The sequence below is a fragment of the Armigeres subalbatus genome, chromosome 3 (assembly GCF_024139115.2).
Source record: "Armigeres subalbatus isolate Guangzhou_Male chromosome 3, GZ_Asu_2, whole genome shotgun sequence".
NCBI lineage: Eukaryota > Metazoa > Arthropoda > Insecta > Diptera > Culicidae > Armigeres > Armigeres subalbatus.
In genome coordinates, this window is record NC_085141.1 from 167,759,292 (window position 1) to 167,831,380 (window position 72,089).

The window sequence follows — 72,089 nt, forward strand, 5'->3', positions numbered from 1 at the left end:
TTTACATTATAACAGTCCAATGTAAACATTTTGCTATGAAATTCCATCGGCAGAACCTACCTTACAGTCCTATGATTTGATTACATACATTGTAAATGACATGGAAAGTAAAATTAGATGTTTTTTTTTTAACAATTTTGCAAAAAATATACACGAGAGTGTCCATTATAGGAATATTCTGGGGGTCCTTAATAGGGAAGAAGAACGTCCCGAAACGGAACATCAAAATCAAATGAAGTGTCGACTATAGGGAAGCAATTTTCTATCATGAACCCCCAAGGTATCTACTATAGGGCGAATTTAGTCAGACATTGAAATGTTATTTTCGACGACTAATGTCGTATATTTGAGTGTTTTATGTATGTATCGTGGGGATGAAATGTAGAACTTGTTATTAGATATCAAGCGGAATTAATATGTGGAAAATGTCTACCCCTTATGGCAGGAAGACCAAAATTCCGCTACTAGGGGGTCCACTATTGGCCATTTATCGAAATATTCTTCAACCCTTCCGTTATCAAAATACAACAAACAAACAGAAATAAAAATCTTTTTAGCAGTAACGTCTTTGTCTTTTAACATTTTCTATCGCAACTTCCACCAAAAGAAGCGGAATTTATTCAAATTTTAGTGAGTTTCCAGGATTGGTCACTTGGTTCCGGAGTTATTGCGGATTTGAAATGGGTGTTAGCTTTTGGCCATTTCTCATAACGCATACTTCGGAAATGATTACACAGGGGAACAAAATTTAACTTTTTGCTGGTCCTCAGGACCAATTGATGTGTCTTCAAAAGATTTCGGCTCGCTGAATCCGAATCTGTCCTCAGATATGCTCTAACACGTCCAAATTTTGAGATATAGCTAAATTAATACCGCTAATTTGAAGAAATTGGCTTTTTTCGAAGGACTTTCATGAAGCATATAAACATAATTTAAGGTCAATCAATTCCCGAAACGGTATAAGCACATCTGATCTAATGAATTTCCATCAGCTTTGCACGTTACAATTGTTTTCTATTCGGTTTTCCTTGAATTTAGAGGTTCAGTGAATTTAATTTAAAAACATTCCATGCAAGTTCGTTTCAAAAACTTGCATGCAAACGCCATCAGCACCAGTTCGAAGCCGCCAAAAATTCAACAACATGCGGCCAGAGGAACTGGGATATGAAAATGTTGAATGACGTATAGGGATACTAGTCAGTTAGTAAATATATGTTTCATTCGACTTTTAATAAAATATACTTTTTTTTCATTTTATGGTCAACATTTCTCCTCCTAAAATATTATTCTGCTCGATTTCTGGTTGTTTTTTTTTTCGATCGATAAACCTCTAATAACCACACGTAATCCGTTATCATGTAGCAATTGTGTTGTGCTAGAATATAGTGCGAACATGATGATCCAGAAAGTTCCTTTCTTTTAATCAACAAGGAAACAGATCGGATTGCAATTTGAACAAATTCAAATCCTCTACTAGATCCCCCACCAGAGCATTCAAGCCACATCCACATTGACTAATAAAATACATTCCAGCACTCTGAAAAAAAAGTTGCAACTTAAACATTTTGTAACTACATCGTAAATTTCCCCATTCATGTCGTTGTTTTGTTAAATTAGAGAAATATCAGAGTGCAGAATTGGCGGATCATTTAACCATATGCTCGGGTAACTGTAACATGTTGAACAGCACACAAGTGGAGCGGAGCATAAGTGTTTTTTTTTTCTGGCGCATTACTTTGCGTCTTAGCACATAACAAAGTTTGATAAAACTAGTAAAGTTTTTCCCGTTTCGGTGTTATAAACTGACCATAGATACAAGAAATTGCATTGGGATTATTGCAACGCGAAACAAATAAAAAGTCCCCCACGCACGAGTAGCTTGTTGACGTTTTCCGGTTTCTGTTGCGTAGCCGTCAACGTCGCTTCAGCTTGTATGCAATCATACACAAGAACGATCGAAAACAACTTATCGATTCGTTGATTGATTTTGCTAATTGATAATTTTCCGCCAAAATTCCTATCATAGGAATATTGGAATGATCATAAGTAGCAGGAATAATCAAAATTTATAGAACTGCGTACAGTTCTCGTACTTGCTTTATTCGAATGAACATAATAAAGGAGCTTCAATTGACAGTGAATACACCATATCACTTGAGCAATTATTAAAAAATTATCGCGCCAGATGAAATACAACATCATATTTACATTCAATAGAACTTACTTCAATGAAAACATATTATTTTTTTGCTTGGACAAACTATTATATTGAATTCGTTTTACTTTCCTCTCAAATCCGTTAACAGATAATTACCAGGCTTGTACACAAGTTTTCGGAAAAGGCTTGCATAAAACATATTTTTAAATAACTTTCACTTACTAAAATTGTAGATAATTCACACTTATTATGTTTAACTTGTTCAAAATGCATCACTTTTCGAAAGATTAGATGTTTGTGATCCATTTTGGACCTTGATTGACTAGTAATTCTTTCTATAGATGAGGTGAACCGGTCAAGGGCCGAAAACCTCATTAATAAAGACAATAAAAAAAAAAATTCTTTCTATAGGGTTAACGATGGCTTTTCTAAAATACTCAAAATCATTGATTTTACGAAATTTATTGAGATATATCTCAAAATCTCCACGTGTTAGAGAAAATCTGAAGTCAGATTCGGATTCAGCGAGCAAAAATCTACTAGGGACACATTATTTGGTGTTAGGGACAAAATCTTGTTGAGCTGTGTTATTTAAGATATTTTGATTGGAAACGGCGCATAAACTATACCAAATATGATCAGGAATTTGATCGGTTCAAAATATGGCATGTAATCCGGATTCCGGAAGTTCCGCCAGAACCTGTTACGGAGTCACTTCACGGTAATTTGAAATTCCACACATCACACTACATGATTTCAAAAGTTATGACAAAATACGGTAGTTTTGTACTTCCTGCATCATATTTGAACCGATTGGACTCGGTAAACGAATTTACCGAGTACCGATTCAAGGGTAAATTTTGGAAAATAAATATACCCCATCTTCCGGCTTCCTTCAAAAGTTATATCAATCTTTGGTAGTTTTGTACTTCCTGGGCCATACTTGGACCGATTAGAACCGGTAAACGAACTTATCGAGTACTGGTTCAAAAGTCAATCTTGAGGAATAATTAAAACACATCATGCGGCATATCAAACTTCAAACTACACCAGAAGAGCTGCTATGTCTTGCATCACACAAAGGATATTTAATAATTTTTTGTGCTCATATAGTGGTGATGGCCACACATGGTCGAAAGGTAGCCGAATCAGATGAAATAAACAGATTGTTCAAAGTAGAAATATCTTAACCCGATTTTATCGCAAAGATGGCCGCCGAGAAGACACAATATAATCAACTTACCTTAAGATTTCCGATTTCCAATGTATTCTATTGTGTATCTGTAGATTTAGTACTCATAAAATAATGACCTTTACACGATCAGAAATGCGAATAAGTTGGTACCAGAGCGGGAATTTCGAGAAGCATTTGAATGAATTTTCATCAAAGACATAATACTATAATATCAGAATTTCTGTAATTTATTCGAATATATATGGGAAATTGTTCCAAATTTCCAGGTGGAATTTCTCTGAATTCTTCGGAATTCTACTGAATTTGTTCGGAAGATTCTTCATTTAAATTTCTTTCCTTCGGAAATTCCTACAGGAATTCTCTGTCTCGGAAGTTCCTCCACGAATTTTCTTCGGAAGTTCCACCAGGAATTTCCTTCTGGATTTCCGTCGAAAGTTTCTTCAGGATTCCCGTCGGAAGTTCCTTCAGGGATTCCTTCAGAACTTCCTCCAGGGATTCCTTCGTAAGTTTCTTCAGGAATACCTTCGAAATATCCTCCAGGAATCGTTTCGGAAGTGCTTCCAAGAATTCCTATGGAAGTTCCTCCAGGAATTTCTTCGGAAGTTCCTCTAGATTACTCCGGAAGTTCATCCATAAATTCCTTAGAAAGTTTCTCCAGGAATTCCTTCGAGAGTTTCTTCAGGAATTCCTTTGGCAGTTCCTACAGAATTTCCCCAGGAATTTCCTCCAGGGATTCCTTCAGAAATTCATCCATAAATTTCTTAGGAACTTCCTCCAAGGATTCTTTCGAGAGTCCCTCCAGGAATTCCTTAGAAAGATGCTTCGAAAGTTCCTGCACATTGCTCCGGAAGTTCCTCCAGGAATTCATCCGAAAGTTCCTCCAAGAATTCCTTCGGCAGTTCCTTCAAGAATTCCTCTGGTAATTCAGTAGACCAGTAGTTCAATTAGTTCTTTCAGGAAATCTTCCGAGAGTTTCTTCAGGAATTCCAACGGAAGTTGATCCAGGAATGCCTCCGAAGTTCCTCCAGAAATTCCTCCAGAAGTTCCTCCAGGAATTCCTCCAGGAATTCCTCCAGAAGTTCCTCCAGGTATTCCTCCGGAAGTTCCTCCAGAAATGCCTTCAAATGTTTGAAAGGGTTTCCTTAAAGAACTTCCGAATTCCTGGAGAAACTTCCGGAGGAATTTCTGGAGGAACTTCTGGATGAATTGCAGGAGGAATTTCTGGAGAAACTTCCAGAAGAATTCCTTTAGGAGCTTCCGTAGGAATTCCTGGAGGAACTACCGGAGAAATTCCTGAAACAACGTTAGGAGGAGTGCTTTGAGGAACTTCCGAAGGAACTCCAGGAGGACCTTCTGGAGGAATTTCTGGGGAAACTTCCGGAGGAATTCCTGGAGAAACTTCCGGAGGAACTTCAAAGGAAGTTCTGGAGAAACTTCCGAAGGAATTCCCGATAGAATTTCCGAAGAAATTTCCGAAGAAATTTCCGAAGAAATTTCCGGAAGAACTTCCGACGGAATTTCCGGAAGAACTTCCGACGGAATTTCCGGAAGAACTTCCGGAAGAATTCCTGGAGGTACTTCCGGAAGAATTCCTGAAGGACCTTCCGGAAAAATTCCTGGAGGAACTTCCGGAGGAATTCCTGGAGGAATTCTTCCAGAAGAGCTGCTATGTCTTGCATCACACAAAGGATATTTAATAATTTTTTGTGCTCATATAGTGGTGATGGCCACACATGGTCGAAAGGTAGCCGAATTAGATGAAATAAACAGATTGTTCAAAGTAGAAATATCTTAACCCGATTTTATCGCAAAGATGGCCGCCGAGAAGACACTTTAGTAGCATGAAACAATATAATCTACTTACCTTAAGATTTCCGATTTTCAATGTATTCTATTGTGTATCTGTAGATTTAGTACTCATAAAATAATGACCTTTACACGATCAGAAATGCGAATAAGTTGGTACCAGAGCGGGAATTTCGAGAAGCATTTGAATGAATTTTCATCAAAGACATAATACTTTTATAGTTTCATTTGTGATTCTGACATCAAAATCTAATTTTTTTTTCTTCTGTCAAAGTTTTTTTTTTGTACTGTCTCTGTCTCTATGTTCCGTAGATCTCCGTTACTCAGGCCATCCGGAAGACGCTCCCAGTAGAACCAATCCTCGAGCACGACGACACGCCACATCGTCCCTTACGCCAAATGCCCGGATGAGCAGCCGAAATTCCTTGATTCCGAATCCTAAGCCTCGTCCATCCTTTAATATTGTAAACTAACCTCGAGTCACCACGAGTACGCTGGCTCCTATCCCTCTCTTACTAACTAAAAAAAATGACATTGATTGTATATATCACAAAGAAATATGGCTCCGTAAAGTGTTATACACGCCTGAGCCTACCAAATAAACGAACTTGGAAAAAAAAAAGACATAATACTAGAATATCAGAATTTCTGTAATTTATTCGAATTTATATGGGAAATTGTTCCAAATTTCCAGGTGGAATTTCTCTGATTTCTTCGGAATTCTACTGAATTTGTTCGGAAGATTCTTCATTTAAATTTCTTTCCTTCGGAAATTCCTACAGGAATTCTCTGTCGCGGAAGTTCCTCCACGAATTTTCTTCGGAAGTTCCACCAAGAATTTCCTTCTGGATTTCCGTCGAAAGTTTCTTCAGGATTCCTGTCGAAAGTTCCTTCAGGGATTCCTTCGGAACTTCCTCCAGGGATTCCTTCGTAAGTTTCTTCAGGAATACCTTCGAAATATCCTCCAGGAATCGTTTCGGAAGTGCTTCCAAGAATTCCTATGGAAGTTCCTCCAGGAATTTCTTCGGAAGTTCCTCTAGATTACTCCGGAAGTTCATCCATAAATTCCTTAGAAAGTTCCTCCAGGAATTCCTCCGAAAGTTTCTTCAGGAATTCCTTTGGCAGTTCCTACAGAATTTCCCCAGGAATTTCCTCCAGGGATTCCTTCAGAAATTCATCCATAAATTTCTTAGGAACTTCCTCCAAGGATTCTTTCGAGAGTCCCTCCAGGAATTCCTTAGAAAGATGCTTCGAAAGTTCCTGTACATTGCTCCGGAAGTTCCTCCAGGAATTCATCCGAAAGTTCATCCAAGAATTCCTTCGGCAGTTCCTTCAAGAATTCCTCTGGTAATTCAGTAGACCAGTAGTTCAATTAGTTCTTTCAGGAAATCTTCCGAGAGCTTCTTCAGGAATTCCAACGGAAGTTGATCCAGGAATGCCTCCGAAGTTCCTCCAGAAATTCCTCCAGAAGTTCCTCCAGGAATTCCTCCCGGAGAAACTTCCGAAGGAATTCCCGATAGAATTTCCGAAGAAATTTCCGGAAGAACTTCCGACGGAATTTCCGGAAGAACTTCCGGAAGAATTCCTGGAGGAACTTCCGGAAGAATTCCTGAAGGACCTTCCGGAAAAATTCCTGAAGGAACTTCCGGAGGAATTCCTGGAGGAATTTCCGGAGGAATTCCTGGAGGAACTTCCGGAGGAATTCCTGGAGGAATTTCAGGAGGAATTCCTGGAGAAGTTTCAGGAGGTATTTCTGGAGGAATTTCCTTAAGAATTTCTGGAGGAACTTCCGGAGGAATTTCGGGAATGATTTTTTGAGCAATTTCCGAAGGAATTTGAAGAAGCGCTTTCAAAAGAATTCCTGGAGGAACTTTCTGTAGAATATCTGGAGGACCTTCGGGAGTACTTTCATTAGTATTTTTTTTTCATCGCGATTAAGTACAACAAAACGGAGATTCCAGAGAACTTTTAGGAACGGAGGAACTCTTAGACAAACATCCTGAGGAATTCCTGAAGGGACTTCCGAAGAAATTTCTGAAGAATCTTCATGGAGGAACTTTTGAAGGAATTTCTGGAGTTCTTTCCGGAGGTACATCCGGAGCGCCCTCCTTAGCCGTGTGGTAAGACGCGCGGCCACAAAGCAAGAACATGCTGAGGGTGGCTGGGTTCGATTCCCGGTGCCGGTCTAGGCAATTTTCGGATTGGAAATTGTCTCGACTTCCCTGGGCATAAAAGTATTATCGTGCTAGCCTCATGATATACGAATGCAAAAATGGTAACCTGGCTTAGAAACCTCGCAGCCCTTAATAACTGTGGAAGTGCTTAATGAACACTAAGTTGCGAGGCGGCTCTGTCCCAGTGTGGGGATGTAATACCAATAAGAAGAAGATGAAGAATGAAATGGAAAAAAATGGCTGTTATGCCTTTTTTAAATGTTGGTATGGAATTTTCCATAGCACATTCTACGCACAGTCAATTAGTATTTTTGTTTAAACTTTCATACAATTTCTGTGAAGCGAAAAATATATTGAAACATTTTGCACCCATTTTTCTCAAAACTAAGTTTTGCTCACGGTGTTAAACGAGTAATCAGTTAAATTAAGAACGATCGTTTAACGCACGGACGATGGGAATTTCATCAGTTTTCGCCTGTTTGTCTGTATTTGAAGTATATCGTTTACATCCCAGTGACGGAGTACTAGTGGGCTGAACATTATTGGTAGAAACTTGCCACATTTTACTTTGGACGCTGATTTCATGGGTTCTGACACCCTCAAAATTTGATGCGTTGGCTAAATCTGGCCCTTCATATGTTTTGTACACTTGAAAAACCAGCCCTAGCCTTCTTGAACTGTGTTATTGAAAGTTATCGACCATCTTCACTGCTTGCGCGACTACCGTAATGGTGGAGGTGTTGTTCATGTGAATATGTGGACGATTTGGTCTTGTTGACGATGTCGTTTCCCCGAATAGTTGATAATATCCCTTACGTCATGATGTAACTCCGAATAAATGAGAAGTGAGAGGTGGAAAATGTAAAGTGAACAGCAAAGGAAGTGAGTTGTGTGCTGTGAGAATTGTGAAGAAAGAAGTGTGTAGTAAGAAATGGGATGTAAGATATTTCGCTTATTTAAAGCATTTCTCATATCTTAGTTGTGAAGTTAGAATGCAGAATTGAGAGGTGAGACGGTTCACTTCTCATTTCAAACATGTGTCTTCCAGCTGCTCACATCTCACTACTCATTTCTCATCACTGATGGGAGACACTTGTATTTCACAACCACAGATCGACGCGCAGCCCATATTGAAAATTCTAAGTAAAAGAGTAATCACGGGAAGAAAAGAGATAGATGTTATTATGTTTTCCCTTGGAAAAAAAATTTTGGGCCGATTTTACTTTTTTCAAAAATGTTGGCAATGCATATTAATCAATGCAAAACCATGCAAAATGGTCGAAAATATGTGATCTACTCCCATAAAGAGCATTTTTGACCCTTCTAATGAGATTTCTTCTATATATTTTATAATGCACAAGAAAGGCATCATCATTGCTAGTTAGATTAATCTGTTTTTTTTTTTATACATAGAAATGATGATGATTTTATAAATAGAGATAATGATGATATATAAATGGTGAAAGAAAATAAATTATATGAACTATTGTATTGTCATCAAGTTCCTCATCAATAATAAATGGCGTAATCTGAATAGGCCATTGGGTTGAAAAAAACGTCGGCTTATTCTTTCTGGGCGATACGCAATTTAGTAAGGTAACTGTTTTATTATTAATAACATGCTTCTATATCAATAACATTCGTATGAATTCAAGGAGCGGTAACCCAACTACATTTTTATTCAATTTTGCTGTTATTTAAGTGGTTGGCATGCTTATATGTTTATAATCGAAAACCAATATAAAAACTAGTTATCTATTTTATCTAAAGCTCTTTTTTACTTTTATACTACATCTATCATATGAATAAAACTATGTAAACCAGTTGACTGAACAAAAGATAATACCTAATCATTCGAATGACAATAACAATTTCAGTACTTAGTGTTTTCAGACGACTTGATGCGAACGCACTTTGTCGATTCAAATTACGTCCACAGAAATTTGAAATATCCCCGTTGGGAACAGTGGCTCAACAAACTGGCAGTTCTCCGATCCGTTTCTTCTCCTCCGGCTCTGGTCAATGCCTTCCGGAAGCCATCTGCGTATATGTCCTTGTGGAAGTAGTAAGAAATTTCGGCGACATCTTCCGGATTCCCCATCATGACCGGCAGAAACTTGGCGGCGATGAGTGCTCCGTAAATGAAGTAATTGGACAAATGAGCCATCATGTTTGGGAAACTAAAATATATGTGGATTAGAACATTTGGACATAGGCTTGAGACTGAAATAATAAGTACGAACTTGTATGGGTTCATTCGAACATCGGTTGAAGGGATTTTGGTAATTTCTGTAATGCACCTTATCAGCTCTTCGTGATAATTAAGTAGCAGTTCGTCCCAATGTGAATTTCTTACACCTTCCGTCATATTCATGTACATGAAAAACGACAAATCTAAAGCAGGAGATCCAAATCGGTTTTCTTGAAAATCTATCATTAGTACGTCCACGGCTTTTCCATCTTCGTATTTGAATAGCACATTGTTTCGATTATAATCTCCGTGAAGTATAACAGAATACACGTCGTCTCTGCGTAAACATCTTTGCATCAACTGCGACGGATTATCCCCATATTTCTTTTTTAGCATTTCAATATCGCCATAAATGTCATTGTTATTCAATTGGTCTTTTTTTGATTCAAAATACTTGAACATTCTTTTCTGTGTCGCTCGAAACACCTGATCATAGCTTTCGAACATTACCTTTCCATCCTGAACGAAGTTGAGTGGAATAATGCTCTCCACCAGCTGATTGAGCTTTTGATTATCAATCAAGCGAAGCGCATAGCTGCACGCATGGAATTGTGCAATTTTGCGAACCATCAGGTTCAAATGGTTTTCATCCAAATCGAGCCGTGGGCCACTTGTGAATCCCATTGATTGGACATTTTCCATAACGAGAATTGTTTCGAATTGGTCGCTGTATTCTGGGAACAGTCCTTGCTCAGCGAAGAAAATTCGCGGGCTCCATGTTGTGGCATCGATAGCGGCTTGTTGTACGTTTATCAATTTTTTAAACGTGGGCAGAACATTCCGGTAAACGTTGATTTCGTTTGGGAACAATGTAAGACTCTGCGATACGCGGCGGGATTCGTCGTCTCCTTTCATCACTTTTACTAGCAGGTCCAGTCTCGATGGTTCGCTGTAATCAACGGAATGGTTCATTGCTAGGGATGTAATAAAATTTGATGTCGACTTACTGTGTTTTACGATTTTTTACGGCAACGACCAACCAGTAAATAGTTGCCATGAAACCATCGAAGTGAGATGGGACCTCTAGTGAGCATTTTACTATTTCCAAATCGATCGTGTCTCTGTTTTGGGATAACACCTTCTGCAGGAAACTGGTTTGTAAATACTCTCGCTTGTGATCTTCGCTCATTTTTACACTCTCGTTCGGGACAAAGCCGACCGGCAGCTCCGACAGCTTGTGGTTGTTTGAGCGGAAAAAAGTACCTGCCTGAGCGTCTGATCACGCGGCCGGTCTGCCAGAGTGTTTGTTATGAGGCACAGTGTTTGGGTGGGATTAGTTTTCAATGTAGCAATTATAGAATATTTTTGTGTTTGATTACGCGGATTGCTGCCTGAGATATGAATCTTTTCAGGAGTGACTCGGGACGTCTAGTATAATGAATACCAATCAAAAACTACGCTAATGCGCTAAAGTCAGACCAATACATCAATCAGGAGAAAGTGTTCGCCTTTCATACATGTGCAGGTGCAACTCTTCTAATGGTCATTTTACAGCTTAGAACGAAACCTGTTACAGACCAGTATAGTAATTATAAAAGTAGGTAAATAATTATCATGTGGGTTTGATTTGTGGAAGCAAGTAAAGCAAGATTTGTGAAGAGTATGTGTGTCTTGATTTTATCCATTTTCCCGAGGAGACGAAAAGACTAAAATATCAACAGTAGATCAAGTTATGCTATTTGAAAGAAGTTATCAATATCATATGCTATTAGCTTATTTTGGCTCTTATACTTCATATTTTGATATTACAAATTTTTGATATTACCGCCTGTTCTTTTATCTCTTATATCCATCAAGTCCATATTATGTTTTGATATTCTGTTTATGGCTTAGGCCCTGGTTATAATGTCTGGTATCAGAGAGATAGACGTGTACTGTATGTAACTAGAGCTTGACATTATTTTTCAAGAATGAAATCGTAAATACTTACGGCAGGCTCAGTACACTTTTCTGCTAATATTTACTTGGGTCAATATATTATAAATCCTAATACAAAAAGTTATGTTGTTTATCTATTGGGATATATCTAAGTAAATACCAATTTATCTTTAGAATAACATTCGATTGTAATCACATTTAATCCTACCTTTCAATCCCTAAAAGTTTGAATTGTTGAGTTGTTAACTACCTTTCCACGTTAGTAACGCCTGTAAACCCGCTGTACTCTATATTTGACAATTTAACCACAATGACCGACTCCGATTTCGATTTTGCTTAAATGAACGGTAGACCCTATATTGGCAAGTAGTAATTAGTGAATAAATGATTGCAAATCCACGTTTTCAAAGTTCAACACAAATATTCTTATCCCTCGCGAATATCTAATCCTATTCAACAAGTTCACAGAACTCGTGTGATTAGTTTTCTCATTAGCACACGAGCAACAATTAGAAGGAGAAAATATGCGAAGAATCTTTTTCGCTGTGTTGAATAACTTTTAGCACAGCTGAGATAAAAATCAGTTCTTTAACTTCATAGAATTACGCACATTCACCAGTTTCGAACATATTATTTGTTATTCAATAACCCAATTTTTTTATCGTTTCCTCATCAATTAAAAATCTATTTTATAATCATTTGTCTGAACCTATCTAAACGGTATTTACGGAGAATAAAAAATACTAAATTTGAAACCTTTTATTAACTAAAAAATTTTTTTAGGGTCGTCTTCCAAGTTAATGTTTATTGCTCTGTAAAATGCGCAATTTATCAGTGGTTCTGCAGAATATACGAAAATAAATTATGTTTGGGAAACTTCTTCACCGTATAGAATTATAGTCGAACTAATCTTCTTCTTCCTCTTCTATGGCTGTGCATTCCAACAGGAACTAGGCCTTCATATTAACTTAGTATTCTATTAGCATTAATTGAAAGCTTTCCATGCCCGCCATTGCATGATTATGTATCTTGTGTGGCAAGTACAATGGATACACTTTGCCCAGGGATTCGAGAATGTTTCCCACCCGAATACCTCCTAGACCGGACCGAAAATCGAACTTGCCATCTCCGGATTGGCAATCCTACGCCTTTGCACGAAAGGCTAATTGAAGACCATAGTCGAACTAATAAATGGTGAAAGTATGTAGCGGGTTATCAGAGAATAATATTGATTGAAATCGCTATCATTTTTCCCAACGTCCACCAAGGAACCGCTCAAATGGTAGTGTGGAAAATGTGGAAACCTGCATCCGGAAGAAGAATCAATCGTCACCTGCTAACTAATTTCCAATTATATATCATCGAAGCCAGTGTCCGATCTATTTTCTTCCTTTTCGATATCTCTTTAGTCCAACTGGAGCTTAGCCTGCTTTTCAATTTAGCGTTCTTTGTCCGCCATTTGCATGAATGTGTATCTTGTGTGGCAAGTATATAATGGATACACTATGCTTAGAAAACCGAGAATGTTTCCCACGCGAACACAGTCTAGATCGAAACGAGAATCGAATTCGCCATCTCCGGATTGGAAATCCTACGCCTTTGCTCGCCAGGCTAACTGGAGACCTGCTCTTTATTATCACTTGAGCACGCGCGCTGTTGTATTTTACACAAAACTGGTAAAAAAAACTTCGCTGGCAATACACAGCGTGAACGAGCCGGCATGCGCGTCCCAGGATCAATAGTTTAATATCATAATGTCAATGAATGTTAAAAATCAATAGGCAATCGCATTTATTACCATTGTAGTGAACTCCGTACAACTCATGACTGTCCAAATAGGCTAGTTCGTCAACTGGCTGGCTAAAACACTGCTACGGCTGAAACTTGCTCACACGAATTCTCCTGATTCTCACCGGCGTGAAAGCGCACTGATGGTGCCACAACTACCGGTGGCTATCGCGGAGGACGCTCTCAAGCATTGCTCCGATTTCGTCTGCGGGTTGCAAAGGAGTTTCGACAGTTCCGGTGCTGGATGAATAATTCGTATATTATGCACAGAATCGTCATATACCTACTAAAGTAGAGGCCATGTACGTAGGGGAAACCGGTGCTAGTTGGCCGAGGTTTACTTTCGGAAAGTACTCATTCTGGTTAGACTTTAAGAAAAACTATTTTCACTGCCATAAATACACACATCTTGGGCGACTCTACGACACTACCCATAATGCCATTACCCCGAAGGTCACTACTCCGCACGCCACTACCCCGAACGAGTCACTACCTCGAATGCGATTACCCCATTACTTTTTCAAGTTTATACTTCAATTGAATGAAAAAACTATTACTCTATAGAAGTTTATTCAGTTTATGAATGAACAATAGTTTGCTCCTCGCCTGAAACTGTTTCGATGCAGTATAGAACTAAGCATTGTCACTCCGTAAAATCCCGTTCCACTTCGTGTGGCTCCCTGCAGGGTAGCGGAAAGATTGTACAACACGTTCTCATGTACAATGTCGGAGGCATTTACGGTCCACATCAGCATGGCTACAAGGGCAACACGGTTGAAGTTGTTCCTTGGTCGCTGTAGTAAGAGCAATGGTTTCCGGATGAAGCGTGATCCAAACAGTGTTGGTAAAATCTCAAATTCTTCAAATCTCATCAGCGATTCAAATCATGTGCGGGTCAAATCCCATCAGAATGATGGCCCCGAGAATCGCTCACGATTTAAATCGCGATTTGCATCATTACAAGATTGAATTATCTTTTTTCGCTTAAAACAATAACTAATATGCAAACAAAACATACGCCTCGATTACGTTTTGACACTTTTTAGAGCGAAATCGAGTTAGGCTCATGCATTACACCTCGATGATTGAAATTTGACTATGATTCTACCAACACTGGATCCAAATCTCAGAATCGCCGAATGAATGAGTGGGTGATTAAGAGTGAGCGAGTAAGAGTTAATAAGTGAGTGAGTAAAAGTGAGTGAGTGAATGAATGAGAATGAGTGAGTGAGTGAGTATAAGTGAGCGAGAGAGTGAGTATAAGTGATCGAGTATGAATGGTTGAGGGGATGAGTAATATCGAGTGAGTGAGTTAATGAATGAGTAAAAGTGAGTGAGTGAGTGAGTAAGAGTGAGAGAGTGAGTAATGGTGAGCGAATGAGTAAGTAAGCGAAAGTGAGTGAGTAAGGGTGAGTGCATGAGTAAAATTGAATGAGTTAGCGTGAATGAGTGAGTAAGATTGAATGAGAGAATAAGAGTGAGAAAGCAAGTAGAAGATAGTGAGTGGTAAGAACGAGCAAGTGAGCAAGAGTGAGTAGGTTAGTGAGTAAGAGGAAGTGAGTGAGAATGAGTAAATTTGTTAGTAAGAGTGAGTAAGAGATAGAGAGAGTGCGTGAGTAAAAGAGAGTGAGAGAATGAATAAGAGTGAGTGGGTGAGTGAGTAAGAGTGAGCGAGTGAGTGTGTAAGAGCGACTGAGTGATTGAGCGACAAAAAGTGAGAGAATGATTGAGAGTAAATGAGTGAGTAAGAGCGGGTGAGTTAGTAAGAATGGGTGAGTAAATAAGAGTGGGTGAGTAAGTAAGAGTGGGTGAGTAAGTAAGAGTAGGTGAGTGAGTAATAATTAGTGAGGAAGCGGAAGCGAGTGAGTAAGGGTATGTTTGTAGATGAGAGAGAGAGAGAGATCTCTTTGTCTTCGGGAAGTCGTGTTGATTTAAAAACCCAGATTAATCCACCTAGCAGTGATTGTGCCCTTATCGTGCATTATTAAACAACCAAATCAAACAATCGAATGCATTTCCGGGAAATTCGTTGAAATGCTGAATAATTTGTTATATTAATTTTGAAATCACTCAGTCAAGTATTATTAGCGTGTGCGTTTTATGCTAGCTTTTTTATTATACCAGAAAGCTGCTGAAACATTATGGCGTTATGCGTCGTAACTTGCATGCAATGAAAGTTTGCGTTGCAAATGTTGTACTGAAGTCGTGCACTAAATCGAGTATTGCATGGGTTGATACTTCAAGGCATTTTATGGCATGCTATAACTTAATTACTATGTTTAATAACTATTTTAATATTTAGATTTTTTTGAAATGCGCAATCGTTATGATATGCAATAGCGATCAACTACGATTTATTCTCTGTCGAATGTAACTTTGTGCGAGAAAATCGGTTAAGAATTACTATATGAAAAAGTGGCTAATGTTTTGCGGTTTTCGTGTGCACACACATACACACGGACTGACAGACATTTGTTCAGTTCGGCGATCTAAGTCGATTGGTATATAACATCGTGGGTCTCCGAGACTTCTATAAAAAAAACGATTTTGGAGTGAAATGATAGCCTTTCGGTACAACTTTGTTGTACGAGAAAGGCAAAGAGGCCTTATTTCCTCTGTTCGGCTTATACCGGGCAGACACGTTTCTTTACAAATGGCGTTGTCTTCTCTGTGTGCCTCACACCGAGCAAACGCGTCCATTTATAGAAGGCATCATCTTCTCTGTTAGCATTACACCTGGCAATAGATATGAGTAAAACAGCTCATTGAAGTGAGCGGATCTGATTCGTTCAGCTCATTGAAAAGAGTCAGCTCCTTAAATCAGCTCTTCAGCTACATATATTAAAAAATAATTTTTAATATTACTTATTATTAGTTTTAATATAATTTTTATTTTCATTATTGTTCAAAAGTTTGAAACATTTATGTCATTCATTCATTCATCTATTTGCCTCACTTTGAAATTTTCAAAATGTTAAGCTATAGTGAGGTAATAATTTCTTTTGAAAAAACGACAATTTTGAACTAGTGACATTTATTACGCTTTTTCTGTTCGGCTAGTTCTGAAGTCTTGGAGTTCATTTAGAATTTATTTCTATACAAAAACTATCTCAACATAATTTTCTATTCACAATTCTAAGTTACATTTTGTTGATTACCTTGATAACGTTTCTTAAATCGTTAATTTGAATAATTCAGTTCCTAGTCTCTGATATGTATACCATATCACGTGTCATAAGTTTTCTCTTCATTCTGGGTGCAGTAAATCAATGCCTTGTTTGCGCGCGCTTCTAACCATTCGTAGTTGAAATTTTCATAAAATCGAGCGCATTCATTATCGAAATGCGAGAGAACTAAAAACAAGAGAGTAAAACATACAGAGCACGGTGCTACAAACAAAACAGATTGCACATGTAGCAGTATGCTAGCGGGAAAACTCCGTTCGTAGCGCCGAGTATGTGGGTAGAAATGAACAGCAGGCTAGTTGGATTATTTTTGCTTGCGTGTTTCATATTCATTTCTGCAGCAGAAATGATTTCTGTTGCTTGGCTAGATGGTGCTTGGTGCTAGGAGGTTTACCTTCAGTTACCCAGGGTTACCCCCAGTGCTTTTGCCCAGGACGGGCCGCCGTACCTAAGGATAGATGAGGCAACGCCTGCCAGTAGCCTACGTCTACTGGCGCACACCTTGGAACTGTTGGACATCATCCTCGATAATGCCGCCACAGCAGTCGAAGCCTTCTTGCCCGCATATTCGACATGGCTACCGAAGGTAAGCTTGTCATCTAAGATGACCCCAAGAATCTTCAGATTCCGCTTTGAAGTGATCGCGACGTCTCCCACGTGAACAACTGCATGTTGTGCCGACTTACGTTGAGCGAGCTCAAGGCCTCTCGCACTCATCCAGTCCGCCACAGTGCTGATCGCGTGTTCTGTGGTTAGTTCTACTTCGGGGATCGACTCCCCGTAGACATCTAGGGTTACATCGTCAGCAAAGCCGACGATCTTCACACCAGGAGGGAACTTTAGCTTCAGAACCCCGTCATACATCAGGTTCCATAGTACCGGGCCCAGGATTGACCCTTGCGGGACTCCTGCGGTAATGGGAACACTTTTCTGACCGGCATCGGTCTCGTATAGCAGCACACGGTTCTGGAAGTAGCTTTCCAAGATCCGGTACAGTCCCACCGGCAGGCTAAGCCGGTGTAACGAGAGCGCGATGGCATCCCAGCTTGCGCTATTGAATGCGTTCTTCACGTCCAGTGTCACCAACGCACAGTATCGAATTCCTCGCCTTTTCCGTTGGATCGCTACCTCTGCAGTCTTTAGCACTGAGTTGATAGCGTCCACCGTGGACTTACCCTTCCGAAAACCAAACTGGTTACTCGACAGGCCATCCGTACCCCTGCGTACGGGGTGAGCCTGTTGAGGATGATCCTCTCGAGCAGTTTACCCGTCGTGTCCATCAGGCAAATTGGTTTGTACGCCGATGGGTCAGGGGGCCCTCCTTAGCCGTGCGGTAAGACGCGCGGCTACAAAGCAAGACCATGCTGAGGGTGGCTGGGTTCGATTCCCGGTGCCGGTCTAGGCCATTTTCGGATTGGAAATTGTCTCGACTTCCCTGGGCATAAAAGTATCATCGTGTTAGCCTCATGCTATACGGCATGATATACAGGCATCTCTGCATATCTAACCTGAACATGTTCGGGTTCGCTATGATCGCTGCGCTGCCTGGAGTGCACTGTTTGGAACTCCATCAGGCCCTGAAGCTTTGTTCATCGCAAGGGAATTAGTCAAGCGAGTAATTCTTCGTTCGTCACCGGAGCCACCATTTCGGCCACACTCCTAGCTCCTTGCAGCGCAGGAGGAAGCCAGGGACTTATGGCTCGGGACGGGAAGAGTACTTCGATAATCCTCGCCAACCGGTCCGGTGACCGTTCGGGGGGTGAAAAGCCCCCTTTGGTCTTGGCCATAACGATCTTATAGGCGTCACCCCACGGATTCGTGTTGGCACCCTCGCACAGGTTGTCGAAGCATGCTCTCTTTCTGCTCTTGTTAAGGGCCAGTCTCGCAGCTCGAAACACTTCACGGTGGACCGCTCTTTCCTCCTCGGTGTTCCAACGAGCTTAGCACCACCCAAACGTTGACCGATTTGGCTGAATTTTGTCCAGAGCACCAGAACATCAAATAACACCGAATAACAGGGCGGCCCTTAAAAAAAATGAATAGGTATTTTTTGAGCCACCCTAATGTATGTGTATATGTGTGTAGTGTATGTGTGTGCACAACAGCTAAGAAAATATAATAATGTAGTAACCGATTTACTCACAACAAGTTTTATTCGATAGGGTACAAAGCCTTGTTGATCACTATTGAATTTCATAATGATGATCACGTTTGAAAGTTATGAAGAAAATGGTACATCGAACCATATAAGCCTCACATAAGGTTGTAGGCAGGGCAGCATCACTACTCGGTGAATTAAAAATGGTTTTTGTAGATTTGACAGATTTGATGAAGGGTTGGCAGGAAAAATTATTTATTGTGTAGTTATTGGGGATGCCATCGCGCTCTCGTTACACCGGCTTAGCCTGCCGGTGGGACTGTACCGGATCTTGGAAAGCTACTTCCAGAACCGTGTGCTGCTATACGAGACCGATGCCGGTCAGAAAAGTGTTCCCATTACCGCAGGAGTCCCGCAAGGGTCAATCCTGGGCCCGGTAGTATGGAACCTGATGTGGGGCCCTCCTTAGCCGTGTGGTAAGACGCACGGCTACAAAGCAAGACCATGCTGAGGGTGGCTGGGTTCGATTCCCGGTGCCGGTCTAGGCAATTTTCGGATTGGAAATTGTCTCGACTTCCCTGGGCATAAAAGTATCATCGTGTTAGCCTCATGATATACGAATGCAAAAATGGTAACCTGGCTTAGAAACCTTGCAGTTAATAACTGTGGAAGTGCTTAATGAACACTAAGCTGCGAGGCGGCTCTGTCCCAGTGTGGGGACGTAATGCCAATAAGAAGAAGAAGAAGAAGAAGAAGTAGTTATTATAGAAAGGGTATCAAGTCTCTCCAAATTTTCAAATTGCATGTGCTGTCGAACTCAATAACAAAAATCGTTCATGTAAACGCACAGCAATTCGAAAATTCCGCGTATTTTGAAGGAAAAATATTTCAAAAATCTGAGGGCATCTTTCTTATTTTATCAAAGCAAGTTCTTGGAGAGGGATCAATTTCCCGAATATTTTAAAAATCGATTTTTGACAGCACTCAAAAAAATCGATTTTGTATCAATAAAAACAATAATTTAAGGACTGTCATACATCAGTAAAGTTAAATACTATATTCCTTAGAGAGCCTGTGTGGAAATCGCGTATGTTTATTTATTTTTGGCTGTGATACATCAGAAATCAGAAAAGGGGATCAAGTATCTCCAGTCTCCCCTACTATATTTCGTAGAATAGTACTTTTATTTATTTAAGAGTCTTCGACTATGTTATTAATCGTACAGACTAAAAAGCTTAAATACTAATACGCGACTTGAACATCTGTTTGCATGTAATAAAAGGGTAAAATGGCAGAAAAATCAAAATTGTTGGTAAAACAGAATCTCTAATGTTTCGAAGTCTAGCCAGCCTCGGGCTGAAAGTCTCCCTAATAAAGACACACAAAAAATCTTTAGTGCGTTTCTCTAAGTAACTCTAACTTTTTATTATTCTTTGCCAAGATTGTCATTTTGCGATTCATCGATATCTGTGTGAGTTAACAATAAAAATGGAATACTATAGATTCGGAATGTTTTCGGGGTAATGACCTTTCGGTATGATGGATTTCGAGGTAGTGTCCTTCGGGGTAATGACATTCGGGGTACTGGGATGGAAATTGGAAAAGCCTCCTTTTTTACTTTTCTGTCTTGCTCCTCCCCGGGACCGCAAGATACACATTCTTCCTCCTGGGTTCTATCATTTGAACTTTTCATCTCGTGTCTTTGCCTGTATTTCTCCGGTAATACCAAATTTATCTCGATACCGATTGTCTTTGATCGTTACGCCATTTCTTTTGCAATGCGGATGATATGCGTGAGCGACGCTCTCCGAGCTTAAACCGGGTATTTCTTTTCGTAATGCTTCAAAGCTTAGACGTACGAAGGCCACGTGCTCCGGCGTCTCTTCGACGTTCTCACATTCCGGACACAACGATAAGTTAGCATGCCCGAACTGGTGCAGATACTTCCTGAAGCAGTAGTGTGGATTCCGCATAAACTGATAAAACTGAATGTAAACCAGAACAGTACATTGAAAGATCGTTGCCTGGATCTTTTTGCCTGTTTCATTTTCAATTATCTTTCGATTATCTACTCCTTCATACTTTGAGTAGGACTGACCGATAAAGCTGATAAACAAATCATAAATCTTAAATTTAACTTCTGACGCATTGGCCAGCGCAGAGCTATTCTTCGCAAGAAAATTCATCTCTCTGTCTATACATCTATACATAAAATATCGAATATCTATACATAAATCATGACTTACCAATACCAATGGTTGAAAAAAAAATATGAAGAAATCATCATACACGAGCCGCGACACGAATCTGAAAAACTGCATCATTAAACGCCCAGTGAAATATGTTGGAATCCCATCTAACGAAAGTTTGCTTGAAGTGCAGTTATTCGCTGTGCACTTTTCCATTACTTTAGTTGCCATTGGAGGAGCAAACATAATATTAAAAGCTTCTTGCGAATTTTCTTCGGACATATTTTTAATTAGAAGGCGCAAAGTTTTGTTTCGCACGAAGAAGAAGTTCGGTGCACTTTGGCAACGACTATTTAATGTGCAACGAAAGTGATGCTTTACCGAATTAAAATTTGCTATAAGGTGAAACTGTTCGGAATCCAAATAAATTGTAGCTCGCATCTTCAGAGGCACCAATCTCAACAAAAAAGCAACGAATAACTGTAATATTTTTATTTTGACTTTGTTCCGTCACAGCAAGCATAGAATAAAAAGATAGCAGCTCGTTACTTCAGTATTGATAGTGATGCCCTTGAAAACGAGAGGTGAAAAAAATGGATTCCGAAAAGTTCCTATACAACAATTTCTTCACAGAGAAATTGCATATGTAACATTTTTTGCAAAAATGAGATATTCAAGACAAAATTTTCAAAACGACTTATCTGCTTTTGTAAACAAAGATTCAAACGACGATTTGACGAATCTGATAGCTCTCCCACGCAAACCAATACCACCAATAGGTAAGTGAAAATTTCCGCTATCTGTTGATGGTGTTGGCTTGCGTGGGAGAGCTATCAGATTCGTCAAATCGTCGTTTGAATCTTTGTTTACAAAAGCAGATAAGTCGTTTTGAAAATTTTGTCTTCATTTATATTTTAACGTATACTGGCAAAAAAAACACGAAAAAAAATTTTTGCTCTAGATTGATTTTATAATTAAACTAGTAAAATGAAAGGAGGTAACCTTAGAAGTTGACTGCACTACCTTTCAGATATATTTTTTTCTATATTGGATATTTGATATGCTCATAAATAAATAAGTTAACATCAAAAATTGCGATATGGGTATACACATTAGCGTAACTCATTAGATACACAAAAAAAGAATAGCGCTGAGCTGTGCATCACTGGATAATTAATATTCAGAAGATAACATGAGACAATGTTCTAATTAGGTAACAGTAATACAACTCAAAACAGTAATACAATAAGGTCGCCCGGTCTTTTTATTAATTATCACAAAAGTTTCAACATAATGAATCGTTGCTGAGCCAAATCAGATGCTAGCACTTGGATCAATTCCAAAACGGGTGTGAAGCTTGTAGATTTCATAAACCATAGCAGCAAGTTCTCTGTCCAGTTTTGACCCCCCTCGCTTCATTGCATCTTCAATTATATCCTCCAACGGCCACTGTTCTATAGCGAAGGCGTTCTCCATTGGTTCGTATAAAACCGCCAAGAAGCTGGACGCGATTAGGAATCCATAGATATAGTAGCGGGTGAATTCTCTCAGGAACGACTCATAGCTGCGCACCGGAACATGGAAAGGAGAAATGGTCAATCATTAGAGTGGCATAAATGATAAACGGTATCGCATTCACAAGCAATAACACAGCGGCCACAAGCCCGGACAGGCAGCGAACAGATGCAGTTGTCACATTTCACAGGCATTCGAGTCCGCTCGAGTGGATTATCAACGCAGCAATGCTTCCTCACCTGTAATGCTGTGGCAAATCGTTCGGATTGGCCTTGATAATACTGCAAAGCGTTTGCACCAGCTCGTCGTGGTACGCCTTGAATACCGTTTCGAAATGCTTCTGCCGCACGTCGTACCCCGTGGAGTTGGCCATGAAGGTGCAGAGATCGATCATTGGCGAGGCGTACCGGAGCGTTTGGAAATCGAACATCATCGCGTGGGTTGGCTTGTCCGGAGTCTGGAAACAATAAAGCATTATTCCTATTAAGGTGAGAAGGGTTGATAACAGGTGCTTATTAATTGGTTCTTGCATTGAGAGTAAATTGATTATGTGGATAAGTTTAGTTACTAGTTGTTGCTGAATTCAGGAAATTTGTTTAATTGTTATTTGAACGGTGTTGGGAATAGTCACATCCAAATACTTTTTGATAGCAGATTCTTTTTGATCAGCTTCAAAGCTGTAATTAATTAATTTATTATTCAATCACAATATTAATTCATATCCAAAACTTACATTCTAGTATTATAATTTAGCGGACCTTTTTTCCCAACATATTTTTCACTATAATATTCTTCAACTTTTTCGTGTTGCCAGTTTCACCAATCAACCAATGAACTTTCTTAACAAACGGGTAAAGCAATTTGAAGCATTTTAAACATGAAGAATAAAACAATTCGTAAACTAAACATTTATGAGTACAATGAATCAAAATTGATTAATCCCAGTTCAAGAATTTTTTTTTCGTTAGCATCGGGAAAAGAATCTCATATGCTCTACAAAAACAAGGAAATGACCAATGTTTCCTCGAAAGCAAATTTATGTCTTTGTTGTTACATATTTTGAGGGAAATTATGATTCTATGACGAGAGATTTTTATTTTGCGACTCACATCCTAGTTCCTACAAGAGCTTGATTTGGCTGTGCCTATCAGAATATTAGAAAATCCAGTTTGGTCAAAGAATCCACCAAAACTCGCTACAACAGTGCTATTTCATTTTAACATACACTAGAATCGGGTTTTCCGTGTGGGATACGTTCCTCTTCAACTAAAACCGCTTAAATCCCAAAAATAGCGTAAAAGTCGACTTCATCGATTTTTTAATCCGCGTAAAAACGCGTTTATTCCAAAATACGCATAAAAAGTCGCATACAAAGCGAGCCGCGTTAATAGCGACCCAGTGTACTTGATTCAATAACTCAGAAATCAAATCTAACCATTTTATATAAAATCTTTTAATACATAAATTTAAGCTTTTTTATACAAATACTGATAGTCGTCCAAGAAAACCTAACCTCCAGAAAAAAAGCTACTTTGATATTTTTGAAAATTTGACAGCCACGTGGGGGATCCTGGCGGTGAATGCTTTGATAGCACGTGTTATTTTAATTCTATCGTTTAGACTCAAATCCCGAACAGACTCATATTTCAAACATACTTGGAAAATTATCTGAAATATTCCGTTATTATTGCATAAATAAACTAATTTTATCGGCAGGCGTACAGATCAATTTACTTATTTATCATCAGACTAAGGCCGGAGTGGCCTGTGCTGCACATAAAAGACTTCTCCATTCAGTTCGGTTCATGGCTGCACTTCGCCAACCACGCAGTCTGCGGAGGGTCCGCAAGTCGTCCTCCACCTGATCGATCCACCTTGCCCGCTGTGCACCTCGCCTTCTTGTTCCCGTCGGATCGTTGTCGAGAACCATTTTCACCGGATTACTGTCCGACATTCTGGCTACGTGCCCGGCCCACCGCAGTCTTCCGATTTTCGCGGTGTGAACGATGGATGGTTCTCCCAACAGCTGATGCAACTCGTGGTTCATTCGCCTCCTCCACGTACCGTCCGCCATCTGCAACCCACCATAGATGGTACGCAACACTTTCCTTTCGAAAACTCCCAGTGCGCGTTGGTCCTCCACGAGCATCGTCCAGGTCTCGTGTCCGTAGAGAACTACCGGTCTTATAAGCGTTTTGTAGATAGTCAGTTTGGTACGGCGGCGAACTCTATTCGATCGGAGCGTCTTGCGGAGTCCAAGGTACGTACGATTTCCAGCCACTATGCGTCTCCGAATTTCTCTGCTGGCATCGTTATCGGCGGTCACCAGTGAGCCCAAGTACACGAATTCTTCAACCACCTCGATTTCGTCACCACCGATAGAAACTCGTGGTGGGTGGCTCACATTGACCTCTCTTGAGCCTCTTACTATCATGTACTTCGTCTTCGACGTGTTGATGACTAGTCCAATCCGTTTAGCTTCGCTTTCCAGTCTGATGTAAGCTTCCTCCATCCTCTCAAAGTTACGTGCCATGATATCAATGTCGTCGGCGAAACCAAATAACTGCACGGACTTCGTGAAAATCGTACCACTCGTGTCAATCCCTGCCCTTCGTATTACTCCCTCCAAAGCGATGTTGAATAGCAGACACGAAAGACCATCACCTTGCCGTAACCCTCTACGGGTTTCGAAGGGACTCGAGAATGTCCCTGAAACTCGAACTACGCACATCACCCGATTCATCGTCGCCTTGATCAACCGTATCAGTTTATTCGGAAATCCGTTTTCGTGCATTAGCTGCCATAGCTGGTCCCGATCGATTGTATCATATGCGGCTTTGAAGTCGATAAATAGATGATGTGTGGGCACGGGCTTTGTTGTTTTTCAGCCGGCCGATCTCCTCCTGGATTTCCTGGAGATCCGGAGCCGGAAGTCGCATGTCCTGCGCGCTTGCTCCTAGGTTCATTACCATACCGCCACCGTTGTCTGCCATATCGCCATTCAGGTGCTCTTCGTAGTGCTGCCGCCACATTTGGATCACCTCACGCTCGTTCGTAAGAAGGTTCCCGTTTATGTCCTTACACATATCGGGCTGTGGCACGTGGCCCTTACGTGAACGGTTCAACTTCTCATAGAACTTTCGTGCGTTCTTAGCGCGGTACAGTTCCTCCGTCTCTTCACGGTCTCGATCTTCCTGCTGGCGCTTTTTCCTCCGGAAAATCGAGTTTTGTCTGTTCCGCGCCCGTTTGTATCGTGCCTCGTTCGCCCTCATGCGGTGTTGCAGCAATCTCGCCCATGTTGCATTCTTCTCCTCAACTAACTGCTCTTATTCGCCGTCATACCAGTCGTTTCTCTGATCTGGGGCAACCGTGCCTAGTGCAGCGGTTGCGGTGCCTCCAATGGCGGATCGAATATCTCTCCAGCCATCTTCAAGAGATGCTGCGCCTAGCTGCTCTTCCGTTGGGAGTGCCACTTCCAGCTGCTGCGCGTAGTCTTGGGCTAGTCTACCGTCTTGTAGCCGCCCAATGTTAAGCCGCGGCGGACGACTCCGACGCGTGTTGATCACCGTCGAGAGTTTTGAGCGCATACATACTGCGACGAGGTAGTGGTCGGATTCAATATTCGCACTGCGGTAAGTGCGTACGTTCGTGATGTCGGAGAAGAATTTACCGTCGATTAGAACGTGGTCGATTTGGTTTTCCGTTACTTGATTAGGTGATTTCCATGTGGCCTTGTGGATATTCTTACGGGGGAAGAAAGTGCTTCGGACTACCATTCCGCGGGAGGCTGCAAAGTTTATGCATCGTTGGCCGTTGTCGTTCGATACGGTATGCAGACTATCCGGTCCGATGACCGGTCTATACATTTCCTCCTTCCTACCTGAGCGTTCATGTCACCGATGACGATTTTGACGTCCCGCAGTGGGCATCCATCGTATGTCTGCTCCAGCTGCGCATAGAACGCTTCTTTCTCGTCGTCGGATCTCCCTTCGTGTGGGCAGTGCACGTTGATGATGCTATAGTTGAAGAAACGGCCTTTTATCCTCAGCTTGCACATCCTTGCGTTGATTGGCTGCCACCCAATCACGCGTTGGCGCATCTTTCCCAGCACTATGAAGCCGGTTCCCAGCTCGTTGGTGGTGCCACAGCTTAGGTAGACGGTAGCCGCTCGATGCCCGCTTCTCCACACTTTCTGTCCTGTCTAGCAGATTTCCTGCAGCGCTACGACGTCGAAGTTGCGGGGATGTAATTCATCGTAGATTATCCTATCGCAACCTGCGAAGCCTAGTGACTTGCAGTTCCATGTTCCAAGCTTCCAATCGTGATCCTTTATTCGTCGCCTAGGTCGTTGCCGATTGTATCGAGTCGTATTATCTTCTATGTCGTTCGTAATAGTTGTTTTTAAAGGCGGCGTATTGGGCCTGCGCAAACCTCCTGTCTCGTCGGAGGGCCGTCGTGTCAGGGCTGTTTAGCGTCCCACCTAACACCAGGACTTGGGCTTGTGCGCTTTGAGCGGCACACGGTCGCTTTGGCGGAGCCTACTTGCGGATACATGCAGCTTTTTATAGAGGTTTAACAGGGCCCACTGTCAAACCCCACCACATCCTATGCAGGCGCCACAACTCGCAGATGGCCTGGGCAGGGATCGTCAAGCCCTTGGACATAGTCCCTGCTGCCCGTACAGATCAAGGACATTGGAATTACCCAGAATGTTTGCATATTAGTACCTTTGATAAGATGCTTGAAATTTGAATCGAAATGTTCGGCATTTGAGACAAAATTTGGCAAAACAAAATCTTTCAGAATTGATAGTTACAACCAATAAAATATAATTTTCAAGCGCTTATGTTAAAGTTTAATTCTTGCTTTAGCCGATGGATAAAATTGATCTATTGAAATATTTTAATTCATGTGCCATAAAGACCTCCGAAATAAAAAATGTGCTTAAGTGTTCGTAATATGAATCATGTGTACTGTATCCATGAAAGCCTTGCCCTTTTTGCCCCAGAACGGATAACTCCCGGCTCTCCGCACTATAGAAGCCACATTTTCACGCCATTATTCTTTTGGACTACATGTTCGCGAGGCGTCCAAAGCCCAGGCGACGTGGGCGTAAATTTCCTCAAATTCTCTGCATTGAGCATGAAAACGTTCTGCGAAAATCCCATCTTAAATAGTTTCCAAAGGTAGCACATGATATGTGTTACGATTTTAATGAACGCGAATTTTTCTTTCTATACTGTTTTCAAACAGTTCCACTTTGATGAAACGAATCGCACCGTTGAGTATAATTGCGAGTCTTATCGGCTAGAAAAATTAGTACGGATCTATGAACAAGGTTCTCGTAATAAAATATGTAAACTACGCGACTGGAGTTACCCTGCTATTGATTAATTCGTTTAAAAAAAAGAATTAATCATTCACATGAATTCTAAATAAACTTCTATTCAGTCTTGTAAATTTCATCTGCATGTCATTTGACTAATTTCAAAACTTTTTCCAGAAGCCAAATTTACTTCATAATTCTATACGTACTCATAACGCCTGATTAGTGCTATATTTTTGTCCAAAGATACATTGCTCTAAATATAACATCTGAGGTTGGAGAGTGAAATCTCTCCAAAATTTCATGAGTCATTTGACATAATATCATTTGAATGACATTTTGCCTCCCAAGCCCTAGATTACATATTTACAACAATGTTTTGTTATACCTAGTTGTAGGGAATCTTTACCATTTTATCAAAAGTCATTTCGTCGAAAAACATTTCGTCTAATGACATTTGGTCGGAAAGACATTACGTCGAATGGACATTTGATCGAAGGGACATTTAGTAGAAAATGAATTTTTGGTCGCTAACGCTAACCTGAAATAACTCAGTCGCTGGGTCGTTTGTACCCGGATTTTTCTGATATTAGCAGTTGTCAAAATCTGGGTATGTCAACAAAATGTATCGGAACCCGGAATCTGGGTAGCTGGGGACTTAAACATTTTCGGATGTATCAACATGGCGTCGACCAGCATCGAAGTCGCATGCTAGAGTACACAGCAAATAATTTTGAAAATTCAACGACGTGTAAAATTGCCGCTAGTCCCAACAAATTAATAAACACTTGATGTTCAATTAAATTTGATTGAATTTTACAAGCAAGCACGGTTTAAGTTTATTTCGATTTGAAAGAAAGGTAAGATCAATTGAATGTTACGTTTATTTGCATGCTCCAAATATGTGCATGAAAAAACATTTAAAATCACAACATATTTTTATCTGTGTAAATGTTGGCATTTTTTCGCAGCAAGAAACAGGTAAGAAGTGTTGGATTTAACATGGCGGAGCATTGTCGGCACAGCCGGCAAATGATATGCGTTGGGGAATTTGTTTTATTTAATATTTTTTACATAATAATAATTTTCTGGAGTGAAGAGAGCTGGGTACCGGTTACCCAGATTTTTTCGCTTGTACGGTTACCCAGATTTGAGGGAAACCCTTACCCATATTAGTAACCACGGTTTTGCCGAATCTGGATCACTTTGACATAATTTTGGGCAGATCCAGGTAAGCGTGTAGAGACGGACATTTGGTCGAAAAAACACTACGCCGAATGAACATTTAGTCGAAATCAAATTTTAGATTGAAGAATCTTCGTACATTTGGTCGAATGACGTTTGGTCGAAAGGACATTCGGTCGAATGGATATTTGGTCGTATGCATAGTTGAAAAAAAAGGAACTTTAATCAAAAATAATCTATAAAGAAATTATTTATTGCGGTACATATTTCGAAAAGCAACATAATTATTGCTCCAATATTGTCCAAAGAATAATGGGATCATGAAAAGAAAAACACGAAGTAAAAAGGGTGAATATTCCCGACAGGATACGTTTCCTCGAAAAACATTTAGTCGAAAGGACATTTGGTCGAAGGGACGTTTTGTCGAATGGACATTTAGTCGAATGGACGTTTGGTCGAAAGGACATTTAGCACAATGAAAATTAGAATGTTGAAAGCAAATTTCAGCCGGTAATAGGTAATAGGTAGAATGGATAGTTCGTCAATAGATTTTTGGATAAATTTGAATAAATAATCCACAAGAGACATGGATGAACTGATTAGAGGAATTCAGTGGACGTGAAGAAGTTCAATCAGCAGCGGAAGAGACGAATACGGAAGCTACTGAGGATTTTTCACTTGAGCAAACGGCAAACTTCTGAAGATCCTTATTAACTATAGAAAAATTGAAATCCTATAGAAATAGCAATACCCTTTATCTTATTTTTCGGCACAAGCTCAAGAACAAATAATATCAAAGTTATATTGCCAATACTTCATCGCTGTCGGCTTTGAATCATTTCGTTGATTGACATTTAGTCGAATGACATTTGGACGAATGAGATATTCAGTCCAATGATGCTCCGTCAAATGACATTTGGTGGGAAAGACATTACGTCGAATAGACATTAGGTCATATGACCATTTGATCGAAACTAGGTTTTCGACCAAAATGTGTAAAATTTATCCGCAGTACAAATAACACGTGCTACCAAAGCATTTGCCACCAGAATCCTTCACCTGACGGCCAAATTTTCAAAAATATCAAAGTAGCTGTTTTTTTCTGGAGGTATGTTTTTCTTAGGTGGGTATTGCATGCTTATATGACGCTTATTTTTCGTTGCGACTAAAAATAAGCGGAGGAGTAATTTTTTTATGAGCGGAGTATCAATCAAAGAGTATCAATGAAAAGAATAAAAAAAAATATTTGCATTCGACCATTTGTTCCTACGACTCAACGTCCTTTCGACGAAATGTCAATAAACGAAATGCTCCAAAGCCGACTACGATGAATTATTGGCAAAATAACGATGATAAGATTGTTTTTTTGCTTGTGCCGAAAAATAGAATAGAGTGTATTTCACCTTAAGTACCTAATATTTTGCCTTTTCTGTAGGACTTCCATTTTTAATCAGGGTCTTCAGAAGTTTCCATTTTCCCAGGTTAAAGATGCTCAGTAGCTTCCGTATTCGTTTTTTCCGCTGCTGATTGAACTCACACCCACGAATTCCTTCAACCAGTTCATTCATGTCACGACTGACAAACAAAACAGAAGCAGGGCGTTATTGGTCGTGAACAGTAATTAGTCTTTTTAATTAAATATTTAATTAAAATTATGCACGTACTGAAACTTTTCTATAAAAATTCCGTGGAAATAATGCAATTTTGTTTCGTTTGGTAAAATTTCGAATCGACTGGAACTTTTATTTCGTACTTTTTCGAAGTCTCTCAAGAAAATCTATATTTTGTTTTGTTTGGGACCAACATTGAAATTTAAAATTCCCTTTTATTTCTTGTCGACAGAAGAAATGAACCATTTGTTTGAGAAACTGCATATGTGACATTTTTGGCCAAAATGAGATTTTTATATATTCTGAATCCTCGTCCAAAAATACATATTCTGGCAAAAAATAAGAAAATTTTTTTTTTTTCGGGAATGTATGAAAAACTACATATGTCCACGTACTTTGAAAAGCAATTGTGGAGTACTGCTTACATTTTTAGCACTGAAAGTGCCCCAGGATGTTGAGTTTTGCCAAAAACTATTGATCTGTATCATAGAAATCGAAAAAATCGATGCAAATTTGTTCAAAAACAGTTTTTTGTTGTTTTCTTGAAATAGTCTAATCTAATGGACTTATGCAGTTTCTCAAACAAATGATTCAAATGTGTGTTATCGCATACTATCTATAATTTATTTTTTTCGAACCACTACTGACTGTCAAGGATTTTTGAATCAGAACATAAAAAAATCTAATGTCCTTTATATGACCGTAATCCCCTTCACATGGAATCTGGCTTCTTGATAGGTCTTACTCAAATTTTTAAAATCCATTTCAAACCGAGCTTCATTGTATCTACAATCACGTACGGCACTCATGTTTTGTTAAGTCATCACAGAGCTAAAACGAAATTATCGTAGCACTTCAATCAGTGGACATCCAAATAAACAGAGAACACATGCTACTAAAATATAATACCATTTTCAACACATATACACAACTGACTTGGTCAGTTTGAGGTCAAATAGTTTCCTGATTCTAACAATACATTTCTTCCAATTGATTCAATCAATTGACAAATCCGGTGACCAGTGTGGAAAGAATTTGATTACTACAAAAATTAGTTATGATTCTAATCAACCGCGAGTTTAAACCCGATTTTATTTGTTCTTCATGTTTGGAAATAGTTAGAATGGAAGATATTCTTGGATGTGCTAACAATAAATTGGGTCTCGCGTGCCTTGACACTGTTTTCAAAACGAAATGATTGTCCGGTAAATTAGTGAAAAGATGCGATTTTGCATGGAACACTCAAACGCGATGCTTTTTTTGCAGAGTCGCAATCTCGCTCGCTCGCTCATGAGAACGCTTTACTTCAGATTTTACCAACACTGTTAGTGAGTGGTTCGGTCTGGTGACTAATTTGGACAGCAGGTCAATTTGCCTAAATAGTTCATTCAGTGATTCGGCTTCTTCTTTTTTTGTTGGCTTCATATCTCCCTGGGTCATTGCCTTCTGACGGCTTAGTATTCATTAAAAAAAAATTTAAAGTATTAAATGCGAGGTTTTTAGATCTGGCATTCGTATAACATACGGCTAATCAGCAAGACCATGCTGAGGGTGGCTGGGATCGATTCCCGGTGCCGGTCTAGGCAATTTTCGGATTGGAAATTGTCCCGACTTCCCTGGGCAGGCAGCAGGTAAATAGCCTCACACCTCGGGAATTTGGTAGGCGGATTTTTTCCCCATGTATTTTTGCATATGCGATGTTTTCGGGATTTGGGGACGGAAAATCAAAATCCCGGCCCCATTTAAAATGCACGGGAAACAAAATCTCGGCAAAAAACACGTTTGCTGGGGCTCGGTTGTGCGAATCTTGGTAAAAGTTCAACAAATTGCTGAGATCCCGGTAAAAAAATAAGTGTGTATAAAAAGTATGTACCGAATATTTTCTGGCCCGTTCGCAAGTTGCCATTCAGAGAATTGGCCCTTGGCTTGAAAAAGTTGGGTAGGCCTGCAATAGATACATAAGTTAATCCAGAATTTCTTTTAAAGTGTTGCTTCACTTGAAATTCTAAGGTATGGCAACTGGTAGCAGTTGATGTAAAGACCTTGTGTGAAACTTCAAAAACTGAACTTATTTTAACGGTAAAATCAACTGATTTTAACGATTTTAAACGTCTCGTGAAAAGGCCTATTATTATGACTCACTGAGTCATTGATTCAGACTTTACTCGGGTAGTCTGAAATCATCATTACACTACTAAAAATCCACACATATTTATTGGCAAAAATCCATAGATTTAACTTATGACGTATATCAGCGCACACATAACCAATCTCCACGCGAACTACTTATAAAATATATATCCAAATAAACTTTATGTGTGGTCTCGAATTAGCAATTGTTTAATTTATGTGTGGTTCTATATCGATTATATTAGGGTGGAGCTATTGCAAAAATTTATAACGGCGACACATATATCTTATATAGGTAGATATTTTTGGCAGTGTAAGGAAATAGAAAACATATTTTTTATCGACTTCAATTTGAAATCTAAATTTGTTTCAAATAGGTTTTAATCTTCATGATTGATTACTTATACCAATTCCAGCTTTCTGATTCCTTTTTTCATTTCTAAATTTCAACAGCATAATCAGTTTTAAATTTGCTCTTATAAAGAGCAGATAAATATAGTTTCCAGACAGATTAAAACGACAAAAAGGATATCAATCTAAGTAGTCAAAATCAGCGAAAGTAAGTTATCGATTTATTCTCGATCTTTGCTCGGGTAGTATAGCGTAGAATAATATTGAATGATGAATAAATTAGGTTTACCAATACACCCGATTCTTTTTTTACACGGGAGATGCGTTCCGTGTAAAAAAAGTTTTCAGTTCAAAATTCGAAAATCCGTGTAAAAAAAGTTTTATGATATCTCGACGAATCATGGAAAATGGAGCAACTTTGCAAAAATTTTGTATGGGATTTTTTTTACACGGCCGTGTAAAAAAAATCCGTGTAAAAACAGAATCGGGTGTACAGCCATACATTCTTATATTCATTTGAGCTATGATAATATCACCAGTTTGGGATCTCCATTCAGCCTTGCAAGCAAAAGCGTAGTACTGCCAATTCGGAGAGGGCGAGTTCAATTCTGGGATCAGCCTAGGATGTTTTCGGATGTGAAACATTATCGGCTCCCCTTAGCAATGTACTTGCCACACAAGATACGCAATTGGCGGGCACAGAAAAACTTTCAACTAATAACTGAGGAAATCCAAATAGAACACATAGTTGACAAGCAGGTCAAGTTCCATTTCGATTATAGAGCTATTGAAAAAGAAGAATAATGTTTATAACAGCAAAAAAAACGCACCTCTTCATCGTCAAACTTGAATGCAATGTTGTTCCGCAGATAATCGCCATGACAAATCACGGCCAAAGGCTCCTCCGGCACAACGCGTTTTTTCGAATACTCCCAAGGATCTTCCGCCAGTTTCGCCAGTTTTTGCAAAAACTCATCCGGAATCAGCTCGTTAAAAATGCTTTCGCGGGTAGCCTTCAGTGCACGCACCGGTCCGGTTTTCATGATTTCCAACCATTTCAAATCCCCTATATCGGCACCGTAGCGCGCTTCCTTGAATTTGCCAGTGATGCTCTCGAACAAATCTCGCTGCTGCTCCTTCAAGCCATAGCACTCGCCGTGGAAGCGCCCCAGCTCTCGAACTAGGGTAGAGAGAGTGGTGGTTAAATTTCCATGAAATACTCGCTTTCGAATGTGGATCACACCCACCTGCCAGCAAACAGTAGTCCAGCGGTAAGTTAACTACCATGGGAGCCATCCTCCATCCTTCGGTTGAGTAATCGCTGAGCACCATAACAGCATCGCAAGGCTTACGATGAGAATAGAAATATCTGCCCGAGTGAAAAGATATGAAAAAAAACTGTAACTCCATTGGAATAGTGTTTGTTTTTTATTTCTGTCATACTTGGGATACATGTCCGATCTTCCAAGAGAAGGAATTATGACGTTGTAGGCGGTTGTTTCATTTTCAAACAGTGTATCAAATTGGCAACCTGCATATATTTCTTCCGTGCATGGTGGTGTAATCTGTAAGGAGATTGAACATATACATTAGGAAAAACAACTTTTAAAACTGGCGTTGAGAAATGGTGGTAAAAAATGTTTCGCTTTTGCTAGCAACACTCATTTGGGTGTTCGAATCTAGTGTATGTATTTTCTCGATCATGTAAATAAATGAAATAGTTTGATGGACATGACTTCTAAATTCTGCACAGGCAGGTTCAGCAATTGATTCGATATTTCTCGGGCTGTTCGTTGCGGCTCGATAACATGGAAATTGGTTGTTTTCTACACCATGTCTACAAGATTTTTTAGCAAAAACGATCATGTGAAGTAAATCAGACTAGATCATTTTAGTCCCATCTGTTCATATTAAAGTCCATTTTTCATGATGGCAAAAAATAGTGAAGCTAGTTATTCATAATTACAAAACACCCATGTTGACACTTAAAACGACACTTCTAGAAGTTTGTTCAATATTTTATATAATGCAGAAGGAAGCTATTTGATAAGGACGAGATTGGTGGTCTAGTGGCTACCGCTTCTGCCTTATAAACAGGAGGTCGTGGGTTCAATTCCAGGCTCGTTCCTTTCATACTTTGTATTTCTATCTTAGTTCTTTCTGTGTTTCACGTTCTACCTAAACGATTCCTACTGTTATAACCTTCCACACAATTCCAAAACCTCCCGTGGCACCTATGAGAGGTCGTAGAGTTCTCTGCATCTTTCTTGAGTAGGTGTCCAACTAACCACCCTTCACCTTCCTCAGCATTCCCAAAGACGTGGACAAGACAGATCTCGACTATTGGAGGGTAAATTGCTTCCATTTAAGAGATAGTGATTAGTCCCAAATCAATATCTGTGGTAACGGATGGAAGTGATGCTACTCTCATATAACAGTCTTGGCTTGTACCACCTACGAATTTGTGCGAATTGCTCAATGCTAATGCTAATGCAGGAGAAAGCTATTTGATAACCCTTTTACCCGAATGGAACATTAGATCCCCATGTTTTAAGCTTTTTTTTTTCAAATTGGAAGATTGAAAAGTATTTACAAAATTTTACTGTTTTAGCTTTCTTTAGAATGTTTTTATTGTCATATTATGAAATTTGAATATTTTCATGCTTTTATATATCAATATTATTGTATTTTTGTACCTTAATATTTTCATAATTTACCTTTTCCATAGCCTACTATCAAACCTCATCAGGAAGGAAAGCTTCACAACCTGCCATGTAACCTTTATGCAGACGATGGCCTGGCACATGCCCTGCTATCTGACAATTCATCACATAATTTACAGCTACTTCTTCAAGAGATGTACATCACCCCGACTATATTTATTTCTTTTCAGACTAAGACCGGAGTGGCCTGTGCACTGCATAAAAGACTTCTCCATTCAGATCGGTCTAAAGCTGCATGTCACCAATCACGCAATCGGCGGAGGGTCCGCAAATCGTCCTCCACCTTATAGATCCACCTTGCCCACTGTGCACCTCGCCTTATTGTTTCCGTCGAATCGTTGTCGAGAACCATTTTCACCGGATTACTGTCCGACATTCTGGCTACGCGCCCGGCCCACCGCAGTCTTCCGATTTTCGCGGTGTGAACGATGGATGGTTCTCCCAACAGCTGATTCAACTCGTGGTTCATTCGTCTCCTCCACGTACCGTCCGTCATCTGCACCCCACCATAGTTGGTACGCAACACTTTCATTTCGAAAACTCCCAGTGCGCGTTGGTCCTCCAGGAGCTCGTGTCCGTAGAGAACTACCGGTCTAATAAGCGTTTTGTAGATAGTCAGTTTGATACGGCGGCGAACTCTATTCGATCAGAGCGTCTTGCGGAGTCCAAAGTACGTACGATTTGCAGCCACTATGCGTCTCCGAATTTCTCTGCTGGTATCGTTATCGGCGGTCACCAGTGAGCCCAAGTACACGAATTCTTCAACCATCTCGATTTCGTATCCACCGATAGAAACTTTTGGTGGGTGGCTTACATTGTCCTCTCTTGAGCCTCTTACTATCATGTACTTCGTCTTCAACGTGTTGATGACTAGTCCAATCCGTTTAGCTTCGCTTTTCAGTCTGATGTAGGCTTCCTCCATCCTCTCAAAGTTACATGCCATAATATATATGTAATCGGCGAAACCAAATAAGTCGATTAATAGATGATGTGTTGGGCCGGTGTATTTGCGGCATTTTTGTAATACCTGACGCGCGGCGAACACCTGGTCTGTAGTAGAACGTTCACCCATAAATCCTGCCTGGTACTGCCCTACGAACTCTCTTGCAATTGGTGTTCATCGACGGCCTAAAAGGTGACGTTCAGCAATGTGATTGCGCGGTAGTTGCTATCACCTCCTCCCAAACCTTGATAATTACCCAGTGCAGCGCACTTACCAGTGTCTCACCACCGTGTTTAAATAGCTCTCCTGGTAGTGGGTCAACCCCAGTTACTTTGTTGTTTTTAAATCGGCCGATCTCCTCCTGGATTACCTGGAGATCCGGAGCCGGAAGACGTATGTCCTGCGCGCGTTCTCCCAAGTTCATTACCATACCGCCACCGTTGTTTAGCCACATCGCCATTCAGGTGCTCTTCGTAGTGCTGCCGCCACCTTTGGATCAGCTCACGCTCGTTCGTAAGAAGGTTTCCGTTTAAGTCCTTACACATATCGGGCTATGGCACGTGACCCTTACGTGCACGGTTTAACTTCTCATAGAACATTCGTGCGTTATAAGCGCGGTACAGTCGATCCGTCTCTTCACGGTTTTGATCTTGCTGCTGGCGTTTTTCTTCAGATAAATCATATTTTGTCTGTTCCGCGCCCGTTTGTATCGCGCCTCGTTCGCCCTCGTGCTTGTTGCAGCAATCTCGCCCATGCTGCTTCTTCTCTTCCACTAACTGCTCACATTCACCGTCATACCAGTCGTTTCTCTGATCCGGGGGCACCGTGCCAAGTGCAGCGGTTGCTGTACTACCAATGGCGGATCGAATATCTCTCCAGCCATCTCCAAGAGAAGCTGCGCCTAGCTGCTCTTCCGTTGAGAGTGCCACTTTCAGCTGCTGCGCATATCCTTGGGCTAGTCTTTCATCTTGTAGCTGCCCAATGTTAAGCCGCGGCGTTCGAAAGTTTTGAGCGCAGGCATACTGCAACGAGATAGTGGGTGGATTAAATATTTGCACTGCGGTAAGTCTTGCGGGGAAGAAAGTGCTTCGGACTACCATTCCGCGGGAGGCTGCAAAGTTTATGCATCGTTGGCCGTTGTCGTTCGATACGGTATGCAGACTACATTTCCACCCTGCCTTCCTGAGCGTCCATGTCGCTGATGACGATTTTGACGTCCCGCAGAGGGGATCCATCGTATGTCTGCTCCAACTGTGCATAGAACGCTTCTTTCTCATCGTCGGGTTTCCCTTCGTGTGGGCAGTGCACGTTGACGATTCTATAGTTGAAGAAACGGTCTTTTATATAAGCTTGCAAATCCTCGCGTTGATTGGCTACCACCCAATCACGCGTTGGCGCATTTTTCCCAGCACTATGAAGCCGGTTCCCAGCTCGTTGGTGGTGCCACAGCTTTGGTAGAAGGTAGCCGCTCGATTACCGCTTTTCGACACTTTCCGCCCTGTCCAGCAGATTTCCTGCAGCGCCACGACGTCGAAACTGTGGGGATGTAATTCATCGTAGATTATTCTGTCGCAACCTGCCAAAACCTATCGACTTGCAGTTCCGTGTTCCAAGCATCCAATCGTGATCCTTCATTCCTCGCGTAGGTCGTTGCCGATTGTATCGAGTCGTATTATCTTCTATATCTTCTTCTTCTTCTTTTTTAGTTTAGAGAGGCTTTAATCACCTTTAGCAGCCATTCGCCTCTGCTCAGCCTCTTATATGTAGTACCACGTACATATTACGAAAATGATCAAAATGCTCAATACGGAGTGTGCAGTTGACCTCCACAAACGTCAAATCAGAGACTAGCCAACATGCAAGCAGGCGGCCATTACCGCTCGCGGATAACTGGATAAGTAAGTGCTCGTGAGTGTGCCTATAAGTACCAGTGAGAGCCCATGAGTCCTCATGAATTCTAATGAGTTTCCATGAGAACCAAATGATTTTTGTTATTGAGAGATACAAAAAAGAAACTAATTGATAATTATCAAACTAGTTGAATCATTTTGTGATTTTCATGTGATTTCTATTGTAAACTGACCTTCCTCGCATAAAACATTCTTGCGTGCATGAATAATAATTATGGATCCAAAATATTTTTCACGCTTTTAAAAGCGAAATATAATTTAGCAAATGCTAAAATGGTGCGAATTTGCATGAAAAATTAGGCGTGATTCTTTCTTGTAGAATCGTAAGCGAGCTTCATGCGCGTAAGTGCTAGATGATTGCTGGATATGGTTTTACCAATACTGTGGCATAGAGAAGCGCCCTTTGTATGTACTAACCTTAACTACTAACAATAATTCTTGTTTCTTCCCGTCTTTCTCGCTGCTCAGCTGAACCTTGACCTTGTACAACACGGCGAGCATAAACGTCCCATCGGCCTGCAGTGGTTTTGCTTCCACGCTATCCAAACGTACGGTATCCTCAGCATCAATTCCATCAATGGTCAACTGACGACGTTCTACCATTCCCGGAATTAAGTCCGATTGAATATAATTGATCGATTCTGCCGTATTACTCATCGTTGCAATTTATCCAGCTTGTAGTAGCTGCGTGTGCAAAAACCGGGCGCTGAATCCAGGCGAACTGGTGTCCCACGCGACACAACTAGAACTGCTATCAGCTCATCAAATTCGATGAGTTTTCTCTATTCGTGCTTATCGCCAACGGCAGCCAGCTATCTGATGCGCGCCGGCTGCGCACACTTCAGATATAAAAAAAAACAACAATGGAATCGCGATTGACCAGCCGCGACAGTTGGGAACAAATACAGTCACTTGACTACTATATTATTGCATTCTATGGATCACGCTAATAGACCTTTCCCGTAGAATAATTTAATGCGATTAGTATTTTTCATAAACCATTGAATGCTTCTATACATCCCGGGTAGGGGTGAAAAATAAACTAATCTATATAATAAAAATGAAATGGTCTGTGTTCGTATCCGCATAACTCGAAAACGGCTGGATAGATTTCCTTCATTCTTTCAGCAGATATATTCATTATCGTTTCCGACGGGTTTATATGATATTTCCTCCTGCGAAAATCACGAGTAAGGGTGGAGAAATTATGAAAAACTAAAATTAAGATATTTCGCATGGGCAGCTCAGAACGCGCATTTTCGCCTACTATGCAAGACAACGTCTGTCGGGTCGACTAGTAACATAATATTAAGCAAGTTTTGTTATTTTCATGCTATTCACGAATAACATAAAATAACATATTTTTTAATTATATTTTTTTTTATTTGAGTGTTATTGTAAGGAGGAGTAAAACTATGAATGAAGAACAAATTTTGCAATCGTAACAAAATCTCTACACGTGGAACTTCAAAATATGCACAATGACTGGTTTTAATAATTTCTTTTTCTCAAATATTTTGCTCTTGGTTTGCTATTATAATGGTAGAATGAGTTATTAATGAGTTATTTGCTAGAACAATGTCTGTTCTTATTTTTGCAATTTTAACAACTATATCAAACAGACTAATATCAGATTAGGATATTCAGTTATTTATATATTAATAATAGAACTTTATATTCTTTTGCTGTTTTATTCTACCCGTGATTATAAATTATACAGTATACATTACTAAGATATAACTATTTACATCAACGTTTTCCGAATTACGATAAACATAATGAACATATATACCGTCGTGCGCCCCGACAAATTTGACAAATCAGGGGCTACTTTGGACATTTTAAAACAAGAATTATAACGCAAATTACTATAAAATTGTCATTATCATTAATCGGGTGTCTTTTTGATAGTTGGATGGCAACTTTCTGTTTCAAATTTGGTATTTTTTCCTTTTAGTTTTCTCAAAAAATCAAAAATCCAAAGTAGCCTCTGGAGTCAAAAGAAGCTCCGCACGATGTTCTTTGTGATACAGCTCAAATGAAATTAGTTTGGAAAAATAGTTCATCTGGACGTTAGAACTCACAACTTTCAACTTTTGTGGTATTTGCAAAATCGTATTCGGGAAGGCCTATTGAAAACGGTGTCTCCTGCTAAGTCATGATTCGACGTGATTTACTCAAACAGAAATGATAGCCATTTGGTATGGCATTCCCTTTTTCAGCACTATTTCACAACGTTTATCAGTAAGAGCTACGTCAGCTAAGAGACACCTCTTTCTATTTTTGTCGTGTGCAAACTTGCAAGAAATTTGAGACACAGTCTGACACAAAAAATGTCGAGTCACAACGCCAATGAATTAGCAAACTTTGCATCATTCAAAAAGGAAAACCCATTGATAACGTCAGTCATAGAAGAAGTTTCCTGATTCCATTCATCAAAACCACTTTCTTCAAAATCCACTTCGTTTCCCCTTAAAGCGTGACGTATGTTTTCAACGGGTATTTCCTAGAGATATCATTTGCATACTTAAGTTTATTAACACCCGACTGAGGTTATCTTTTCGCATGCAACCTGTCTTCTCCGGGGTCAACACATGAACACCCTACAATATTAAACGCTACACGATCACAAAGTGGCTCGTATACAGGCGGAGGATAGTTTATCGTATTCTAATTAGACTTGTGCGCCGCCGCCGCCAGTGGTTTAACTCACGTCGTCGCCGCTTTCAAAGATTTTGAGTCGGCGCGCCGCCGGTCACAATTTTACCACGCCGATGACTAATCGCAATAAAAGAATCAATTAACTTGAGTCGAGTCGAGTCAGGTACGAGACATTGAAGACGGCCTAACAGTTGAGGTCGAAATACGTATCTGTAAAGCAATACAACGTCTCCAGTAGCCTTGCGAGCAAAGGCGTAGGATTGCCAATCCGGAGATGGCGAGTTCGATTATTGGTCCGGTCTAGGATGATTTCGCTTTCGGGTTAAAACATTCTCAACTCCCTGGGCATAGTGTATGCATTGTACTTGCCACACAAGATACATAATCATGCAATGGCGGGCATAGAAAAGCAACTAATATTACGAAATCTTAATTATATTTTATTGTCTTGGAAATATTTGATACTTGATTGTAAAAACTCTGATAAATGTTTCTTCAAAAACTTTGAATTTCTGGAATTCCTGAGAATATTCGAAGAAGTATCGTTTCGACATACATTTTAGATTTTCTTCGGAATTTCCTCCAGGGATTCCTTTGAAAAATATTCCAGAAATTACTGCGGAAATAACGGAAATTACGAATTTTCTCCGCAGATTCCTTCAGAACTTCCATTACCAATTTCTTTAGAAAACTCTTTACGAATTGTATTCGGAATTCTTTAAAGAATGCATACGAAAATGGTTGTAGGAGCTCCTACGAAAATTTCGTTGGGAATTTCTTCGGAGACTTCTTATGGAGTTTCTTCAAAAATTGCTTAGGAAATTTTTTGAAGCAATACCTTTGGAAATTTCCTTGAGAATTCCTTCGGAATTACTTTTGAAATTTCTTTGGCAATTATTTCAACAGAAAATCAACATTTCTTCCAGAAATTGTTTTTGGAGATTCGTCCGGTAATACCTTCGGAAATTGCCTCAAGGAGTTCTACAACAACTCCTCCGGGAACGAATTTCTGAAAATCTTTCGGAAATTCTTTCGGGTATTTCTTGTAATTTCCTTTAGGAATTTGTTCGGAATTTCCTCCACGTATTCCTTCAGAAATTTGTATAGGAAAACCTTGAGAAATTCGTGAAGTTACTCTTCAAAAAAATATCTTCAGAAATTCTTCTAAGAACTCTTCTGGAATTCCTTTCCAGAAGTTCTAGGACGAAATTTTAAGGAAATACCTTAAGAACTCCTGAACAAGTTCCTGAAAGAATATCCGAATTTTCGAAACTCCTGAAAAAACTTCCGACAATCTTAGATTTCTCCACGAATTCTTTTGGGCATTCCGTCGCGACTTCGTTCAGAAATTCCTCTAGGGAAATAGGAAATAAATCTAAAAATTAAATAAATGCTTAAATTTATCAAGATATTCCTCCATAAATTAAATTCAAAGAAGGACTTCTAAGAACTATTTCAAAACTTCCCTCGGGAATTCTTTAAGAACTTCCTCCAAGAATTCTTTAGGAAATTCTTTTAAAACTGCTTCAGGAATTCCTTAGCAAATTCCATCAGGAATTGCTTCGTAAAATTCTTCAGAAATTCCACACCTTTCGAAAATCCTCCGCTAATTTCTTTTTAAATATCTATAGAAAATTTTTTAAAATTTCTTTGAAAATTATTTTAGAATTCCTACAAAAATTCTCTAAAAAATACTTTTGAAATTCATTGGAAATTTGCTTAGAAATTTAATCAGAATTTATTGAGGAATTCCTTCGAAAGATTTTTTTTAGGCATTCGTTCGGATTTTTTTAAAGAAAATACTTTGGACATTTCTTAGAAATTTCTCTAGGGGTTCCTTAGCAACCTCCTTGACATTTTTTCCTGAAATTCCCATAGGAATTCTTTCAGAACTAACTTGAGCAATTCCTTGGGAAATACTTAGGGTAATCTTTAGAAAACTCTTCCGGTATGTTTGGTAACTTTAGGAAGACATTTTTGGCCATTTCTTTCAGGAATTTCTTTACAACATTCTCCATTTCTTTTGATTTTTATCGGGGATCTTCATTCAAATTCATTCAAAACTCCTTTAGAATTGTTTTTCGAAAATTCTGTCAGGAGTTCTTTTAAAATGTCGGTAGGGATTTCTTCGAAATTTCCTTTAAAGGTTCCTTATGGTTTTTCGGTAGCGTTGTTTCTACAATTGATTTAGTTTTAACGGATTCAAGTCAGCTGTGTGGCCAATTGGTAACTCATGCTGACTTTGACTCTGATCACCTTCCTGTGACGTGTAAAATCTCACAAGAAGCCATTAATAATCCAATCAGCTCTACTTTCAATTATCATAAAGCTGATTGGGATTTATATAAAACGTATATCGATTGGAATTCTGGGGTGGCATTGTGCATCTCGATTCGAACGTAATTCTATCGAGTCGAACATGTTTGGCATTACGGCTTTCGATTCGATCTCGGAAACGACTCATCGTTCGAGTATGCTCGAGGAGGTACAAGAATAACGAGATTTTTTGGCATTATAGAGACTCGATAGCACACTGAAAAACGACTCAAGTCGAATGAAAATCACTCGTCACCTTTATAGCTTTCGAATGTTGTTCGAGAGTCATTTCTTGCTGAAAGTTTTTCATTATATTTTTTATTATTTCTCTATGGGAAGAGTATAAATGTTTCATTATTGTATCTTGAAGGAAAGAATGTCATTAGTATACCTACTTTTAAAGTTTCCAGTCAATATGCAATCTCTAATTACACCCAGTTTTTTTTACACGGTTGGAAATCATTAATTTCCCGGTTAACCCGAACTTTCACAGCTTTTTAAATACCACCTGAGTTTTCTTTGATTTTTTGTGAATTTTTTCGTGGGGTTAACTCATTATTTCATTGATGCTGAAGGTCTCAAACGACGAAAACCAAACCGTGTAAAAAAACCTGGGTGTATCCCGAAATCCTCGTAAAAACGACTACAACTTAAATCATTTTTTTTGGCGGTTTTCACGTATTTCTTGACGATTTCGACAAACCGCGTGAAAAATCTATGGGGAAAATTTGCGTAAAAAAGTATATATTCCAAAATATACGTAAAAATAGTTGAGTCAAATAAAAAAAAACGCGCAAGAGATAACCCAAGTGCATTTAACTAAAACACATGGAAACATCAAAGTAATTTATTATCGAATCCTTTTTGGCTTTAAATTATTTAGCTCAAATTGGATCTGTGGCATAAACTCGAATAAATATAATAAATGCCACTTAAAGCATTTACGATGAGTTTGATTGCTCTACGCATGCGGTCGCGTGTACTCGGACGACTAATGACGGTGGAAGACCAACATGATTACGGTGATTAGAGCAAATCGAAGCTTATCGATGCTTTATCCAAGCTTTTTTTTGAAGCCTTTGAAAACAAATCACCAGTCCGTTGTTGGGGCGCAGAGAACGATCCTCTCGATTAATAAACGTGTACACTCAACGGCTGTAGATATACAACAGTGGCACGTAGCGAAGATTAGACAAATCAAGCGTCCGAAAGCTATTCAATTTTGCAAAAAGAGCTAACCGTGGTTGAGGTTGGTACTCCGATTCTGTTAGCTTTTTCCAAAAACAATGACCTTTAAGTGGTCTTGTTTATTGTAGAGGTTACCACGCCTATCCTAGAGAGTAGGAGTTTGAAGGTTCCAGTCCCTCCAAGAACACGTGGATTAAGTTTTTACTAATTCCATATCAATTTGTCTGTTAGAAACATGTGCAATGCGCCTTTTAGCCAAGACATTCACCAAAAAAAATGATTTTCGTACAGCAGAGTTGCCGAATATTATACGATTAATAGCAAATCTTATAATTTGTGACGCCCTTCTGCTTCAATTTATAAAACATGTATCGTATCGGCATAATGTTTTAATCGGTTTCAACTGCTCAATAAATAATATTACTTTTATAGCCATTGGGCACGATTTAGCATGTTTATAAATTAACTACAATTCATGCCGCATGAAGGATGCCTTTCCAACAGGCAACCTTTTGCTTATTAGATGGCTTTACCCATTAATAGGTGCTATGTTATTATTGATATACTACCGTAAAATTCACCCATTTCTTGTAAGAATTGCCATACCCATTTTAATGAGTAGTGGCGCTGAAAAATGGTGGGCCCTACGATAATATATCAACAATATTTAATATGATAATAAACAAAATCCTTTCATACATACTACGCAGATGAAATTGCTCACACTCTCTTTGTTTGCTCACATTCGCAATGCATGAAGGTTGTCTCTCCATCAGACGGCTCAATAAACACGGAGAACGCTGTCTCTTATTCTCTCTGTTTGTTTCGTTTGACAGAACATACCTCGATTGAGCTAGTACAACACCATTCAGAAATCTTGTACTGCGACTGAATGAAGTCGAACAGAAATACCTTCATCGGACCCCAGTATATGACTGACTTTTAATCTCGAACACTAATTTGCAATTCGTCATTTGTAAACCCCGTTCGTTTGAACATCTGTTCATAACCTTAAAAATAAGTTCAATGTCATTAACACAATTAAGTCGAAAGAGTGAAAAATATATGGAAATATACTCATTTTACCCAATCTTTGCTGAGTTGCACCATCTAGGAGTGTTTGTTTTCCTTTTATCGCCACTCACATCAAGCGGAACAGTGCAGAATCGAAACAAACCCGCAAAGGCAGCCAGAAATAATTTTCACAATTGACGAATAGAAATGTAAGTTCAAATTCGAGATGCGCAATGAACCCGTTAATTTGAATGGTACCGTTCACAGTATCAAGGGTCCGGTAATAGAGATGAAGTACGTTGCGCTCGCAGTCTTTGACTAATGTATTTGCCGAATTCAGAGTCATTGCAATTGTAAATACCTTGAAATTAAATTCAACTCCATTATTATTGACGACGATCTTCAGCTACTGACCCGTCTTTTTTTCTTTTAACTAAGGGGATGACGGCAACTTTGACAAGGTTTGTTCTATGTATGTTATCTTGAAGTTTTGTCGTAAGTTTTATGAAATTTGGCCACAATGATAACGATATACGAAGAATGTTTAGACCGTTGAGCATAGTCAATCTTCATCCTGCCAATATTAGAACAAAACCTGCCAAAGCCGTCTGTTCCCTAATTTTGTTTTACCAATTATCTAATACATGCATTCATCTCTTAGACTAGCTGTTCCGTGTTTTCTTAACACTATCATCCTTATTTGCTATATTACATTTTTAGTTATTATTAATACATTTCAGTTGCCTTTGGCAGTTAGGATTTTTCCTCTGGTTGAATTGAGCCATTTTGGAATTACAATGTTTTCAACCTAAACTGTTATGTAATATAAGGGTATAATGAGTTAATACGTTGCAATAGAAGATTGCAATGATTTTTATCTAAAATGGAAATTATTTTGTTTGCAATGTTTTTCAATGTAGAAAATTCTACTAAAGGTTCATTGGTACTATACCACGGAAGCAAGATTCAGCCAGAGTGAATATAGACACCTAATATATTTTGTTACATTTAGCTTGAGAGCGCTTCAATGTGACTTTTTAAAGTTAATTTTTGATCTAGCAGAAGTCCTAAATAAAACTTTGCTAGACCAATTAATTGAACCCCATTGTAGTGACAATATGTCTGCTAGAAGGTTTCAAATAAGAAGCTCTCAACTTATGTGGAAAAATTATAAGCTGAGTTTGGAACCATTCAGGAAGTTTTCCATTTTGCCAAGTAAGTGGAGAAAATATCCAAACTTTTTGCAATCTACTACAGAGCAACTTTGAAGGCTACGCCCTTTGGCTGAGAGACCTGTGTCATCTGCTACAAATAAAGATTTTTGACACACCCTGGTGAAGTAAATCAGATAAATCCGAAGTAAAAATGTTATACAATATGGGCCCCAGTATGCTTGCAGGGAACACTGGCCTCTTACAGGTAATCTAATGGATTTAGAATGCAGTAGTTTACAAGTGAGCAATCTGATAAATAGTTTTGGATCAGTTTAATGATGTACAGAGGAAAATTAAAATTCGTCAATTTTACAATCAAACGCCATGCCAAACACTGTCAAATGCTTTCTCTATGTCAAGAAGAATAACTCTAGTCGAATATCATTTAGATTTGTTGAATGACAATTAAGTTCGTAACTCTTAATAACTGATGGTGGTAGAATGCCCATGGCGAAAAACCAAATTGCTCATCATAAAATGGAATTGTCATTAATAATATGAACCATCATTCTATTTGAAATAATCTTTTCAGCAGTTTGCTTATTGAAGAAAACAAGCTGGTTAGTGACTCTTACTAGAAGCCTCAGCTGGAGTTTTGTCCGGCCTCAAAGGTGGAACAACTTTGGCGTTTTTCCATTGTATCTGGAAAGTATGCCAATTGAAAAAATTGTTAAATAAATTAACCAAAAAGGATAAAGAGCTCTGAGGAAGTTTTTTTTGATAAGTTTTTAGAAAATACCATCATCACCCTGAAACTACTCGACAATACGCAGTAGCGAGCACAACCAAGAGACTCTCCGGCAATCCCAGGGTCGGCTAACTAGTAATCAAGGGTTTTTCGCGGTAAACAAAACTAACAACACAGGAACTTTCACTTTACTCATATAATTTATTTTTCCTAATTGTGGCGTGTGCGTGTTGTTCTGTGTAATAAATTTGTGTTAATTTGTTAAGTGTGACCTAGTTTTAACGATGGTACCGGTACATACCGCTGCTGCTGTTGGTGATGGAGCAGAATGGCCGACACAGCGACTCTGTCGAGCTGTGCGACCAGAAATCTCGCCGGAATAGCGAGGCGAGCGGTGAACGGACGGTCTTCGTCCGACGGGGCCAGCGGGCGTTGCTGACGATGGTGGGCAGGCGTCTTCCTCGTAGGCGCGATCGGCCGGCCGTGGCTTAGCCACCTTGGACGGCTGAGAGGGGAATTCTCCTTGACGATTAGGGCTCTACGGCTCGAGGAATCGTCCGATGAAGGACGACAGAATCCTTTACGATTTAGGCGCGGAAGCCTGACGGCTTCACGGGCCGAACCGTGTGCTGGACGGAAAGAAGTTCAAAAACGACGTAGAAAAAAAGGTAGGAAAAGAGGTCCTAAAGGACACCAAGGAATTAATTCCAAGTTCCATAGTACAGGATTGGGAATTACCTGAACACTTTTTCCCCGGAGCTCACACTAGCTCCCACTAGAAAGGGGGGTTCACTTGGAATACTGCACTTTACTTTCACTTCACAGCACACGGACGCCTGATTTACTAAGAGGCTGAGTTTGGGCAATGGCTACTCTTTATACCAAATTCTCCATATTTTCCCTGCTAATTTTATTGCATTTTCATCCAACATGACATTTGCAGAATCATGATGCCATGTTGATATTTGATAGCATCCTCATGTTCTTTACAGCGGTACCAAACCCTCAGGCTTCTGTGGTAATTCTGTTGGCATTACACGAGAAACGTAAAGGCTCCGACAAACAAATATAATTGCAAAACAAAATCACAATTTGTAACCAAACGGTTACAACCCGGTGCTAGCATATTTTTAAATTTTCTAGTAATAAGATCTCTTACAAAACGGAAGAATTTCCCCACGAATACTTCTAAAACTGCAGCTTTTTATTTTTCCCTCGTAAGCCAAAAAAAAGAGCTTCTTATTTGAAACTTCTTCTGCCAGATATATTGTCCGGTACATGGGCCTATGTAGTTCCGATTAATTTGGTCTAATGCGAAGCTAGAAATGTTTAGGATTTCTGCTAAGTACAGATCCAGTTCGGATTTCAAAAAATTGTGATGTGAATTCAGGTTCGGGTCGAATTTTGGGTTTTGCGAATGTAAAATTGCCAGGTACAGGTCGGGTTCAGGTTTATTGGGCTAAGATTTTTCATTCAGGTTAGAGGTCGGGTCAGGGTTTGCAAAATGTGAAACCCGACCACACTGTCTCTGATTCGTCGTGGCTTTTGAGACAACTCTTCAACGGAAGCATATTTATATCCCGTTTACATATATGAGGCTAGTTCTAGCGAGACGCGTGCCTATCCCAAACAATACTAGCACGAAATTAGCATAATATATAAAGCAGCAATGGCGAGGAGACAATTCCTGTTTGTTGGCTAATGCGCGCTAGTATTGTCCGGATAGTCGCATTGTCTAAGTACTCACTATCTCAACAAAACCGATATCGGTAATTGTTCTTGCTAATAAGCGTTATGATAATTTAGCATTAGTATTGTCGGATAGCGTATTAACCCGCTAGAATTAGCGAATATGTAAACGGGCCATCAATAAACAGATATGTATGACAGCCGTCAGCCAGATGAGAAAGAAGAAAAAGAAGACATGGTGGTTATTTTCTTTTTTTTTAAATGTAGTCTAAAACGTTATTATTAGCCAGATAATCGGCTGCCGACACCACACGGCTTCCTAGGCTGTTTATGAAGAGAAGTTAAAACTGACTTTACGTCAACTGTAAATGTGGCTAGTCTTTCCATTTTTCTTCACCTTTTCGTTTTCACATAATACAGTTTTTTTAATTAGCCTGCAATAGACAGAGCTGAAAAGACATTCCCATTGCAGGTTTGGCCCATTACACGATTGCACGATAAATGTAGACCCAACAGATGATGCAATTCATGTTTCACGCAACATTTCAAATATCATCTCCACTCGACTTTAGTACGCACAAGCGGTCGAGAATACCGAGTGCGTGTTGGTCTTCCAGTTGTTTAACGGGCCAAATGAAGATTTTTCATTAAAATCGCGTGTCACACACAAAATTAGACTTTATTTATTCAATCAAATAAGTAGAGACCAACTTGGTGGCCCAACAAATCGGTAAAAATAGGCCAACCTAGGCATAAATTCCAGTATTACGATTTATGTTTTGTAAAGAATATCTCAGTTAACTGGGAACTGTTGTTAATTATTTCGAGTTATGTGCTCGAGTAATAAACGTTGTGCAAGGGAATACACCACTGGAAATAATTTTAACACCACCATGGTTTACACATACCAAAAATGGGTCGTAGCTTTGGAAGATTGATATCTTAATTTATAGCGATTAGATTAAGGACATGTTTTGTAGCCCAGCCTAAATGGTCTGAATTTTCAATTAATGATTTTTATTTGTATCTATGTTCGCTGAAAATGCGAGTTTAAGTTTCAAATAATTATATGTATGGAGCTCCTAATAAAAATAGTAGCTTCATAATTATTTCCAACAAAAACATGCATTTTCAGTAAATATGCATACAAATAACATTTATTATTTTGAAATTTAGTTTTTTGAAATCTAATCGCTAAGTGAATCGATATCTTCTCCTTCTTATTGGCATTACATCCCCACACTGAGGACCAGGAGCCGCCTCTCGCAGCTTGGTGTTCATTAAGCAGCACTTCCACAGGTTATTAATGCTGCGGGGTTTCTAAGCCAAAGTTACCATTTTGCATACGTATGCCATATCCATGAGGCTAACACGATGATGCTTTTTTATGCCCAGGGAAGTCGAGACAATTTCCAATCCGAAAATTGTCTAGACCAACGCCGCAGGATCGAACCCAACCACCCTCGGCATGGCCGCGCTGTCTTTGCCGCGCACGGCTAAGGAGGGCCCCTATGAATCGATATTGAAGATCAATATATATGAATCGATATATTGATCTTCAAACATGATTATTTTGTATGTAAAACCAGCTGTGGTGTTTTCCGGGGGTATACTGCTGCTCAAATGGATATTTTTTCTATTTTATTTTTTAAGTATTTTACGATCTTGCACGTAAATGGAATGGCATGAAATGGTTTGGAATTGATTCTCTGAAATGAGTTGAAGTTATCACCACCACCACAGCATTTAATGTATTGTGTAGAGAGCAGTTAAGCCACTCTTATCTTTATAATATGAAGTTCAGCTTCTGATTGATCACGTTTGTTAAACAAAATGTTCAACAGTTTTAACACTTACCTTCACCACCAAATTCGACTCTTGCTTGATATTCTCGCTTCTCGCACTGCCCAATTGTACTTTGACCTTATACAACACCGTCAGCATAAACGTTCCATCAGATTGCAGAGGCTTCACTTCAACGCCATCTAGAACTACGGTATCATCAGGATCGATTCCATTGATAGTCAACTTACGCTTTTCAACCAAATCCGGGATCAGCTTCGTCTGAATGTAATTTATAGATTTGGACATGTCATTCATTGTTGCAATTTGTCCAACGCTTGCACTTCATCCAAAGAAAACAATTCAACCGTGTTCTTGTCCCGCGCTCCTCAGATTCAATAAGTTTGCTCTTCGTCGTCACGACGAACCGGTTATCTGTGAAATCCGGTGTCAGTATATCGCAAAACTGCCACACTGCGTATCACCATCGACTAGCCGACCGAAACAGCAGCACGAAACAAATATTTATGCGCGCGCGTCGACTAACTCTCGAGCACGAGAACCAAAAACAAACTGACCGATCTAATGTGACGCTGCTACTGCGCAGGTTCTTGTTTGGGTTCGTACTTATGGCGAATCAGTCTGCCCGGAATAGTTATTAGGATGGTTATTAATGACGACACTAGAGAATGTACCGATACTGTTGTTATTGTTCGTTCTCGGATCAATGAACACTGGTTCGAAATGGTACTTATTTTGTTCGATTTGTCGTTGAAACTGCTTAATCGCGTTTAAAAATGCACATAAATTAGTATAAAATTTAATCCTTATTTGGTCATCATTTTAAGAGGGATTGACATGTGTTCATAGCATGAATAAATGATAGCGAGACTAGTTATCTCCCCATTTCAACGTGGTTCACACACGCTTACATTCCATTTTTGCTGGTCATGTTGGTTTAGCTGTTCCATTTATAACGATCAATCTTGCTTATATCTAAATGACCGGGAATTGAGAGGGTGCTCCAGTGATTTGCTTTGTCATGCATCAATGTAGACATGATTTACAATATTTGCAAAGATGACAATGTGGTAAATAATCTAAAGATCAAGCCAGAAACAATGCGCCAATAAACCAATCTTTTCTGTAGGGCACTGATAATAAGGGCAACAACAGTTACATCCGCCGTATGTCTCATCCCTTCCCGGACAGAAACCATGAACAAAATAACAAAACATGATATTGACTTGATTGATATAAGAGATGAAAAAAACAGGCAACAATATCAAAAATTTGCACCGAAATATCATTTAATCTATGGATAAGAACAAACTAATGGAACATGATTTTGTTCACTTATTACAAATAAGCGCCAACCGATCCACTGCATGATAATATTGGTGCAAAATATTGATATTATCGTCTGATCTTTTCATATCCATCATATTTCATTTTTGCTATCCTTATCAACAATTGATATTATTGAGCTATTTTCGACGTCTACTCCGGTTACTTTTTCAGGATCAAAAACCGTTGATAGCAATTATACGTTGCCAAAATTTCACCGCTCATGCATACAGATATAGTATTTGGTTTTTGCCATCCAATAACTCTATGTCTCACATTTAGTATTATGAAGGCGTGGCTACATATTGATCGTTGCTTCTTCATCAATATTATTTTCTTATCAATTACAGCGAATTATTTGCATGTTTATTGACGTTTTGTTATTTTGCTGTGTAATCCGAAGGTTTATTTGTTCTTACCAGAAGCCAAGAAGTCACCGTTGTAAATCTGAGTAAGTCATTTGAGTTATTGATAAAAAAGTAGAATCGTTGGATAAGAATAGGTCAATAAACGATTAAGTATGTTTTTCTAAAGCGTCATCTATAAACAACGTAACTATGAATTTGGGATAAGCTAATAAATTCAATTTTCAACATACACGTGTACGCAAAAAAAAAAGCTTTTTCTTTCATTCTCGCCCTACATTTTGTTATATACAGGATATACAGTAATACGAAACGATTTTCAAAACAAATAAAATTCTAATAGGGGAACAATACATTCCAAACAACGCATCAGATAACTTTACGTTTTGAAGATCGTATATCAAAAAGGCGTAGGGGCCTTCCTTGGCCGTGTGGTAAGATGCGCGGATACAAAACAAGACCATGCAGAAGATGAGACGTCTCACTACCCACTTCGCACTACTCACTTTTCACAGTTCGAAGTGAGATGTCTCACTCATTTCTCACCTCTCGCTGTAAAAAGTGAGTAGTGAGACGTTTCACTACCCACTTCGCACTACTCTCTTTTCACAGTGAGAAGTGAGAAATGAGAGAAGTGAAGTGAAAAGTGAGTAGTGTGAAGTGTCGTGCATGCTGTGAAACGTAAGAGTAGTGCGAAGTGGGTGATGAGACAGGTTTGTCTCACTACTCATTTTACGCTTCTCACTTGGAACAATGAAGAAAATGAAAGAAGTGAAGTGAGACGTCTCTCTTCTCATTCTTAATTTTTCACATTTTAAATGTTCAATTCGGCCAAATGACCCTTTCGGCCAAATAACCCTTTCACGGCCCTTTCAATAAATGACAGCCTTTTCGGCTAAACGACCCTTTCAGCCCTATTGTGCCTAACGACCACTTTTAATGACCCTTTCGACCTAATGACCCTATTCGGCCTAATGACCCTTTTGGACATTTCAATGACCCTTTTAGCCAAAATGTACCCAGTATTTCTCGCCAGATCAGTTTTGCCCACAGGATTCTTTTTCACACGATTTTTTTTGATCGTGTGACTTCAATTTACCATTAGGATCTTTGCAACATGTTTGAAACATCTTGAATAAATCGAAGAATAATTCAATCCCGGGATGATTTAGATCGTACAGGAAGAGACGTAGAAACTTGTCCAGTAAGATACTACTTAGAAGTAAATATGGTGGAAATTTCCCCGCCCAACAGCAGCAAGTCAACTGTCATAAAGCAAGTGCAAAATTCCACTACAAAGTGCAGCAAAAGGGTCCACTATATATACTTGCAGTATTACAAATTACAGTTTTGTTGTTTTGCTACATTTGCAAATTGATATAAGAGTAAGCTTCTGCAACGAATCTGATCTAATTAGTCTAATGTGGGGTCAACAAATGAAAATACTTAGTACCTGCATACTGCCACATTCCACAAAAATAATCGCGTCGCGCCGTGTGACGTGAACCGCGAATCCGCGAATCATTACGAACACACCCGACCAGATAACATGGCAAGTACCATATACTGATTCAACTAATACACAGTGTCTGGCACGTGTTTCTGCTCTACTCAGTTTTGTAACGGTATGAGAGCTCCAATACACCGAGTTTCCGTGACACCGACATTGCTTGGTTTCTTGTGCAAGTCACGAGAATCATACAGCTGGTAGGCGTCGTAGTATTAAGACGCATGTACTTATGAGTGTCGACCGAGACAATTATCAATAAATCGCTCGTTAGAGAAGTGGACGTTGCGGTCGGTCATAACACTGCGCGGACGAACCAGTTGAGGAAAGAAAGCTTCATAAATAATCTCAATAATTGTTGTCAAGCTTGGAAAGCCTCATTAACTATTGAAGATTAGGACTCTATTTATGTCATAGAAGTAAATATAGAACAGCGATGCAATGTACCTTATCATTTATGGAGTTGTTTCTCCACTGAACGAAATGATTAAGAAGAATATTTCCTTTATCAGTGTCATTAACCTAAGGCACATACAAGTTATCAGAAAGGATGTCGCTTTTCAGGGTTACATTGATACTTATTTGTTTTTTTTTATTGGAGCAGTTGAAAGCAATGAAGAACAGAAGAAAAAAAACTGTGGGCTCTTCGAGACTTTTATAAAAAGTTCGTTTTTAAATCGGTCCCATAATTTTTACGTCACCTAATGTTCGAGAAAGGTAGAAAGGTGATGCTGATGCATATAAATAAATGTAAAGCGACTGTTTTGACTTCGCTTATCTGTTTATTTTACTACCACTTTACTTTAGCAAATAATAATTCACCACCGTGTTGCTAAATACTAACAGCCCCTGGTAGTTATGCAATCTGCATGTAGTAAAGGGGGTATACAATATACACTCTGAAATAAGTCAAACCTACACGCAGAAAAAAAATTATCTAGTTTAAAACAACCAGAATGTTGATTGAATTAAATAAGCATATGCGGTATTTCGAAAAATTTCGTTTCAGGTGGTTTTCCAAAACGAAATTCCATGGAAATTCATGAATTTGAGGCATGGCGAAATCTGATTTCTTGATTTCGTTTCGTATCGTAAAATTACAAAAAATTTCGCTATAGAAAAAAACTTCAGCTTTAACGAAATTTGCTGGAATTCGCGGAATTTCGAAAGAAATTTTGACTTAAACCATACTGTCTCGTACGGTCTTGTTATCAAAAATTTTGGCTGCGCCGCTGAACAAAATCATAAAGCTGTTTTCAAAACTTAATATTAATTTTTTTTTCTATTAACACTTACTACATAAACCCATTCTTAGTCGACTAACACGTATTTGGTTTTCTTCTACAAAACGTCTTCAGTGTTTTGTTAGAAATGTCCAACAGAAAACAAAAAATGTCTTTAACTATTCTATCCTGTAATCAGATATGAATCAGATCAGTATAACGTTGTCAATGAGGCAAAGCCGTGGCGTGGATTCCTGAGGCCCTTGTGAAGTATTTTTTATAGCGCCTCTTTCTTATTGAAGTCCAACTTCTTGACCTCTTATGGCTCAAACCAGGGGCATTTGTCTAACGTACGGCCCAAGTGGGTCAGATTCGGCCCTTAGCTACTACTTTTTGGTAGCCCGCAGCGTGTAAGAAAAAATACTTTTCGCATAATCGGCCGAAAATAATTTTCTATCTGGTTCGAGAAGCTGCTTCTTATTGATATGAAAATTATGTTGTGGTTTTCGTGGGATATCTTTACTACTGCTTTATTAGGACGTTACAAATATTTATTTAACTTTTTGTCCTACTGGTCTCCGAAAGGTCAAGGGGGGGTAATAAAAATAAATATTAAAATGGATAAAATAAAAAACTCCTCAGATTTGTTAAAGAATGTTTGAAAATCTTCAAAATAATCCTAATTTTATTTTGTTTTCCCTCAAAATATTATTTTTTGGCAAAAAAAAATCCGAGGGGGGGGGGAGACATAATAGATATTAAATATTTGTATCGGCCTTATATAAGGCGTAAGAAAATGGACCCCCGTAATAAGTGCTTACGTAATTAGTGTACGACCCCAAAGGACGAGTTCGTACAATTCCATTTTATTCCACCACTTGATTATACCTTTGACTGATACGTATTTCGACCTCAACAGTAAGGTCGTCTTCAGTGTCTCGTACTTAACTCGACTTCTTATTATTTATTTTTAAATACACAGGATTCTGTTTTTACACGATTAACATTTTCTCAGATTTGCGCCCATCTAAAAGGTTTACGTTGCATTATATGCCATCTGAATTTGCTTTGAATTGTTCGAGATTTTTATGAACATGTTGGATAGATTTTTGTGGTAAATTAAAGCCACACGATCAAAAATACGATTGGAAAAAAATCGTGTAAAAACAGAATCCTGTATAAAGCTATGTCCATTTAGAATCCGGAATAATAAAATCATCTGTATCTCGGTAACGGATTGACGTACAAATAAGGTTAATACATCAAAACAAGGGTAATTCACTGTACTTTAAGGAAAAAATATTGATGCAAATAATTTCTTCGTGTTTTTAGTGAAAATTCGCATCTTCTTCTTCATTCCTCTCATCAAAATTTGCACACCTCCGGAGTCAACTTCCTTGGCACATTTGTTCCACATTTTGGTCATCTAAGTCGCGTCCCGAGCTGTTTTCCACTTTTCCACTTTTCATAAGCTTCGCTTCATTACTGCCCAAAATGTCTCGATGGGCCGGAGCTGTGGGCAGTTGCGTGGTTGTATGTTTTATCGATGAAATCTTCGTTATTATCGCGGTACCACTCTGGATAACTTCCCGGCTCTAGTGGCAACTCGCCAAATCTGGCCAAAAACTTACGGGACCTTTATGGGCTTTATGGAAGGTCGACCGCGGTTTTGAGACATTCCTCCTTGTACAGCTTCAGTCCATCGTCTTATTCGTCTACAAACACTTAGATCTATGCCCTCAGTTGCATATCCTTGCCAAAATCATCCGTTTTTGGGTTTGTCCACAAAGCAAACCAAACTTCCTTGAACTCTCCTCGTGCCGTCACCATGTAGAATTTTGGCTAGAGGCTGTCCGAAATCCATTTTGACATAGGTTCTATCGTGGATGACAGGATTATCAACGTGGGTGTGCAGACTTTTTTTTCTCCTTTCGGCTTCCATCTGGAATAATTTTTGTTACGCTGCACGAAACTTCGTGAAATTTATACCACAGCAAGTGGGCGTCTAGGTAGACAAACCGCTGTAAAAGAATTCTTGCAGCGGTCACTTTCCGTGCCGCTGCAATACAATAAATGATTCCGGATTCTAAGTGGACATTGCTTTACTGTAGATTATTACTGATTAAAAGTCGGAGTCGAATAATGCAACACGGGCCAGTTTTGCTGTTAATGAGATTTTAGTAGTACGGATGGAACCTTTCTACGACGGAGAACTTGTCAGGGAATGCATATCGGCTGTTGGTAATATTGTGGGCTCTAAAGAAAAGCATTCTTCAGCTTCTATTAGTTTCTCGTAAAATACGATAAAGAGCTAAACCTCTCACAAAAGATTTGAAAAGTACGTAACATGAAAAAGCTATCTGCTTCAGATTCTATCTACTCGCAACAAAGCGCATGTAGCTGTTTTTATTATGGGAACTTATGACCATTTTCAAATCTCAGAGGATATAGCAGCTTTGACCACAATGAAGGAAACGTCTACTGGTATCGACCTGGGGAAAGCTGTTAAGACCTGTATGAAGGAGCTTGATCTCTTCTTTGAAAATCTAAGGACTAACAACAGATGGAGCTCCGACAATGACGGGAAAGAACACTGGTGTTGTAACACTTGGAAATTAAAGCAATTTATTTATTTGTCAATGAATTTTATCTTATTATTTTATTTTGATTTTTATCTGCACATTGTATTTTTCACCAAAAAAGATCTATGTACATAGAACCTAATAATATTGACAGGTATGGCGTCGCTCGTTATCAAGTAAATCAATTTTACCTACGCGAGGAAACTCAACCACCACTAATTTCAAATTATGTTGACAAAAATGGAAGCACAATACGGAGATTTGTTGTGTTAAATCGTTGGCTAACCCATGGTACCTTGGTTGAGAGCGAGAGAAAATCACACTATTTTTACAAGATAAAGCAAAACCAATGCTTAAGCTAAATTGGTGAGTAGCTGGCCTTTATAGTACATGTCGCCAAACATTTCAATGACTTGAACATTAAGCTGCTAGTCAGGCATCAACACGTCGAACTCATTATCCAACATGCAACTATTGAAACAAAATTGAAACAATTTGGCACAGTTGTTTTTTTTAACTGATACATTTCTCTAATCCGGTAGAAAACAGTTCCTGCCAATCTGTTGAATATGCTGGTAAAATCGAAGCTTTGATAGTATTTCTCTTCGCTAATTTTTGAGAACACAGTTCCTCAGCATCGTTTACTGATGTAAATAATGCACATGGAATGTTCCAAATGGAGTTAATTGACCTCAAATGCAACAACAAACTCAGATCTAAACTTCATAAAAACACATCTCTTGAGAGATATATTCTCTCTTCAGAAGTCCATATCTGTTTGCACAACTCTTATCAAGAATAAAAGCAGTGAAAAGTAATTGTTGATCTTCCTTATCTGCTTGCGAAATTCGATCACCGATTGTGAAATCAATATGCGTGTACTGGAAAGAAGTCAAAATTTTCATGTCCAGTTACGTAAAAAGAAAAAGAAAGTAAGAACACACAAAAAAATAGTTCAAACGCAATAATATCGTGTTTAGTGTTTCTATTTAATTTGGTTATTTTGAAAATATAAAAAAATATATACCGAGTATTGATTTCGGCTCCGTAACGCTTCACGGCAAATGAGCCTTCCAAATAAACGAAGGATAAAAAAAAAAAATATATATATACCGAGTATTTCTTGGCCCGCCCACAAGTGGTCAATTTGAAAATTGACCCGTGGCTTGAAAAGGTTGGTCAGGCCCGCCTCAAACCATGTTTAAGGGCATGACTAAGCATCACTTTAGAGTTAAGAAGGCCCTAAGGAAAACATTATTATGAAACGAAGCACATGATTCTGCGATGATTTGGCTTCGCATGAATTACGTTTTTCAACATACCGAAGATTCCTTTCCCGTGGCGCTAACGGAGATGCAGAGTATTCCTCGGTCTCTTATAATAATGAGTGTCAAACCCCCTCCTAATCCTGAATTGACTGTAAGAAGGCGACTAGCTCATACTGTCCATAGCAGCTGTTTCGTGCACTCAATTGAAGTCGGTTAAGGATGAAAATTTGACAACAATTTTTGCATGCCTCATAGGGTTCTTTCACAAATTACGTAACGCTAAATTTGATGATTTTAGATCCCCTCCCTCCCCTACGAAACCCTTTTTGTATGGAAGGTTAATTTTTTTGTTTGGATCGTAACGCTCGGCCTGATCCCCTCCCTCCCCATACAGCGTTACGTAATTTGTGAAACACATATACAAGGACAAACCGACGTTAGCTTGGTTCGTCGAGTTGATTGTATACTATATACGACTATGGGTCTTCGAGCATCCTACAAAAAGGTTGAATTTGGAAGGAAATGCTATCCTTTCGCTATAAGTTTTTTATGAGAAAGGAAAGAATATTGCTTCATACCTGGCAAACTGCTGTCGTAACAAGCTTTGCTATAACATTCTGAATGCAATCTGAAATACATATCTTTGCGCATTTTAGAAAGGTGCATAGGATTCATAGGTGAGCAAATGTATGCTATTAACAATTCTCTATCTGCGTATACGTCTGGCAGATATATAAATAAGTATTCCACTAGATTGCCTCATCGCCAATGAAGAACCGGAACGCGGCGATTTATCACAGACTGCTTCTTCTGTTACTATAACTATTGGTCGCAAAGCAGTTGTTTGACTTAAAAAAAATCAGATTTGCGTACATAATGTAAAATCAATCCTATAAAATATATGCGAAAAAAAAATTTTCGTTTCGTTTCGTAAAATTTCGAATTAAATAGACCTAGATTTCGTATCGTTTCGGAATCTCGAAAGCAAATATATATTTCGTTCCGTTTCGTTTCGAATCAACATAGACATTTTAAATTTCGTTTCGTTTCGTTTCGTTAGGAAAAAGTGTCTTATCGCATACCCTTAGAATTAAATGGTGTTGCCTTCAAGTCTGAGTTGTTTACAGGTCTAATAATTTAAGAATATAAACACAAATTGAATCAAACAACCTTTCCAGATTGTTTTTATGCTCACTACAACACTAATTATACTCTTTCAAATAAATAATTTAGACAAATCAATGTTTAAGATGTATTTTATTGTTGTGTGTTTAATGTTTCAAAATTAATTCTTAGGCTGTTTCAACTACAGTCGCCACTCCACATCTCGATATTGAAGGGGCCGACGAGATAGGGAGAGATCGAGGAATGGAAGGAAAGTTGAAACGGGTACTAGATCCAAAAAAATGCGTTGCTATGAAAAACGACAAAAAACAAATGTCATTTCCAGTTGTTGATGTGTTTGTTGTTGTCCAAAGATGGTCTAGTAGCCTAAAAATTTGAACATACGACATAGGGAGAGCGAATCCTAAACAAAATATGATCAGAACACATCGACATAGAGAGGCACCGAGATAGGGGGTTATCGAGATTTGAAAGCCCAAATGCCACTATGGGGGATCCCCATACAAGCGAGCGGTCAAAAATAAAATTTGACTTTTAAAGTGATTTTCCACTTAGTTTTAGCTGGGTATGGTCGAAATAGCATGAATATACAATTTCCAACCCCCCCCCTTTGGGGATCGTCTATGAATTACGTAATTATTTTTTCATAGGTTCGATTAACGTGACAAAGCAAACCTATTTGGGAAGTTGAAATTCGTGCGTTTTCTTAAGGAGGAGAGGAAGGGGCTGTACAAAACTAAGTTCAGCAATTTATGGACATTATACTTGGCGATCATATTAAATGACATTAATTTCATGACATTCCGTGATATTTTGTTCTCACTCTCATGCCTCACAATTTGTATTTAGAACAATTTGTTTGATAAAGTACTAGGATCTGAAGGATCGCATAAAGCATTAAATGTTAATCAAATAATCAGAATTGAAAATAACTTTTTGAAAAGAGTATTGACATGCAATTCTGGAAATCGCAATCCATGACATTTTACGTGTACAAGTTATTCAAAAATGAGATTAATATATTCTCAAAAATACTTGGACATTCATTTGTGGAATGTAAGAATGCTCCATTCTTCCGAAAAGCAAAATTCTTTTAATTTAAATAACAACACTATTTGAATTACTTTTGATTTGTTTTCATGATTTCTACAAGTTATATACAGCATCATTCTTTTTCTGTGTCAAGTTATAAGTCTTCAATGTTATTTTCTTCAATTCCATCAACGATGGAAGATGAGATAAATTCATCTAAAGTATTAGAAGATAAAGAACTTTTGAAAATCTTCAAATATTACAAAATTACGCATGGCATAAGAATAACTAAGTGAAAAATTTTTTCCAACGTCTCCTCGTTATCAAATCGGAAGCTTAAAATGGATCTGATTCATGTAAAGGCACGAAGAGAAAATGTCAACATTTGCCTCTCTTTGATCATTTTCTTGCATTATGAGTTCTAAATTTCTTCAACTGTTTATATTGACTTTCCATGGTTGTTCAATGATGAACCTCAAAGTGTGAATGAGTGAATAAATATTTCCCTACCATTAGCCAGACATTCATGAACACTAGCAGGAATTTCATACGCTCCGTTCTAACTAAGATATTGTTCGTCTTTACTTTTTGCAATAAACATGTCAGAATTATTGATTCAGGAGATTTATAAATATTTACATATTATGGAAATCTCATATTTAGTTCTCCATCAGTAGCTAATGAATAGCTCAGAAAATTAGGTTTAGAGAATGACTCAAACCACTCAAGCCCCAAAACGCATTTCAGCGGAATGGCGGACAGGCAACATTGTTGACAGGAAAATATGAGCGAACTGTTAAATCCTTCCGTTACCGTTGTGCTGCATTGCATTAGGGTTTTATTCATTACTCCTTTGAAAGTTAATTAAATGAGCTCAAATGGTTATAAATAAAGTCGAAGTTGTACCAATAAAATGTATTTGACCATACCCTTTGGTACATGAGTTCAGTCTGACCCATTTCAATGAAACGATGGGACTAGATTTCCGTCGAATGCAACTTTTTGCAAAAAAAATCGGACACAAATAAGTGTCTAAATGGCGATTGCGTTCTTTTGCGCACATACATACAGACGCGCATGCACACATACAGACATCACCTCAATTCTTCGCGCTGAGTTAGTTGATATATACCACTAAGGGTCTCCGGGCCTTCCATCAAAAGTTCGTGTTTGGAATGAGCATACACCTTGGAGTACGAGAAAGGCAAAACACGGTAAAAAAATAAATGAAAAAAATCAGAGTGACTTAACTCTGTTACATTGGTACAAATACTGGCAAGAAATTCTTTTTCGGGACATTTTAGTCGAAGCTTTGTCCTTGATGTATCATAAAAGAACCAGGGGATTTCTGAGGGAAAAAAAGTTCTTCACTATCAAAGTTGAAAATAGCGTCGTTTTGGAAAGAAATATTGCTTCCTGCATTTTTTCAATTTTTTCACAGTGTAACCATTAGTTTTTGCACACCATTTAAAAAGCTTATACAATAACCTTTGTAATGATGTATTAACATTGAAGAAAAACATTTAAAAATATTTCAATAAATAGTTGAAAATAAAATATTTTTTCAGAAAATTTGCTAACTTTTTTACCCATTTCTGACTTTGCCACCTTATATCTTTGGAACTAGTGCACCTAGAGACTTCAAATTCAGAATTTCTCTTAATTAGAGTATTGACAATGGAGAGAAAATATTTTAAAATAATTCGGAAGACATGACATTTTCGATTAATGACCGCCCGAAATCCTATAGTGAAATGTATGTAGATTGAAGGGACTGAGGAAACCATCGACATAGGGAGAGATATCGAGATGTAGAGAGTCGACTGTAATTTAATATGTTGAATCAAACTGATCTATCTATCTGATATATCAATCTAAAAATTAGTTTGAGATCGCCTAATATTTTAGTTTGTTACCAGCTTTTTCGTCCACATGCAACTTAATGTCAAAATTTCTTAGTCGTTGTGTGTTTGTGGTAGCGGCTTAACACATCTACCGACTCGATACTTAAGTATTCCGCATTTAATAAACATTGCATTTGAAAATGCGGTTGACTTTTTTTTCTGAAAAATGTGCTGTATTGTGAAAGCTTTTGTTTTTATTCCTTTTTTCGAATTTGGATCTTGAGAATTCATTTGGTCGAATGTCTAAAAATTCTCTAAAAAACAGTTCCGCTAATGCAATTTTTCCGAACGCAATTTCCCTGAATGTAACATTCCTATGAATAAAACAACTTTCAAAAGTTATATTACAGTATTATACAGGTCCATGAAAAATACAAAAGTTATTTTCAGCAAATTACTCGCATTTTCTAGGGCACACCACTCATTACGGAAGCAACACACAACTGCCATTTTTGTTATTCCACGCATGCGTCGACACGGTAAAGTTCAAATAATAAAAATGACAGTTGCGCGTTGCTTCCGTATTGAATGTTGTGCCCTAGAAAACGCGAGTGCTTTTATATTTGGATTCTGTGACGATTGTCTTTAAAGGATTATTTCTACTTCTACTATTCATATATATGTGTGTAAGTAAACGCATCATTTGAAATTTTCGCATTTTGAAATTTTCGCATTTTTTATGGGACATAGGGTAACGGTACCAATAGTGGAGGTATTAGTAGATCCACAAAAGAAAATATTTTTTAAAAATTGATAATTATGGGAAATTCACTGCTTTATCATCTTAGTCAATAGATAAACTAATAAATTTGCTAACAAAAATGAGATAGATGTCATTTAACATCAACAATTACTAAATATTGCTTGCACCACTATGGGTACACTGTTCCTTTAGTGGCGGTAAAAATAATTTTAGTTCCTATAGGTACTATCCATTGGTTTCTTATGAGACTTGCCACTATTGGTACAGTTGCACCTATAGGTTGCAAAAGTCAATTTTGTTAAGGAAAATCATTGTTTTCAATAGTTTTTCAAGCGAAATATTAAGGTAAGTTGCATTTAACAGGATATCTAAAGCACTATGCATCAACTGAAACCATCGTAAAGTCTATAAATATGATAAATCTCATTAAAACCCCACTACCTCCACTATTGGTGCTACCTCCACTAAGGGTACGGTTACCCTACTGGTTTCTCTTGCAAACACATCATTGCGATCGATTGTATGCTTCAGAACAAAGCAGCGTTCAGAGATAAGTTCAAGAGTTTTTTCTAGAAGGTGTTATACAGAATCAGCAGAAGGTCCTCCAAGATGTGTTAATAAATTGCACAGTATTTTACCGCTTTCCAAGGTTTTTTTTTGCCTTTCTCGTACAACAAAGTTTCACTTTTTGGCATTACATCCCCTACTGGGACATTGCCGCCTGGTAGCTTAGTGTTCATTCAGCACTTCCACAGCTATTAACTGCGAGGTATCTAAGACAAGATATCATTTTTGCATTCGTTTATCATGAGGCTAACAACGATGATATTTTAATGCCCAGGGAAATCGAAAAAATTTCCAACTTTAAAATTTTCTAGGCCGAACCAGGAATCGAACCCAGCCGCCTTCAACATGGTCTTGAAGCCACGCTTCTTACCGCACGGCTAAGCTCCACCAATAGCTGTATTTTTTTTATAGGGAGTAATGGTTTATACACTAACCCAGCACGCGTAGTAGTTGCCAAGCTGCTACATGGCAGTGTCCCAGGAAACAATGTTGCCTTCCTGTAAATAGCGTAACAATTGAACGTGGCACACAAGCTTCAGATTCATACGATGGCAGATATAATATAAGCTTACAATTGATAACTGTGGAAATGCTATTAAAACACCAATTTGAAAAGCAGGATAATTTCCAGTAGAAATGCAAAGCCAGTCAATTTTCTCTAGCTGCAGCTTAAGCAAAATCAATCGTACTTGCACCGGTTTGAACTACAAAACATGTGACCAGTTCAAAGGTAATTCCCATCGTAAACCATCTCGTTTGGAGCACGGCCGACAGACACACGTAAAAGATAACAAGTTACGACTTTGTTTAGATTCGCGTTGATTATCAATGGCGGTGATGCGGTAATCGAACGATTTTTTTCTTCAAAAATGAGCGTAGGGGAACAGGTGGTAAAATGAACACGTTAAGGACTTGCGTGCTGAATTCAATAAATAAAACGAGGATGAATTTGCTGGTTTTACCACTTGGTTCCAACGCAATTTAACTCATATTCTTATTGCACTGAACATTTTTTTCGCTAATAAACATTGTTTTATATAGTTTTTCATCAGAAATAAAACATCGAAATTTCGTATGTACAAAAATAGTGCGGGTAAAATGAACACTGCCTGGTGGGTAAAATGAACATCGCTTCTTAAACCCTTTTAAAACGTTTAATTTTCTTTTTTTTACTCTGGCACTGTATATACAACTAATTGAGATTGGCGACAGAGCCTTTTAAAAATCTGGTATAACTTTTGGAGTTTCTTAATTATGAAAACTAATAAAAAGAAGGAAAAAGCTTAAAATATCAATTATTTGTTTTAACTAAATTTACATATTCCAAGTTTTTTCTTGGTTATTTGATATGGTTTGTTTCTTGAACTTCCGCTTCACAATCGCACAACTTTTTTACCATAAATTCTGTGAAAGTTTGATACAAGTGTTCATTTTACCCCATACGTGCCTTGTGATAAATAACTCTTCCTCTAACTATGCAAACCAATAATTTTTACTATTTTACCCTGCAACATCTTTGTGAAGGTTGTCCTATTTGCTGTGGTTAGAACTGGTTTAAATCAATGTTATTATGAATTTATTAAGAATTAAGTTTAAGGGAAAATGGTAAAAATCAGGCCCAGACCCTATTTTTTACGGCCTCTTTTGATATTTTGGATAGTAATAAGCGTATTCGTTCGGTCTCAAAAACCAAAATATTAAGCTCATAGGTACCTTTTATTTTATTTCGAGGAAAACGTGTGCATGATTAACATACGCCTAAATAGTGTTTTAATATAAACATAGCCATAATCATCCATTTACCACCCCCTGTTCATTTTACCACCTCTTCCCTCACAAGATTTTTGATCAAATATTTTGAAACGGCTTTTATTCCCTCTGCATGCAGTTGAACAAACTCATATGTTCACCACATTTTATCCGCGGGAAGCATCGAGAATCATATACCTTTTCAAAACTCTTGTTGAGAGGTCTCTAGCTAGAAGACCTTCACAATGTACCTGAAAAAATTTTGATTTTCGGAAAGTTTAATCGTTTTTCAGAGTGTTAGATTCTATGGCAGAGGCTTGGTTTGCCGAAATAGTACAGCTAGTCGGATAGATTCATGTTTTGATTTTAGAATAAGGCTACTAAACAAGACTTAATATGTGCATTCGTCAATTTATAAGTTGAAGACGATGTACAATTAATAAATAAATTAAGCACTTCCACAGTTATCACTGCGAGGTTTCTAAGCCTCTATATCATGAGGCTTACACGATGATATTTTTATGCCCAGGGAAGTCGAGACAGTTTACAATCCGAAAATTGTCAAGACTCTCACTGGCAATCGGCACGGTTAAGGCACACAAATGATGTGTGCACAATTAAATTACATCCAAATTTGCTAAAAAATTAGGAGGATATTATACAACAATAGATCCAGAAAAATGATCGCAGTTATAAAAATACCCGACAAGGAAAAAAAAACAAAAATATTTTTTTGGTTAGGTTAACTGACATCCATTTAAACCATTAGAACACGCGCATTCTGACTTGAACGCCACAAATGATGTCCAGTGACGTGAAATCCCGATTTCTGCGTTCCCATTGGATTTTGGGTCGTGGCCCAACCAGCGGAGGCCCAATTAAAAAGTGACTTAAGTGACCAACCAGCGAATCACGACTGCAATTGAAAGTCGAAGGTTTATGATTGATAATTTTCAAAAAATGTTTTAATTATCTCGCTCAGTACTAGTATATTGAACACCTAATTAATGATCTTATACTAAAATGCTAATGAAGCTCATAAACTAATGTAAAATATGTATGTATGTATGAGGCTAATGCAATGAATATTTTTTTATGCATATCATCAGGTCTCTGCTCTGGCAAAAAAGTATTAGAAATCTTTATTATGTCCCACAATATTTCTTTTACGTGTAAGAAATTTGAACCACCAAATAATACTCAATTAATTCATTCACTGGACTTATCTTTAGTACAATAAGCAATTACAATCCAAGAAAACATTTGTCCATATTGACTTATTGACATCAGTCACGTATTAGTCAAATTTCTTGTACGGATCTGGTTCGTAGATTCCACCGCTTTCATCATCGTTTGTGTGCTTTGGCTTTTAGTTTTGTACGGATCCGGTTCGTAGATTCCTCCGTTCTCATCATCACTTAGGCTCTGACTTTTAGTTTTGTACGGTTCTGGCTCGTAGATTCCTCCGTTCTCATCATCACTTAAGCTCTGGCCTTTAGTTTTGTACGGTTCTGGCTCGTAGATTCCACCGTTTTCATCATCACTTAGGCTCTCGCTTTTAGTTTTGTACGGTTCTGGCTCGTAGATTCCACCGTTCTCATCATCACTTAGGCTCTGACTTTTAGTTTTGTAAGGTTCTGGCTCGTAGATTCCACCGTTCTCATCATCACTTAGGCTCTGGCTTTTAGTTTTGTACGGATCTGGCTCGTAGATTCCTCCGTTCTCATCATCACTTAGGCTCTGAATTTTAGTTTTGTACGGTTCCGGTTCGTAGATTCCTCCGTTCTCATCATCACTTAGGCTCTCGCTTTTAGTTTTGTACGGTTCTGGCTCGTAGATTCCACCGTTCTCATCATCACTTAGGCTCTGACTTTTAGTTTTGGTGGGGTTGGGTTCTGCCTCCGTAGATTCCACTGTTCTGCATTTCATCACTTTGGCTCTGGCTTTTAGTTTTGCAGGCTTGATCTGGCTCGTAGATTTCTCCGTTCTCATCATCACTTAAGCTCTGAATTTTTAGTTTTGTACAGCGTCTGGTTCCGGTTCTTTGACTTCTCTCGTTCTCATCATCACTTAGGCTCTCGCTTTTAGTTTTGTACAGGCTGGTTCTGGCAATCGTAAGATTCCACTGCTCTCACTACCACTAGTTTGGCTCTGGTTTGGTATTGTAATTCTGGCTCGTAGATTCCACCGTTCTCATCATCACTTAGGCTCTGGCTTTTAGTTTTGTACGGTTCTATCAGCCAAATTCACATTCTCATCATCACTTATGACTCTGGCACCGTTTTGTACGGTTCTGCTCGTAGATTCCTACCGTTTCTTTCGGCATCATCACTAGGCTCTTGCTTTTAAGTTTTGTATTGTTTCAGTTTCGTAGATTCCACCGTTCTCATCATCACTTTGGCTCTGGCTTTTAGTTTTGTACGGATCTGGCTCGTAGATTCCACCATTCTCATCATCACTTAAGCTCTGGCTTTTAGTTTTGTACGGATCTGGCTCGTATATGCCACCATTATCATCATCGTATAATACTATATTTTTATTCAGGTTTACTCGATTGTTCACTACAACAGGGCTTGGTCCACTGCCTACTGCCACCACAGTGGCAATAATGAGAAGCAATTTCATTGCGTTAAATTCTGGGCTTGGCTTAGTTCACTGACTGTTTACCTTAGGATAACCATGGTGTAGTATTTATACTGTACTCACAGAAAAACAGACGTGAGGCTTTACGATTTCTCTTCGTTTCCTTTTGAATAGTGAAGTCCAACTCGCCAGAGTGTAGCTATCATTATCTTTTGACATATTCAAACTTTTTTCATATAGTAACCCAACGGTTGATAAAAGCTTATGATCTTTTTTTAAAAGTTACCTGCTACTGCTACGTCCTCATTGTTCCAAGTATCGTGGTTTACTCTGTGGATATGATTGCAGCCGTTATCGAGTGATTGCTTATAACGTATATTTGGGAAAATGGTCCGTTCGGTACAGTTGATAAGCATGCACCATAAATTCGTCAACAGATTCCATCGATCAAATTTTGGTCAACGCTTATGACGTCCATGACCATGACAAGACATGCTAATCAGTTCATCGTTTCGTTCAACAGATTTGTTATAAGATTTATGATGGACCATGATCTTCCTCCTTAAAGTATTGGATAAACTATTGGGCGTCAGTATTGCATAATATTGATGATACCTTGTCGAATAAGATCAACGCCAAATCTACTCATAAAAATGTGAGGCTAAATCCAAGTATTATCGTGTTAGCTTTTTGATATACGAATGCAAAAATGGTAACTTCTGTGAATTTCTGAAACTCGTGGCAAAAAAGCCCAACATAAAAGGACGAAACATCGGGCAAAACAAAGTTCATCGTTTTGACTACAATAAGACATAAAAAGTCAAAAATTTCCAGAGCAAATCTTCAAGTCGAAATTCTTTTGTAAAAAATGGTAACTTGGCTGAAAGCCTTGTAGTTAATAACTGTGGAAGTGCAGAATGAACACGAGCCAAGCCGCGAGGCGGCAATATCCCAGTTGGAGATATAACGCCAACGATGAAGATGTTCGAAAATGGCAGCAAAATAAAATTTCGATGAGACATTTCAAGTTTTTTATTAAAATTAACGAAATTTCCAATAAAGAAATCAGAGTATAAATTACTGGAAAAACATATTTATTTTGTGGAATTTTTTTTTCAATTTTCTCTAATCTGAAGAATAGATAATTTATTTAACCTACAATTCTACTGGAAATCATACTGATTGTATAATTGTTAAATAACTGAAAGTACAAGAAGGCCAAAGCACATATTGAACCTCCTCTAAGTGCGGCTATCGTCACAACTAAAAAAGGAAACCTTTTCAGTATTGAGCGAAGCAGTCCCCAACACAATAATTGGCTGATACCGACGAGCGACCATAAAGATACCGTAAAACTTCTCATTGAGAAATTCATATTCAAAGATTGGAGACATAAACAAATAGTAATAAAATAGATCAGATCAACAATACAGCGTATCATTTATTGCTCTATTGGAAGTGTTTTGATGCTTGGGATTGGTGGGATATCAATTTAATAGCAGGGTGATCTACACACGAGAAAAGCACCGTCAAATGGGGTAGTTTGAAAAACTTTTCCAGTTCAAAAGTGTAGTACTACCGAAGAGAATATGAGCCTTATCCGAAACACCAATGTGGAGGTGTACTAGAATGTGTCGTACCGAAATTATTGTATGATTGATTAGGATGGACGAAAAACATGCTTTCTTGCATCAGTAAAAGTTCAACTATTTAAAAAAAAATCATAATAATGTCTTCTGAAAGGGAAAAGAACATTTTTAGACCCCTGTATGTTTTTTGTACGTTTTACTAATTTAATTTTGCTTATTATCTGAAATGCATTAATCCCTTAGACTAGATGTGCCGTGTTTGATCAATACTATCATACTTATTTGCTAATCATTAGTATCTCGCAGCCAGTGACGGGAAGTGTCAAAAATTGGGATTGTAATTACTAATTTGCTAATAACTTTTTTTTTAAGAACCTTAACAATTCGGATTTTTGATTAACACTTATAATGCTTTAAAGATCCTAGGAACTTTGTCGAACAGATCATTGTTCTAAATACAAAGTATCAGCCATGAGAGCGAAATTTAAAAAAATGTCACGGAATGTCATGACAATCATATCATTTGACACTAATTCGGTTCTCACGCCGCCAACATCAGATTAAGAAAAATGACCCATTAGAAAAAGTTATAGGGTCCTTTGAGGGCTACATGTTTATATAAAAAACATATTTATAAATAATGTGTTAAAAAAGATATTAGCAAATTAGTCCCATAACATCGAAATGACACTGCCCGTCACTGCTCACAGTTGAGAATTTTCCACCAATTAAACCATGTAGGAAATGAACTGAAATTATTTCAAAATAAGCTAAATCCAATCTAATGAGTACTAAGGATACATGGAATTAATTGTAGAAAAAGAAAGTTGCAACGACTTCTGCGTTCAATTGGAAATTATAAGTTTTGGAATAATGGGGGGAAATTTTTTATCTCCACAAGAAAGCTAGGAAGTGTCCAAAGGCCCCCATCAGCTATATGAAGAAATCAAATTCGTCCTAACATTCCGGTTGGTTTTCCATTAACACAAGCAGAGCTATATATTTTTTTGCAGGAAACGCTTTACCCGATCTACTGTGACACATTGTTTTCTTTAAGTTAAAGTAAATCATCGATACTATTAAGATTTGCGAGAAAAAACCCTCTAACATAATATCTCCCTTACTTGATAGCCTATCGAAGTAATTTAGATAATTGTCGTTTCAAAGAGGCGCTATTTTATATCCGATAAGCATCATACATACGTCCACAAATTCAAATGGCCATGTTTCTTGAAGTTTAAAACTGTCTGGTAGACAATAGGGATAAAAGAAAAAAAAGTGGTCAAAATGGAAAATAAGATAAAAGATTCAATTTGAATACGTGGCCAATTCGATAACTTTAATAATATGAGCATGTTGAACCCCGGCAACGAAAATTTAAACTTGAATCCAATAGAGAAAAGATAACTTACACTGTCAGGAAATAGCCGAAACTTGACCATTGGGACTTACTAATCGATTTATGGCCCTTATCGGTTATAAAATAGCGGCTCTTCAAATTCAGCAATCACTGCCATAGATAATGTTTACATTCATGAGTAACCGAAATATTAGCTGTTCTTACCGCTTGAATATAAA

The 72,089-nt window shown here is 38.6% G+C and overlaps 2 protein-coding genes across 4 annotated transcripts; both read right to left on the bottom strand.

Annotated features, from left to right (window-relative positions):
- Positions 1 to 8,899: 8,899 nt before the first annotated feature.
- On the bottom strand, positions 8,900 to 11,022 carry LOC134226856 (uncharacterized). Its single transcript, XM_062707903.1, has 3 exons — positions 10,532 to 11,022; positions 9,577 to 10,473; positions 8,900 to 9,513 (listed from the first exon to the last, which is right to left on the bottom strand). The coding sequence occupies exons 1-3, from the start codon at positions 10,711 to 10,713 to the stop codon at positions 9,261 to 9,263; spliced, it is 1,332 nt and encodes a 443-aa protein (XP_062563887.1). The 5' UTR covers positions 10,714 to 11,022; the 3' UTR covers positions 8,900 to 9,260.
- A 10,941-nt stretch (positions 11,023 to 21,963) lies between these two features.
- On the bottom strand, positions 21,964 to 51,572 carry LOC134219446 (uncharacterized). 3 transcript variants are annotated; one of them, XM_062698177.1, is made up of 7 exons: positions 51,229 to 51,571; positions 51,043 to 51,170; positions 34,283 to 34,404; positions 34,087 to 34,208; positions 33,670 to 34,019; positions 22,477 to 22,694; positions 21,964 to 22,286 (listed from the first exon to the last, which is right to left on the bottom strand). In XM_062698177.1, exons 2-7 carry the CDS (start codon positions 51,127 to 51,129, stop codon positions 22,037 to 22,039), a joined length of 1,149 nt encoding a protein of 382 aa, XP_062554161.1. In that variant the 5' UTR covers positions 51,130 to 51,170; positions 51,229 to 51,571; the 3' UTR covers positions 21,964 to 22,036. The 3 variants fall into 3 exon arrangements, with proteins under 3 accessions (XP_062554161.1, XP_062554159.1, XP_062554160.1); XM_062698175.1 differs by having other exon boundaries at positions 51,043 to 51,572; XM_062698176.1 differs by lacking the exons at positions 51,043 to 51,170; positions 51,229 to 51,571 and adding an exon at positions 38,833 to 39,180.
- Positions 51,573 to 72,089: the final 20,517 nt, after the last annotated feature.

What these genes read in the sequence shown, in the direction of transcription:
- LOC134226856 (XM_062707903.1), bottom strand. Translation starts at nt 10,713, where the DNA reads ATGAGCGAAGATCACAAGCGAGAGTATTTACAAACCAGTTTCCTGCAG. An exon ending in GTAAAAAATCGTAAAACACA is followed by an intron (nt 10,474 to 10,531) that starts GTAAGTCGACAT and finishes CGTTGATTACAG; the next exon opens with CGAACCATCGAGACTGGACC. An exon ending in GTTCGAATGAACCCATACAA is followed by an intron (nt 9,514 to 9,576) that starts GTTCGTACTTAT and finishes CATATATTTTAG; the next exon opens with TTTCCCAAACATGATGGCTC.
- LOC134219446 (XM_062698175.1), bottom strand. Translation starts at nt 51,285, where the DNA reads ATGAATGACATGTCCAAATCTATAAATTACATTCAGACGAAGCTGATC. An exon ending in AGATCGGACATGTATCCCAA is followed by an intron (nt 34,209 to 34,282) that starts GTATGACAGAAA and finishes TCACTCGGGCAG; the next exon opens with ATATTTCTATTCTCATCGTA. An exon ending in TCAAGTTTGACGATGAAGAG is followed by an intron (nt 22,695 to 33,669) that starts GTGCGTTTTTTT and finishes TATTGTTTCCAG; the next exon opens with ACTCCGGACAAGCCAACCCA.